This window comes from Arvicanthis niloticus, unplaced genomic scaffold (assembly GCF_011762505.2).
Source record: "Arvicanthis niloticus isolate mArvNil1 unplaced genomic scaffold, mArvNil1.pat.X pat_scaffold_815_arrow_ctg1, whole genome shotgun sequence".
In the NCBI taxonomy this organism is placed as follows: Eukaryota; Metazoa; Chordata; class Mammalia; order Rodentia; family Muridae; genus Arvicanthis; species Arvicanthis niloticus.
This window is the reverse complement of record NW_023046406.1, coordinates 1-55,859: the sequence shown is the minus strand read 5'-3', so window position 1 is coordinate 55,859 and position 55,859 is coordinate 1. Positions and strand designations below refer to the sequence as shown.

The following is a 55,859-nucleotide window of genomic DNA, read 5'->3' as shown; positions in this document are numbered from 1 at the left end:
CACCCTTTGCAGTAACTTTTGTTTGATGGGCCTATAGATGAAAAGGTTTGGAAGTATCCTAAAGTGCTATGGTTAGAACCAAAATCACCTGTCTTCAAAGTCTCAAAGATGATTTGTGCAGACTCATTCCAGATTAGAGAACCAATGGCCTCATTTGTGCTGGGAATTTTCATTGGGAGGATTTTAATGATTCTTTCTACTCTTATAGGGGACATGGGATTATTTAGATAGTTTACCTTATCTTGATTTGATTTGGGTATGTGGTATCTGTGTATCAAAACATCCATTTCATCTAGATTTTCCAGATTTGTTGAGTATAAGCTTTTCTACTAAGACATAATGAATTTTAAATTTTCTGTTTTTGTTGTTATATCTTCATTTTCATTTCAGATTTTGTTAATTTGGGTACTGTCTCAGTGCCCTTTACTTAGTTTGGCTAAGGGTTAATCTATCCTGTTGATTTTCTCAAAGAACCAGCTCTTGCTCTTGTTGACACTTTGTATCTAGCTCTTTGTTTCTATTTGGTTGTTTTCAGCCCAGAGTTTGAGTATTCCCTGCTGTCTACTCCTCTTAGATAGGTTTGCCTCTTTTTGTCCTAGAGACCTCAGGTGTGTTATTAAGTTGCTGGGCTAAGATAACCTCAGATTCCTTATGAAAGCACTCTGCACTTTGATTTTTACCCTTAACACTGCTTTTCTTGTGTCCTAAAAGTTTGGGTATGCTGCATCTTAGTTTCATTGAATTATAGAAAGTCTTTCTTTATTTCTTGCCTGTGACTCTGGTTATAACAATCCTGTGGGTGTATGGGTATGATAAGACCCTAGGAAGTACTCTACAAAAGGAGCAGGATGCTCTTATGACCCCTGTGTGTCATCACCTTTGTCATGTTTGTGGGCTTCTGTAGTGGTGCTATGAGCCCAGGTGGTAAGTCCTGGAATAGATCCCTAGTGTCCCATTCTCTTTTTCTCTTTCAGGATACTAATGAGGGTAGATTTGATGAAAATATAGTCTTAATCCAAACAAGCATCCCATTAATCCTTGTGGACCATCTGGATGAAGCACCAAGTTCCCGGATAGTTCTGCATGAACTTCCCAAAGCCAGCAAACTGGAGCCAGAAGAAATCCAAGCAGAAGGCATCCATAACCAGCACTGCCAGCACTTCCCCAAGCACAGGGTAACGTGGCTTGAGTGGAAGAAGAGATGTGTTCAAGACAGCTGGCACTCTAGTACCATAGCCAGCACCTACCATGTCTAGACCAGCACAAAAAAGAGCATGAAGGAGGAGGCTTCACATAAATGATTGCCTGGGTCAGGCAGCAGTTCCTGTACACTTTGAGTTTGCTGCTAGGCAGCCAGCACCTCTGGACTGACTGACACTTGCCCAGCGTCTTGTTTACTGCCATGCCACACAGTCACACTTAGAGCACAAATATGAGTGATGCAGGGGTGAAGGACCATAAGACCAAGACCCTTAGTGCACCTGCAGCACCAGCAAGATCACATTGACCATCAGCCATGCAGAAAAGAGCACACTGCCCATAATCAGAAAGGACCTAAGTTCCACTTAAGTGGATGGTCAGAAACAATAGGACTCATTCAAGGTCCCTGCTCCATTAAACTGGAGGGAAGCTATAGTCCAGCCAGATGTGGTGAAGACCTAAGACCCTCCTTTTGTAGCTAGGCATAGAGTTAGTTCAGCAGAGAAAGTCTGCAGGAGGCAGTTTGTTGTTCACAGTTATATCCCCTATCTTAGCATCAATAATAGTGTCTGGGTTAGGTAACTGTATGTGGGATGAATCTCCAGGTGGGGCAGTCTCTGGATGGCCTTTTCTTCAGTCTCTGTTCCACAGTTTTTCTCTGTATCTCCTCCCATGGGTATTTTGTCCCCTTTTCTAAGAAGGACCAAAGTATCCACATTTTGGTCTTCCTTCTTCTTGAACTTCATCTTGTATGCAAATTAAATCTTGGGTATTTCCAGCTTTGGGGATAATATCCATTGATCAGTGAGTGAATACCACATGTGATTCTTTGTGATTGGGTTACATCTCTCAGGATGACATTTTCTAGTTCCAGCCATTTGCCTAAGAATTTCATGAAGTCATTGTTTTTAATAGCTGAGTAGTACTCCATTGTGTAAATGTACCACATTTTCTGTATTCATCCATCTATTGAAGGGAATCTGGGTTCTTTCCAGATTCTGGCTTTTATAAATAAGGCTGCTATGAACATAGTAGAGCCTGTGTCTTTCTTATATGTTGGAGCATCTTTTGCGAATATGCCCAGTAGTGGATGTTGAACATTTCTTTAGGTGCTTCTCAGCCATCTGGTATTCCTCAGTTGAGAATTCTTTCTTTAACTCTGTATCCCATTTATTAATATGGTTATTTGATTCTCAATTCCATCTTCTTGAGTTCTTTGTATATATTGTATTATTAGCCCTCTTTCAAATGCAGAGTTAGTACAGATGTTTTCCCAATCTGTTGGTTGCAATTTTTTTCCTATTTACAGTCTCCTTTGGCTTACAGAAGTTTTGCAATTTTATGAGGTCTCATTTTTCAATTCTTGATCTTAATGCATTACCAGTGGTGTTCATGTGGGTATATGAGTATAGATGGGAGCCTCTCTCTATGTGTTTTTGTGAATGTGTGTATCTGTGTGTGCACATATGGCCATGTGTGAAGGTCTTTGTACAATATTGTATGTGTGTATGAGCACACATGCATTCACATATATGTTCTTTCCCAGGCATGGGTGAGCATCTGTGTCCTCATGTTGAGTATATGTGTAGGTGTGGATGCCTGTATGAGCTTTTGTGGCTGTGGTTGCTTCTGTATGTTTGAATGTGTGTGTATGTGTCTGTCTGTCTGTCTGTCTGTCTGTCTGTCTGTCTGTGTTTCTATGTATTTTCTCATACACATGTTTGTGGTTTTCTGCACATGTTTATGTTCACTTGCTCATGGAAGGAACATCTTTAACAATGATTGTACCCACCTTAGGTGAGAAAGTACTATGGCCACTAAAGTTTTTACCACTCTGTATCAAACATTGCATGAAGCCACCCAACTTTTTACATGTCCACCCTGGAACAAACAAAACCTGTAATTGTAAATATAAAAGTTCTCAGGAGTTTGTAGAGGCAAAAAAAATGTTCATTTACAATAAAATCATTTGGAGGAAATCAAAGGAATGGGGTACACAAAGGTTAGGAGGAGGCTGCTGTGGCAAATCAAGGTCCTGGGGAGGCAATAAGGGTAGCTGGGAAGTTGTGTCCCTTCTCTATCCTGGGTAAATGGTAACAGCTCACTGGATGGTCAGGGGTTCACTGTTTCTCCCCTACAGCCTGTTTTCTTCTCATCCTCAATGCCAGCTAGCATTTTCTTTCCACCTTTGCCTAACACTGAATCAGTTATCCTTGTCTTTAGAACTTGGCCTGGATTTTGTTCTTTGAGAGATTAGAGTAGCTGTGTGCTTGCAGGTGCTTCCAACACAAGCAGAATTCCCACAGCCATGGTGAGGGGTAAGAACAGGTCTGTCTCAGTGCAGTGCAGCCCACTTATGCTCATGATACACTACAGCTCTGTTTCTGCAGCACTCTGTAGCTCCTTTTATCCCAAACTTGTTCACACTGTGTTAAAATTGACTTCCTGGAAATTTGGGGGAGATGAGGACCCTTCAGATATTGCTGTTGGCAGTGCATGATAGAGCCCTGGCAGAAGTCATGTACAATTCTTCAGAAAGTTGAACTGCAGTCTCTGCGTTACCCAGTGATTCCAGAATGAGAATTGGCTGTCCACAGAAAAACTAGGGGACATTTGGGTTTTAGCAGTATTCCTTAGAGCAGCCCCAAATTGAGACTATCTAAACGTTCATCAGTCAAAGAATGAAAATGTACAGTGTGGTCCAGCCCTTCCATGGAATATATTGTGGTATGAAATCATACATCATTTGGCCATGAGATCATCAGCCTTCTGTTAGCCAATCAAATCCCTGATACAATCACCTTATAGGAATTAAAGATTTTGTATGAAGATTTTCTAGTTTCCTGACATCATTGCTTTGTGCATGAAGTAAGGCATTCCATGATTAAGAGAGCTCCTTTTGGAGAAAAATGTTTATCTTGAAGCAACAGGGAAGCAGTGGGTGAGAGCAAGGGGCTGGGTCTTTCTGGGGAACCAAGCCTTTACTATACAGCCTGGAGAACTTACTAAGTGGGCTTTGCTACAAGGAAAAGGACTTCCAAGCGTCACCTTGTCTGTGCACTTTGCCAGAGTTCTTTATCTCCTCTGCACACTGAGATCTTTCTCCATGCAGCAGAAGTTAACTTTTTTTTCTACAGTAGTACAGGTTATTGCCACTTGCATTTGCATTAATTGGGAAACTAAACAGGTGACAGTGTGCTTGCATGTTTTCACACATGTGTGTGTATGTTCATGAGTGTGTATGTATCTGTGCACATGTATGTGTGCACACACAAAAACACACAAATGCTTATAACCCTCCACCAAATCACAATTATCTATTGAACAAGAGCAGGAAAGACTTGAGGAATGCCTGTAGTTCTTGCTGAAGCTGAAGGAGTTGGTCACCTACTCAAAAGACCTGGCAGTAGAACTGCAGCATCCCTTCAATGTCCTCCAAATGAACTTAAAAGCTCAGGCTGGAAGGAGGTTGTAAAACCAATTAGGTCCCCAATATTTTTGAACTTTTTGGGTTTCTTATCATTTGCATGGTTCTCAGCTGTCCATATGTTGTGGATAATCCAGCATGGTATACTGTGATGCTATCATGATGCTACCCTGACAGAGTAAACACCAATAGCATCATATTATCTCTTCTGATCTGTGTTGAAGTGGTTCCCATATTATTCACAAGTGTTGCTGAAGATAATGTAGGTTAGAGGTGAGGACAGTTCCTCTCTCGTTGGATTAGTCGTTTACTCTTCCAAGAGCAAACAACTGGAGAGTCTCCAGTTTCACAGCTTGTGTGAAGTGATTTGCCAAGAACCATGCAGGAGGAAGGACAAAAGACTTAAAACTTATGGAATGCAGCCCATGGGTTACCACAGCCACAGGGGTAAGCCTTGGTGTGGCATGGCCATGAATACTCTGTGTCCTGATGACGTTATGCTGTTATGAAGTACTGCTCTGCTTCTTGCCCTTACATTCCCTCTTAATCTATGAGTTATTTGAAAACATTAGGGGTGCTTCCTGTCCCCCACCTGACAGTGTCTCTGGCATTCAAAATATTAATGCTTGATTTCTACCAGACATTGCTGATGGAGCACATCATGATTCCCTCCCCACCCTAAAGAAAATGTAGATTGTCCACAATGACCACCACCCTTAGAAAACCTTTGGAACAGTAAAGTTTTTAGTGAAGGTCTGTAGCCATGTTTTTTACTACTGACTCTAATGTAAAAAACCTTAGGGAACACTATGAAGATCACAAAGCCGTACTTTTATTAGTTAAAGTTCTGGACCTTTTTGTGTTCAGAGAACAAAACCATGGTAGCACTGGCTTACAGGACCCTCACTGAGGGTGGAAGGGGGTTAATTGATTACTTATACCCTTATTTTGACTTCAGCTTCCTGATATGGTTTACTAAGAATTGCTAATGAGTAGATATGCATTTTGAGGATTTAAGGTCGATATGATTGATTATTATATAAATGTTTAGATTTGTGATTCTATTAAGAATTTTACAAGATTACTTTTAAAGATAAATAATAAAACAATTCCTTCTTTCTTTATAAATGCCAATTGTTCTTTTCCAGTAAGGGAAACTAGCTGAGAAACTTACCGTTCTTGCTTACATATTGTGAATCTATAATAAGTTGCTTGGTTATGGATGTACGTGGGTTTATAAGAATAACTTCGTTTCTTTAACCTTAATACATAATGTTATTTCCTTTAATGCTAATGATGTATTATCACGTTGTTTTTTATCATAATCATTTATTGGAAGGAAACTGAAACATTCACATTTAATTATATACTGCTTGAAAGAGTTTGCTGGGATATATAAATGATGGATGAAAGAATAAAGCATGGTGTGGTGTGGCTGGAGAACTGTGTCTTCCATCCATGGACTATGTGTGTCCATGTAAAGGTTGTGTTAAAGGGGATTAGAACATTGTTCCTACTCTCCACCAATTGTGTTTACTGATATATGTATATATGTGTGGAATACTTGGAACCTGCTTTTGGAGCTTTGCTCTAATGTTTCAGTGTGTGAATATAGACATGTCTATCTGTAGGTGTGTATACATCTGTGTGTGCGCGAGTGTGTATCCATGCATGTATACTTATATGTATAAACTTATTATATCCTGCCCTTTGCTTCATACATTCATTCATTCATTCATTCAGTGTGTGTGTGTGTGTGTGTGTGTGTGTGTGTGTGTGTGTGTATTTGTGCGTATATGTGAATTTTCTCTATTTCCTTTTTTCACTTGCCCCAAGAAGTTAAAAAACATCATAGATTATGCACTGGCCACAGGGTGTTATTACCAGTAAATTAGATTTTCTGACTTCAGGAAAAAGGTCTGTTGAGTAACATGTTTAATCACTGGTTGCCTTTGGCAGCAGACCCCGTTAGTATCTGAAGCTACCCCAGTCAGCAGCTCTATCATTTACAGCAAATTGCTGCCTGTTTGTATTTACCCATTACTAGGATGCTAAAGCTAGAGTCATTGGCATTGACTGGTCCTGGAAAGTATTTAGAGAGCACTTCAGAGTCACATTTGACCTCTTTGGACAGAAGGTAAATCCATGAAAATTTTGGATCTTGAATTAGCACACAGGCATGAAAGTATTGGCTGAAAAATCACACAATGGTCAACATATTTACAGGAATACCCTGCTGAAGATATAATCCTTCCTCACAGAGGAAGAAAATGCCAGAAGAAATAAATTATCAATAAATTATCAAAAAGCATCCCTTAGGTCAATAAAGTATATTCAATGATAAACCCTGTAGGAACAAACAATTATTTGGCTGGGAAATTTCAGGTAACTCCCTGACACTCAGGGGCTATGTTGAGTATTGTGAGATAATGTGAAATCAGCTTAAAGGCATGTGCACAGCTGGCACCATTCCAAAAGTATCCAGAAGCAGCATGATGAACTACATTCAGGGCAATGTACCGGCAGCTGATGAGATTCATACATGAGCCTCAGATGGCCAAAATATCAATGTGAAAGACAAATTCAACTTCTCAGATTAATCAATATTGCTGAATCTTGTTGGAAAACAGAACCTAAGGACACTACAATATTTCTAACTAATGTAAAAAGTGCCTACTTGGGAATGAACAAAGCTGTAATTCATTAGGTTCAGCAGCCATTTCACAGCCAAGGAAGAAATATCATATCCAAGTCAGTGCTGCTGTGTGCAGTATGTGTCAGAAAAACAGGAGGGGAGCTATGGGTAAGCAGGACAAAGCATGAAGAATACTTAGGATGCTAGAAATTATATGTTATATGGTGTATATTATATTGTACAATGTGCTACAAAATTATTGCTGTACATCAAGAAGATGTTCATCTTCTTAGGAGTAGAAATATTTGAGCAGAGGTTCCAGATTGGCAGGGCAAGTGTGTTTCTACACAGAGGTGTGCAGGATACCCCTCTTGCTGTGCTTGCAGCAGGCAGGGCTTCAGACAGAGCAGAAGCACATCCATAGCTGCTCAGCATTCAGGAGAAAAGGTTCAAGAGTAAAAATTAATACTAGTTTTGATCTGTCTGCGATAATCTTTAAAGGAGATGAGTTAACTAAGTTTAAAAGTCTTTGAGCAAAAGCCTATAATATGTTCCATCCTTAGCCTTGGGAAGGCTTCACCTTAAAAGACCCTAAAGAGACGTAGCAATGAATATCTCCATAGCCTATTACATCTGAAACTGCCTTTATACCCTGCCTTCAAGGCTGGCTACATGGTTTAGTTCACCACTGCGAAACTGCAGCAAGAGAACACTGCTCATAGTGATTTGTGTTTATTTGCTTGTTTGTTTGATTTTGATTTGGGTTTTGTTTGGTTTGAGGTTTAGGCTTTTTTGTTCCACTGGTTTGAGGTTTTGATATTTTTTGTTGTTCTGGTCATTATTTTGGTATTTTGCTGTGGCTATATGCATTGGCTATATTGATTTAGCTGATTAGAGAAATGGCTGCATTTTTGTGAATTAGAAAACATCATGTTCAAAGCCTTCACACTTTGACAGCTCTTGTCACCACCTGTGTTGTCACACTGCTGTATCCCCAGAATTCACAGACAGAGGTGGACCTCTATGAGTTTCAGGCTACATTGTGAATTCCTAGCCAGCTAGCCAGTTCTACACAGTAGTTTTTAGGGGGCATGGATATCATGGTCTACTCTGTGAATACCCACTTATTGATGAAAACTGTATCCACACCGTACCCTTTAGGTCATATGTTTAGATACCCCTAAAATATGGTGCAGGCATTCACATGGTCCTGAAATAGTCATGCAAACAAAATTAATGAGAGCCACCACTGTATTGTTCTAAAGCCTCTTAGGAAAGGAGTATTCATTCAGAGTGTTTAAAAAAGAGAAATACAGAGCTATTTGCCTCTCATGTCCTTGAAGTACAGCCTCGGGGATGACTATAAAGTTGAAATAATGACTTCCCAGATAAAGACTTCCCAAATTTCCATGTTGAGAATTCCCACACATGTTGAGATGTGGCTTTATTTTTAGGTAATATTAGTGTGGCGACATATTTGGAGTTTTTAGGGTTTTGCTTGGTTTTGGAGTGTTGTTTGTTTACTTTTATTTATATGTATCTTTCCCTGCTGGATGTCTGTGCACCACATGCATGCAATTCCTCCCGAGGCCTGTAGGGGCTGAAGGGGCGTTCAGAGCTGGGCTGCCCTGAGCACCTCTGCATGCTTGCCCACTCCTGAGACCAGCCTCACCCCTCCTAGGCCCGAAGCAGATTCCCAAGGCCTATAAAGGCAGGTTGCATGGGGTCTGCGAAAGAGACTTGGGACTCACCCACTTCTCCGTGGGATCCCAAGGCAAGGCACTTGGTGTCCTGACTAACAGTCCCATGTGGAGCCTGATTCTCACTGCAGAGCATAGCCTGCTCCACAGACCCCGTCCCTCGGCCTCCATGTACACAGTGCCAACTGCTGGCAACTGCCAGCAGGGGTCCCCAGTAGTGATCCATCTCAAGGCAGGGCGACCCAGAATTAACTGGAGGGATCCCTGGAAACCTACTGACTTCTGGGATACATTCCATTCCAGGATCAGGTCTGGAAGAAATCTGCAGTTCTGCATTTCACCTATCGCCAGGTGATACTGCACTAATCCTAGATCACACTTGGAGGCCAACTGCTCTGCAGCTAACATGTGCTTGGTGTCCAGACATGTAGCAGTTTCCCAGAGAATTGTTAGCACAGTCAAAGAATGAATCTGAGTTAGTGAGTGACTTTTACACCAGATTTACTCCTTCCCACCTCACCTTCCAATCTCTTCTATTAAGGACATCCCTGAGCACTCAAGTATTACGAACCAAAAAAAAAAAAAAAAAAAATGTTTCTGTCAATAACGTGAAAATTTCAGAAGGAGGACGTAAAGAAAGTGTCAGTGGGTAATCTACTCCTCTGAAATGAAGCCATCCTCAGAAATTACTGACTGAGATCTCAATAACAGCATCTCAGGAATTTCATGCACAGCATTCCCAGACTAGGCTGGTTAGGAAATGTAAAGAAAAGTAAATGCCTGTCAACATTTTCCATGATTATCCTTGTTTTCCACTCAGTGCCAAATGGTTTTTTTTTTTAACTATTTAATTTTATATCATTTTTTTTTGAGACAGGGTCATCATGAGCTTTGATTAGCTTAAATCTCGCTATTTATTTATTTATTTATTTATTCATTTATTTATTTATTTATTTATTTATTTATTGTAGGTATATGAAAGAATATTATGGTACCCACGTGGTGGTCAGATGGTAACTCGGTGTGGCAGTCACAAGAAGCAAGGGTGGAGAGGATTTCAAAATAAATCTGTAGCTCTGACTTCACAGACCCTTTTACAGAGTTCTGAAGATTCAACTCAGATTCAACACTGTAACTCCCAAGGTAGGTCTGGGTCTTGTTTTTAATTTGACCCTGGTTCCCAAACTTCTCCTCTTTCTGATATCAGTCTGCTTCTGCCTCCTGAGTGCTGGGATCAAACAGATTTTCTGCACTCCACTGTTCTGCATATTTTAATGCTTCTTATATAATTTTTGAATTCCCTGACTTTCATCAGAGTGTAAAAGGCCTTTGAAGATTATGTTACCCTGGGCTGACACCTTGTTGTCAGACTCTTGCAGCTTCTGTTTCTAAGGATGGAAGAAAAATCATTAAAAGGAGGGTTAGAGAAACTGCTAGTGAGTGGGATAAGGCCCACAACCACAGGGAAAAGGATCCAGTTCTGAGCACACAGCTTGTCATTCAGTGTTCCCATCGCTGGCTAGAATCTTTATAATAAAGTTGATACACCAGAAGTTTAAATAAATTAGCTCCTACAATAAGTCTGTATACCTAAACTGCACTCAAATACTTTTATCACATTTATTTACTTATTGTAGGCATGTGGATGAATGACACTGTACTCATGTGGAGGTCTGATGATCACTCCGTGTGGTCGTCACAAGAAGCAAGGGTTGAGAGGACCTCAAAATAACCCTGTAGCTCCAACTCCAGAGACTTCTCCTCTCACCAGGAAGTTCTGCAGATTCAACTCAGACTCCAGAAACTGTAAGCCCAGTATGGGCAGTGGCTTGGTGCGCTTTTGCCTCTTGCACCTGCCCAGTTTAGTTGTTTACTTGTGGGAGCACCAGATCCCTGCGCCATCTTGTAATGGTGAATGTTGTCACCGCTCGCCGCGACTCCTAACAGAAATATGTTAGTATGGCTAAAGAATTAAAATTAAAAGGAGCTAGTTGGAATACTGCTTAGCTCCAACACAGGTCTCCAAAACCTGACACAATCTGATTTTGTTTTTAATCACAGAGAAGTAGTTAAATGCTTTACCATAACTGAAAAACCACCCTAGCTGTAATAACACATCTCTTCCTCCCCAATCTCCCCTTCTTTCATCTCTCCCCCTCCTTCTTTCCCCTCCTTTCCTTTCTTTCTGTTCTTTTTTCTGGGGATGTGAGCCCAAGACTTCATGAGGAACTACTGATCCAGAACATGCAGGCACTAAGGAGTCTGATCAGAATCTGCTTTCTCTCATTGCTGATGACATCCTGGCAATAGTCATGTTTGTCCTTCATCCTACTTCGGGTAGCATCTGTTCATTTCCATGCATTTCTGCTTGCTCAGGGCCTTCACATTCCTAAGAGAGGATCGATCGCTTACACACAGCAACACAGACCTCTTCTCAGCAGCTTTTCTGAGTTCTCATAGCACCTTAGCTCCCTATTTCGTGTTTTATTTTAAACACAAAACTACCTAAGTGCTAATATGCATATTTTTAAGGGTTTGCTCAGGTGCAATTGAAATGCTAAGTTCTGAACACCAAGACCTGGTTGCTCCAAGATAAAAGGATCTTCATGTACACCAGCCTTTGTTGTGTAAACCTTGCTCCCCAATTTAAAACTATTGGTTAAATAAAACTGGCAAAAGCCAATTACTGGGGGGAAAAAGAGTGAGGTAAAGTGTGAGTTACCAGGCTGTGGGGGTGGGGTGTGGGTCACAGGTAGGGACCACAAGGAGAAGAGAGGATTGAGATAGGAGGAGATAGTATAAAGATACAGATAGAAAAAAGGCAGGGGAGGAAGAGGAGGAGGAGGCGAAGGAGACAAAGAAAACAGGAGGTCTCCTTTAGTCCTGATGGACCAGCAGCAGGTTTCAGACTGTGATGCCTCTCCAGGATGCCAGACTGCTGCAGCATCAAGAACCCAGAAAATTTTCAACATCAAGTATTTGGGGAATACAGTGGCGTAGTAGCCAGATCTTGGGGGTCAGTATTTATCATTTGAATACATAGCAGTACCGGATCAACCCCCTATATATTCCTTCAGTATATTAATAAGTACTTACTAAGAACACTGTGTTACAAGAAAACCTACAGAATCAACTAATGTGGGGTCATAGAGGCTCACAGAGACTGAACTGACAACCAGGGAGCCAGCATGGATCTGACCTAGGCAATTCTGCATATGTTATGGTTGTGTTTACTTTGGTCTTCTTGTGGTAATCCTAAGAGCAGGAGAGAAGGATGTCTCTATCTCTTTCTTTTGCCTCTTAAAGAACACTTTGACTCCTACTGGGTTGCGTAGTTCCAGCCTTGATATGAGGGGAGGTGCCTAATCTTGGTGCAACTTGATGTACCATGTTTGTTTGATATGCTGAGAGGCTTCCCTTTTACTAAAGGGAAATGAAGGAGGAGTAGGTTCGCCAGAAGCAGAGATAAGGGGAGGATCAGGAAGGAGAGGAAACAAGGGCAACTCTGGCCAGGATGTAATAATATATGAGAGAACAAATAGTAAAAGAACACTGTGTTACATGCAGTGTTGTGGTAAAACCTGTAAATTCAACCCCGTTACTTAGAGTCCTGCAAAGACATTGTACTTGGAAGACAAATATCTGTAATCAAAGTGCAAGAAAACAGAAAACAGGAAATGGGGAATCTACATTTAATTTCACTCCAAGTTTGAACTTTCTATCAGCTTCATTTAGCTGCTTTGAAAGCGTTTGAAATGTGGGTATATATTCAGCATACTGATGCAAATCCTTCCGCATCCCTTAGAGAGAGTAGCCAATGACTGTTTGTCTGTAAGTGTCTATAAACATATGGAGAAATGACTGCATGACTCAGAGCTATGGTTAAACACATGACAGACTTTTGTTAAAGAGAAGAGGAAATGGAGACAAATCTGCTTCTCCATCTTCTCTTCCCTTACCTTGATGCAAAGCCCAACTGAGGCTGTGCACTGAGGAAGAACTGGGCAAAGGGCAGAGGGAGTTGTCACCATGGTCTTCCAGTAATCAAGAATGGTTTGAGAAAGAGAAAGGAGGTAGTTGGGGCAACAGTGGACTAACAGACTCAAGGATGGGAACACAATGAGAGAGGCATTCAAGATGGAAGGAAAAGTGAACAAGCAAGGCAGGCAGTGAAGCAAGGTAAGGTAAAGCCTTGTACAGCACAAGGATGCATAAGAATGTAATTTCAGATCTCAGCTTGAACTTAAAATTAAAAGATTCTTAAGTTTGAGTCAAATATTAGCTGCCCCAGAGGCACATCCCAGGAAGAGCACATTCCAAAGACTCAAACAAACATTCCAGGAAAAAAAGACCCAAGATAGGAGTTTATGGGCCCATAACACAGTAAACCTGGATAAACAGAAGCTACTTAAACTGACCTTTTTTGTTGTAAAAAGATAAGGTGAAATTTTGAGTTACTTAGAAACCAGGCCTGGGAACAGAAACCATGCCTGGGAATGGCTGTTGGAGTTTTGCCTTTATGATTATTGTTTAAGAATAATTGTATAACTACCCTCATAAATTTTGCAAAATAGTATGGAAGCTGCCCTTAGCTTTAATTTGGGGTTCTTCTTGCCTGCATGCAAGAGAACCCTAGTATCCTGGTTGTCATCTGGTCATCTTATCATTAATAAATAAACCTCATATTATTGCAATGATTCCTGTCCTTGAGTGTCTCTGGGGGAGCACATTCCCTGGTTTTGTATCTTTAGAGTCCAACAGATGGTCGTTGAGCAGAAGCTCAAAAGTCTATAATTTTGTTGAATATGTTTTCTGTGCCATTAAACTGGTATTCTTCACCCTCTTCTATTTCTGTTATTCTAATATTTTTGATCTTTTCATTGTGTTCTGAATTTTCTGAATCTTTTGGGTTACAGGTATTTTACACTTTGTATTTTTTTTTAACTGACTTGTCAATATCATCTGTGGTAATCCCTATGCCTGAGATTCTTGTTTCTATCTCTTGTATTCTGTTGATGTTGTTTGCATCTTTAGCTCCTGATCTCTGTTGTAGGTTGTCCATCTCCAGGGTTTCCTACATCTGTGATTTGTCTAAGGTTCTTTTGCTCTTGTGTTTTCTTGTATTTTTTATTTCTTTATATTTCAAATGTTATCCCCCTCCACAGTTTCTCCTCCATAACACACTTTTATTCCACCTCCCCATGACTTTATGCAGGTGCTGCCTCACCCACCAACCCATTCCTGCCTCAGCCCCTAGCATTTCCCTACCTTGCACATGGAGCTTCCACTGGACCAACCTCAGCTGCTCCTTTCCTAAAAAGGGTCTCTCAGAGCCTGGAAATCCTGTGGGTTACAACCAAGGGTATAGATCACAACACCCAAAGAATTATCCCATTATATAATTGCCATGAAAGTCAAACACTTAATGAAAATACACATATGGTCAGAATTTATCTTTGATGACCCTTATTGTACTTCATCTTACCTTAGCTTCTGTATGTACTTTTTATTAACTCATTAAAGAGAGAAATTATCCTCTCATTAGTCATGATACATTTGTCCTACTCTGACATTTGATACTGGGTCTGAAGAACACAGTGAATAACTTTTACCACTTTTGAAAAACACAAGATTTCTGAGAGCTTTTTAAAAAATTATTATTTAGATTGCACCTCAAGGGAAAAGAACTCCAATGCCTGAAGCAATCATGCTAATTCCCCACATTACACAGCAATCTATTCTTCCCAGATAAGTCCAGTTCTTCCTCTTCCTCTTCATCCCAAGGTCAAACCTATCAAAGTACCCTTAGAAAACACTATGGCCCTCTAATAGATTGATTTGATTGATTTGTGAATTTAAGCCTCAGTCTCCTAAATCTGTAACCTTGTTTAGTAATAGACTGTATAGTCCTTTAAATAAGAATGGACACCATAGGCTCATATGCTTGAATGATTAATCACTGGAGAGTGGCACTATTTGAAAAGAATTAGGATGTGCAGCCTTCTAGAAGATGGACTTTGAGGTTTCAAAAGCTCATGCTAGGCCCAGTTCTATACCTGCCTCTATGCCTACAACTCAGAATGTAGCTCTCTACCAGTGCTCCAGTGTCTGACAGCATATTGACATACTATCCACCAAGAAAATAATGTCCTAAACTCCTGAAACTGTAAGTGAGCCCTCCATGAAATGCTTTCTTTCACAAGAGTTGCCTTGTCTATGCACAGCACTCGATTATTATCAAGGACAGACAAATTAGAGTCATAACAATGTAAGATGGGGTCTTACAAGGGTCAGATGGATCTGTGCTTAGTCACTATTTTCGTTTTTTAAACCAAATTCCTGACAAAAAGCAAGTTAGGACAAGTCTTATTTTGGTTCACTATTGGGTCATCATGGTGGGGAAGATGTGATGACAGGCATGTAAGGCTGCTTGCTCATTTCTTAGCCAATTAGGAGAAGGGGTAAATGGAATTCCAGCACACAGCTAACTTTCTAGCTTTCTCCCTGTCTCCTTCTGAATTGTGTTTTTAATTAAAATATATCTATAACATTCCCTCCTCTTAACTTCAACTACACCTGTGTGTCCTACTCACTATCAACTACACACTGTTTTTAAAAATTACGCTTGTTATACACACTAGAATAAATATATAAGTGAAGCCTGATAAGTCCATGTATTGTTGTCTACTTGTTGATGTTTTGTTATTGTATTAAAGATGTCTACTGTGTAATAAATAACCAGTAAGAGGGCTCGTCCTGGGGAACACTAATTCTACAACTCTCAGCTGCTGTTAATTGCCCACAGCTCTTTATTTAGACCTGGAGCCACGTGAGACTACTCCATCCATGTTGGCATGTCAGCAGATGTTATCATTGTCCAGGTCTCATTTGAGCAGCCATATTGTTGAGATCTCATGGATGTGGCTTCCCTGTGATATCAAGAAGACAAAGTCTCACAGCAGACTTGCTAGTCCTCAGACTCTTACAACCTTTCTGCCCCCACTTCTGAGATGGCCCCACAGCATAATGTATAGGGATTGTGTTGTAGATGTATCAAATGGTGCTGGGCAGCCTACAGTCAGTGGTTACCTGCATTTTGATGAGTATGGTCTTTGTCTCCTGCAATAAGAAGCTTCCTTAATAAAGGGTGAGAGCCTTACTTATCCGTGGATAGAAGGATAAGTACTCAGAATACAGTTGGGATTTGTGCTGGTTTAGGAAGCAGCAGTAGCATGTTCCCCAAGACCCATGTCTGACTACTCACAAACAGTTGGCTAGGTTGACAGTTGTCATTTCCCTCCTGTTGAGCACTCCTTGAGTCCAATTAGACAGTTGTTGGTTACCCCCAAGATATAAGTACCACTTTTACATCTTTGGAGAGAACTTGCCATGTTGTTGTTCACTGGCTTTGTAGGTAGAAGTATTGACTGCTTTCCTGTCTTTACAGCTTGCATTTCACCCTCTGGTAGTGTGAAAACTACTCAGAGTGGAAGCTCTGGGTCAGAACTTGCTTGAATTCTTTAAGTCTTATGTTAAAATCTGTAGTATGTTCAGCAATGGGGACTTACCTTCAGATCCTGGGAGGCAACCAACGACAACATCTGCTATTCAGTTTCTGACTACCTACCCATAGTGTCCTGATCAGCCTACAACTGATCGTAATTAGTGGATCTAGAGATGAGAAGCAAGGTGGATGGAAAGAACAAAAGAGATGTCAGGCTGTATTGAGAGTGTTAAAACAGACTCTAGTGGGGGCAGCTTCAGTGAGACAGTGCTCTTATGGGGAGATCAAAGGCTATTTAAACCTTTGGAGGGTGAGTAAAAGCTTTCAGGTTGAGTGTATATCATTGGCTGGGGCCAGTGTGCTGAAGATGCCTCACTAGCACAAGGAGGAATTCCAGGTGGTGCTGGACATGACCTTGTAATGTAAAGGGAAGTTTACCCTGTCTATTTAGCTATATGATCTCCTATGGTGGGCAAATGTGAGGGCATGGATCTACATGCACTGCGACAATTAGGCTTGGTCATTTTCACAATATTAATCTTACCAGTCTGTGGTTCTGTGAGATCTTTCTACCCTCTAGTGTCATCTTCAATTTCTTCAGTGTTTTAGACTTTAGATGTCTTTGATGTACTTGGTTAGGTTTACTCCAAAATATCATTTGCTTTTGTAGGCTGTTGTGAATCCAATTGTTTCCTTGATTTCTTTCTCAGGGTATATTTATCATTGTTAATTATGCTGGCTAGTTTATGATCAACTTGACATTAGCTAGAATCAATCAGAAAAAGAGAGACCCTCAACTGAGAAAATGCCTCCGTAAAGGTGGCCTATATGCAACTTTATTGGACAATTTCCTGATTAATTATTGTTAGGAGTGGGTCCAGCCCACTGTGGGTGTTGCCAACTGAAGGCCTGGTTCTGATTATAAGAAAGTAGGTTCCATAAGGAGTAAGCCAATGAGCAATGTTTCTCCACGGGTTCTATTAAAGTTTCTGCCTCCAGGTTTCTGCCTATGTTTAGACCATAGTCTTCCTAGTGACTTCCAGGCAAATGAGTGTTGTTATAGAAGCAGAACCTAAACATAACACGTGGATCATGAAAACCACCTGAGACAAAACATGGTTGCAAGGTGAGCATCATGACAAAGTGGTCATAACAGGTGGTCATCAACAGAGGTGTTGGTGATTTTCTTTAGAATAAACAAAGGCATTTTTGCCATTCTGAAACAGCTAGTACAGAACCATTTGAGTTAAGGTTATTGGTTGAGCATAGCCCAATCCTTGAGATATATTTAACCCTAACCAGCAATGAACATAATTTTCCTTCACTATAAAATGGTTTTCAAGACTAAGATGGAGGCAGGCTGGGTGATCAATATTATCTAAACGGCTATTTGTTGTCTAGGAGAGATTCGAAAATATGTGAATTCCAATAGGAGTGGGAGAGAGGATCTTAAAAGAGTTGCAGGAGAGGAAACCATAATCTGAATGTATTGTATTAAAAATATTTTCAATAAAAAACGTAGAAAAAGAAAGAAAAATATGTCTGCATTCTACTTTCAATTTTAAGTTATAAATAAAGCTAAATTCAAAACTAAAAGATGGCAGATGAAATTTCCAGACCACATGAAAAATATCCTGGCAACATCTACCATCCCTCTCCCTTGCTAGTCTTGAACTGAAATACTCACCACCACAGTCCTGTGTCCTCTGCTGCAGGCTCCATCCCCTTGGTTTGTATGGAGCTTACTCTAAACACTGTTTTGATGGTACTTCAACATGATTTATTTACCACCTTTAGGAGAGTTCTCAATTCTGCAGTTCATCTGATAAACCCAATCTGCATTGTCAAGCAGGAAGTGAGACATGAGAGATCAACTCCAACCCTAACAATAAGATATCCAGAGGCATGATCAGGAAACCACTCTAATGCCCTACATGGAGGCCTCAAAGTTTAAACACTGAGCATGCCTACCCCAGGAATGTGACTCTACAGGTCTCAAGAATCTTCTCTCTTTGATTGGGTGTGATCCAGTGCAGATAATACACCACTCAAGGAAGGACAAAAGTCCAGGCAGTGGTTTGACAGATGGCTTATCCACTTGAGAATTTCTTTCTCAGAGAACCTAAAGAGCAATGATTAACAATCCTCTGTCACTTCAGTTCCAGGTGGAATCCACTGACCTCTTCTGGCCTGGCCTCTGGGGACTTGCAAGCATGTAGTGCAAAAACCTACAGCAGGAAAAACACCCATACATATAAAAGAAATAACTCAAAAACAGAAACAATGCCTCCAAATTTTCTTTATAAAAAACAAATTTTTATAAAAGCATCAAATACATTGTCCAGACCAAGAGCACAAAAGAAAAAGAAACCATCATTATCATTGGAACAACAATAAAAAAAAACAAAGGATAAAAAAAATCCAACCTGGAAAAAAAATAACCAACATCTCCAAAAGGGTCTTGAAATTCATTATCTCTGTTGGGAATTCATAAGTGATGCTATATTTCAAGAAAACAAGAGGCATACAGCTCCATGATTACTGATTTCTTTTATACTCCTTTATTGAATATTTTTATTTCTTGGGATGTATTAGAGAAATACACTTGTGTTTCTAATTTATTCAACTTAATCATCCACATAGTAGTACATTTTTAAAAAGCTAAATTTATAACAACAAAGATACAGCATGGATACATTTTTCATCATGAAGTTGAGATCCACAGATTTTGACACACTATCCATATCAAAAGCACAATTTTCTGTGTAGCTGTGACTGGCTGGGAACTAATAATGAAGCCTAAGCCACATGCTACTTGAAGATGTCCATTCCTACCTGATACTTCCAGTGTTATAGGACAGTGAAACACATGTGAATACAGAAGGTCTCATGAGGAAAAAATTGGTGATTACGTTTTTACCCACGAAAATACATTAAATTTATTCAATACCGACTTAAAGTGGGGGAGTCAATATATATAGTATATAAAATTAGTAAAACAACAAATTAATAACATAACAAAAAATAAAAAACAACAAAACTTCAAATGAAACAAAGAAACCATATACTCAAAGCAATCAAAATTCTAACCAAATCCAAAACATTATAATTAAACTAAGAAGCATTCTTTAGCTGCAGATTTTACAGCACAGACCTACAGCCTGTTACTGGCCTTGGACATATTGTCCAAAGTCTGCCAACGATGGTAATAATCACTTCAACATGTGCACTCTTTGTGAAGAGTTGTGTCTGAGAGAAATCTTGACCTGGTCTGCCTGTTTGAGCTTCAGGAGGAGTATTTCAGACCTAGGGGAGGAAAAGACAAAGGCCTGTTGAGGACCTGCCATGTCAGCTATCCAGCAAACACCAGCTTTATTGAACAGGACAATCCAGTATGACCTTTCAGCCTAAGATGACTCCCTGTATCCCCAAAGGAGAAGAGCCACAGAGCACCTGGGCCTGGGACTTTTTCTCAGATTTAAAAAATGGCTTGAAAGTGAACAGTAAACTACACACTGTGCTGGAGTTAAAATAAAACACCACATTTCTCCAATGGTCCATATATATTATACTGAAAAATAGCTCTGTAGCAATGTCTGAATCAAACACTATACAGAGGCCTTCTAGGAACCGAGCCACCATTGAAGTGAAGGCTCTTATTATATCTGGAGTGCAGGAACCTGCCTGGTTCTACTTGTGAACCCCTGCATCTGTGACTCTTCAGAGAAACCATCTCACAGGAAATCCATGCTTACTGAAGAGATACTATAATCAGCAAGAGTGTGCTGCATGCAAATCTTCCCAAGGGAAAGCCTTGAACTTTAAAACAAATATTCATGAAGGAAAAAGGATACCCCTGCTATATTTATAGGTACTGTAGTATTATTTGTGGGGTGACTTAAGGGACAACAGGCTCAGGTCATACCAGAGAGCTCAGAAGGGAAGAAAGAGTACACAATCGACACAAACTCTGTGGATCACAAGAATGATCATGGACAGGATTTCTTTTAAACTAGATCAGAACAATATTCTGAGCTCTCCTAGGTGACTGAGGCAGAGAATCATGTGGAAGGCCTGAGACCCAAAAATACAGTTATACAGGTATAGGAAATCTTCTTGGCTCCTGCTATCCCATCCTAGTACCTCATATCTCAGAGACAGCAAAATGATCCTGCATTGTTTGAGCCCAGCAATGGACACACACACACACACACACACACACATAAACACACATGCACACACTCACACTAACACATACATAAACACACACATTCCTGAACACACACAAGCACATGTTCCTACATACAGTTGCAGGAACATTTTAACTTTCCCTGTTCATGTTAATATAAGACATCATCAAGGACACTATAAAGCCATAAGAAATAAACCCTTGAATTGAAAAATCCTGTAGAGAGATCTCAGCAATTAGGAGCACTGATTTGTCATTTGGAAGTCCTCAGTTCAATTCCCCAAAACCGCAAGGTAGGCTACAAACTATCTTAGTAAAATCAGATGCCCTCTTCTGGTGTGTCTGATGAGAGAGACAGTGTACTCACAAACATAATCTGAGTAAATTAAAAAAGAAAAAAGAAAAAAAAAAACCTTGAATGGGACGAGAACATAGTAGGCATAGCCTATAGACAGCTCAATAAAATAAATGCTTTTCCCTAATACACAAAGGATGGAAATATGGAGTTTTGGCCTGGTATGCAAGCCTGCTTAGGAAGTTCCTAAGGCTGTGCACAGTCAGCTTGGTTCCCAGCAAAGGCACATGGGATCAGGGTGGACAAGCCAGTTCCTGCATCTTGATCACTGTTTCCCAGGGACTCTAAAGTTAGCAGCATCTTCCAATAGGCCCTCCATTTTCCACAGCCTGTGTGGCTTTGTAACCAAAGCTATGAGCCTGGACAACTAGGAAATCTCGGTAACCAGGATACAAAGTGAGACTTTTCTTCACATAAGGAGATTCTGTCTGGGATATTTTGTGGAAAATAAGTCTGACTAGTTCAAGACCAAATGGTGGTTTGTATGATCACCCTAGGCAATAGTCCATAGAAGGGCTGGACTACAGTATACTTTTTCACTCCTTGACTGAAGAACATCTGGATAGTTTCTACTTCAGGGCAACTCTGTGAAGTACCACTACAACCATGATTTGCAATAATTGCCTCTGTGGACACCTACTTCTTGTTCTGGAGTGGCTGGGTCAATGGGGACTACAGAAACTATACAGTTTCTGAAGAGTTGGACATGGCTTCTCACAGGGCTGCCCCATTTTATATCATCAGCCATGTCTGAAGTTCCTCTTTTCTTCCAGCCCTCCTTGAGGAAGATTTTAACTCAAACCAAATCACTTTTGAATGACAGCCTTTACAGAGTGCTACAGACAGAACACAGGGTGAGTGCTTTAGACTACCAGGAGCCTAAGGGGCTGTCTGAGGCAGCCCTGTTCTAGCACCTCATCATAGGTATGGGCCTTCTGCTTGATGCAGATGCAACACCAAGCAACTCAGTGTTTCACAGAGTTATACCCAGGACAAACTTCAAGGCCAAAGATAACTGAGTCAAGCTTAGGCAAAGTTGGAAAAAATGGTAGGAGGTAATGAGGAAAACAAACTAGGATGCTGAGAAGATGCAATGAGCCACCTGACCTTCCAGCAGGCAGTCACTATCCACCAAGAGCAGAGAGGTGGACACAGACCCTTAGCCAGCCTTGCTGACTCTCAGACCCATGGATTTGACACAGCAGCCTCCTACTCACCTCCATGTACTAAAGTGTTTGTTTTTCTTACAAGGGATTTCAATATGGGTAAATAGATTTCCCTCTATAACCAGTTTCAATAGTGATAAATAGATTTCCCACTAACAATGGTTGACAATCTGACTTTACACCACTATTTGTCTCCTTTTGTTCTATTGAGCTAGGTGTAGCAGCTTGATGACCTGCTGCTCTGTTTCATGTTTCCTTGATGCAAAGTGAACTGACACTGACACTGTGGTGAGCCCCACACTCCCATCTTAGAACAAGAGGCTGATGTTCAGGTCCATAAGTTTCCTTTGAATAGGACCACCTTGGGGCCACCTTTGTCTCATGTGTGCAGCCAGCTGTTGCTGAGCACCCCTTTGTGCCCCATATCCTGCTGTGCTTACAAGAGGTACATGTCTGCTTTGTGGTTGTTCCTCACATGGGTGGGCCTCCAAACCCCGGGCTAGGAAATTGTAATGAATGAAGGAAGGACTGGGAAGTAGAAACTGAAGTCACATGGTAAGATTTCAGAAGGGTGGGCTAGGCTAAATGTGAAATTATTGACTTTTAAGTGTTGGCAACATGGGTTCTGTTTGTTTGATAAAGGTTTGATTAATTCAACTGTGGGTTATGTGGAGCCTTTGTGTCTTGGGTGAGACCCATCCTGGCAAACAAACACCCTCCTCCTTTCCCTGCTGATTTCAACTGAATGACAAGAAAGCTCATAAGAAAGCACAGTGGGCCAAGTTGTGTATCTGACACGTGGAGCAGACAGCATTAGCTTCTTCTAAGTTAAGAAATTGTTTTCTTACAACAGCAACAAGAAAACCCAAAACAATGAAACATATAAACATGTTCTTCCTCTCTGTGAGTTATGAAACCTTCTAGCAGTTACTTGAGACAAAGCAATTCCAGGAGCTCTGCCTGGGAGGTGACAGAAGATTCAAAGATGCTGGTCAGACAGCTTAACCAAAACAGAAAGACTGATCAAAACATGCAATTAACTGGCCTCTCAACAGGCACATCTATATACATATTGTCACAGACATGCATATGACTCCCCCCCACACACACACACATTCCAGAAATCATAAGTGAGCAGGAAACAGTAAGGAGACCAAAATGCAGGAGGAACCACTGAATGTAGACTGTGAATATCTGATGTTTCATGTGAGACCCAGGACTCTGTAATCCATCCTGTGGGGACTAAATAAAACTTAGTAACTTCTGCAGACTAGGTTGAGAGAGTTTGAGAAATCTTTTTCTTGAAGCCTCACATCTCTCACCCCAACCCTCAGCCTGAGAGAACTCTTTCAAACATCCCTGTTCATCCAGTCAGCTCCTGAATACAAGCTACAGGAAAGAACTCTAGCAACAATGACAGAAACAGGACTGATGGATGAGCTATCTGTCAGGCTCTGTCAGTATGAACCAAGGTCTAGGCTCAGTTAGGAGACATGTTGCAATGCAGGGTTGAGGAAGAGAAAAGACACAAGACCTCTACCCCCACCTTTTTTCTTAAATAATTTTTGTTAGATATTTTATTACATTTCAGACGTTATCCCCATTCCTCATCTTCCCCACCCAGAAACTCCCTATCCCATCCCCCTCCTCCTCCTTCAATGAGGATGTACCACCACTGACCCCCCCATACACCTACATGCCCTTGAATTCCCCCCTACACTGGGTCATCTAGCCTTCATGGGACCAAGGACCTCCTCTCCCACCTACATCTGAATAGGCCATCCTCCCCTACATATGCAGCTGGAGTCATGGGTCCAAAGCAAACTAGCTACAGGCCCTGACTTCATCACTCACTTTTCTGTGCTACTGCAAAGGAGGAAGCCACATAGAACCCCTCTAGTACAATGGCATGTAGGTGTGTAATGTGTGTTCACCCCATCTATCTTAATGAAATTCAGCTGGTAGTTGACCGGGGCGGGAGGGGGGGGGTGCTTGCCAATCATCCAGTTTTTGAGAGAGCTCAACTCCACAGAAAGTCTTGTAAATGATCACAGAACAACTGGATAAGAATTAGGAGAGTGCCTTGACAAGGTGGAGGATGGTTATCTGGGCTTGACATTGTTTATGGTTAGACATGAGGGCAACCTGCTCCTAAGCATCCTCCATGCATTTTACCTGTTGGATATGCTTGGAAAATTTGTCATAGATCTTCATGCTGGCCTCCACACATAGCCTCCTTGTTTCCTTAGAACACACTTCCAGTGTAATCTGCTCCTTAAGCAGCTGCCTGTTTGCATTCCAGAGCATTTTTACTTCACTCTTCATATGAAGAGATTCTGTCAGGAGGTGACAGTTCTTGATGCTGAACCACAAAGAAGAAATGGTGATTATTCCCAGGCACCATCCATCTTCCTCCCACTTCTCCAAGTACCATCCCTTCTCATGATGGGCCCTGATCCCCAGACAGCCCCAGACTACAGACCAGAGTAGCCATGGGACCTCACATATAGGAAAGTCAAATCCAGAAGAAAGCAACATTCCAAAAGACTCAAGGTACTTCTGAAAACCCTGACACCAACAGGGACTCATGTATCTCCCAGAAGAGGACATGGGACCCATGATTGCATATATGTCTTTGGAATTAGAGAACCACCTCTAGGTAGAGACAGGTCAAAGCTTCTCTAGGAGAAGAAAGAAGACCCAACAGGTACACATCATTCTATGTGTCTCATGCAAACCAGATCTGTAAATGTGTTTTCAGTGCCCCAGAGACTCAAGGTTGATCGATGTCTCCATCAAGGTGCACACCTTTTCTATTTAGAGGATACTGACTTGGGAAGGACAATGATTGGAGGGGCTCACAGACTCATAACACTTGATCAAAATGATTTCATAAGATCACAATCCTAGAGCCTTTCTTTGAGGGAGGAAGCTTCCTGTTGAGAGGCAAACAGTATAGAACCAGAGTCTTCACTTTGTTTTAAAGAAAATGATGGGCAGACACATTCTGTGCCTAGTGCTGGGGAAACAACAGTGTTAGTCACTCACCTGTAAAGTTGATTATTTTTAGTCAACTCCTGGCACTTATACAAGGCCTCACTGATCTGCTGCGGAATGTTTTTGAGATCGCGAGTCACCTGGTCATGTTGCATCTCCAGCATGATCGTCTCAAAGTTGAACCTGTGGAAGGGTGTGGCCCAAGGAGCAAATAATCCCTGAACTAAGGATTCAAGGATTACATCAATTCAAGTTGAATCGTGAACTACCTCAGCCCATATATGCCACAACCTAATGCCTTTGTACTGGGTCCTCTTGGTGCTTATTAAACTTGTTACAATTGATCTGGGCACAGTAGAGCTAGGGAACTAAAAAATGGGAGCTGACCTGCTTTGGCTCCATGAGTGGTCTTGAAGGAATAGATTAGGTCTCCAAGAACTTTCCAGGAGCCTGTGCCACAGTCCTGAGTCCAAATCACAGGTCCCAAGTCCTGTGATGACACTTTTTCACCTTGTAGACAAGGTTTTCTCACTCCTTGGTTCTATCACTACATAAATTCCACACTTCAGTATTTACAGGGAAAAGGTTTTCCTGCCTATATCCGGATTTTCTAATGCCCATCAGAGGTGCACACAGAGATCATGTGCTGTGATGCTACAAGTGATCCTCCATGGCCCCATCACTATCATTACCTAAAAAGTCAGTCAGGTAAAGTCTCCAGCCCCATCACATTACACAGACTCCCTGGATCTTAAGTGGAATACACACACACAGACATACATAAACACACACACACACACACACACACACATACACACATACACTATCACAATGTCAAGTACATACAGTGATGTGACATTATCTCAGTGTAAACTGAACAGAATATGAAAAAAGCAGTGATGACTTGCCAGAAATCCACTCACACTGAGAGGCAGCATATAGAACCAGGTCCTCGCAGTTGTTAACAGGACTAAATGGGCCCAAAGCAGCTCCAGAAAATTACAAAAATGATTCACCATAAACACACAGCAGCTAGCATCTCCCACAAAGCAATACCTGTCCAGGCATCTTAAAATGCATGATAAGAGCTCACACACTAATACTGCTATTTCCTGAATGATTCATGCCACAGGCTATAGTTTTCTTTTGGAGGAATCAAAAGAGCTTGTGACCCCATCTCACTCCTGTCTGAACTTCAAGTTCTGTGTTGAATATCCAATAGCAAAATGCATTTGGACATGAGGACAGCCTGGAGTTGTAGCCTCCTGTGATATGTGGAAATCTAGGGTCAACAGAGAGGGCCCAAGATAGTCAACTGAGAACTGGGCATAATGATTACCTGTTGTTCAAATCCTTGACATTATAATGTGCCAGGATTCCCCGGAGTTCGTCTCTCTCATTACTCATTCTTTCGAGGTCCCTTTTGAGCTTCTCCAACCTCTTCATTCTCTGCTCCTGCTCACTGATGGTGTAGGCTTGGGAGGACTCTTTCCCAACAGACCCTTCAGGTAGAGAAACACAAGGAAACTTGTAGGGAAAATATGACAGGAAAAGGAGAAACTATACTTACTCCCACAGAGAAGCCTGAGGAAGAGGGAATTCTAGAGACACAGTGAATTCCTGAAAGAGCAGGAAAGCTATCTTCAAGCTGGAATCCTCACCTTTGTCCCTGCTCCCAACCACCATCACTAAACATATGGCTCAGTCCCTACTGCAGTCCCACTAACCCTGAAGTGCTTAAGCTTTCCCAGTCAAGAAGAAATTGAGGGTATTGTCAGTTTATATCTGAAGATGTAGTCTGTATTGCTTAGCACAAAAAAGATTGACCATAAACACCAGCACCAAACATCTCCCACAAGCCAACACCTATCCTTGTTTCTTAAATGCATGATGAGATACCACACACTACTACACTTATCCGAGACTGTATTCAGCCCACATCATGTGTGTTCCAGACCAAAGTCTCTGAGACCTTGATACTTGACAAGGGGATTATCCCTCTCTGTTCTTGGCATCACATATTCATGTAACCTACAGGAATCTATTGAGGATGAAATGCTTCAGCACTCTATCCTGAGAGCAAGGCTTTGTTATTCTCACAGAACTCTCTCCTGGCATCCTTTGCCACTCAGCAGGAAATTCAGATCTCTCAGCAAAGCAACTGAAGGCTTGTCAATTCCTGGATCTCTGAGAAAGTAATCATCAGAAATTCTGGACTCTGGGTCTGCCATTGAGAAATGTTGAGGCTCCAGATGCTAAGCCCTTCTCCTGTAAGGACCTATTCAAGGCCCCTCCTCGAGGAAGCTTCCCCATGCACTGCCCAGGACTCACTGTGTCTTCCCCAGGGCCATCTCCTTCTTGCTGCTTTACAGAATGCCTTCTGCCTAAGTCTGGTCTCTGGTTGTATTGTACTGTCCCTATGAAACAGCCTGAGCAGCATGGACAACATGACTGCTTGTGAACCCAGAGGCTCTGAAGGAATACCCCACAGGCAGTTGGTGTCTCCACAACACTGGTGACATCACAGAAGATTCTCGGGTTCTCCTGGATACAAGAGATTGTCCAGGGAAGTGACTACTGATGATGTCACTGGAAACTGCCATGGCCTACCTGCTGACCAGCTTGCCCCACATTGACCAGTTTCTGAGGTGCCCTTTCCTGGAGTCTCTCTTTTGACTCAGGGGATACACCTTGGCAACTTTCCCTTCAAAGCTAGAGATTTCTCTCTGCTTCGTTACAAGGCAAGCACTTTGGACGGGAGAGTTTGTTAGGGCCTTGGCATGGGCAGCTCATCTTTGTTAGTACCTAAAGGTCTAGGGTTCTTGCTTGAGGGAGATTCTTCTCCATGATAAATCTACCCTTAGGCACCATTCATGTACCACAGTCCAGTTCCCCAGGGTGTCCTGTTTCCCAAATGCAACAATGGTTCTCCTGCACCTTTAATTTTATGCAAGTTGGATTATATCTAATTATTGTGCACATGCCTTGAGAGGAGACATTGTTTCAATATATTCAGACATGTGTTTCCACAATCCCATTTTTGCAATGTAAACTCCCTTGCTCATGGCAATATAGGAAGGAGTTCAGGTCCAAGGGAATATCCAATTGTAAAGTTTATGTCTCTTCTTCAGAAGATAAAACCCCACTTTCTCCCTTTCTCCATTACAACCAGACATAGTAGGCATCTTGAGCAAAGGTCAACAGGGACATTGGATTGCTGCTCTGTAGTTCCATTAGCCATCACTTCTCCAATATCTACCTTTCTGAGTTCCAGTGAGAACTCAAGAGTTCACTGAGATCCAGTGAAACCTCCATTTAAATGTGTCCAGTAGTTCAGGAAGGACTGTGTTTGGCACTGTCATCTGTGGCTTCTGCCTTCTGAATCTATGGTACAATGTGACCTAACCTCTCAGGTGTAAGAGTGAAAAAATCATGTAAGTCCTTTCCAAATTGTTTGTGTTGTCCTGGGCTACTTCCTTCAGCCAGGTAGTATCACTATGACAATGATCAAAGGTGGCAATTCTGCAGAGAAACAGCAGGGGATTTATTAGGTAAAATGAAAAGGATTTGGAATAATAGTCAATCCTAGTATAGAAATTAATTTCATTATGTGCTTGTGGTTTTATGAGAACAGCAGGAATAGCAGGGTGATTTAAATCAATGAAAGTATGAATTTCATTGTATAGTCTTACTCTTTGCATATATATATATATATATATATAATTTAATTTTGCAAAGATAAGTTTATTAAGACCAAAAATAAAACAATGAAACAGGGAAAAACATCCAGGACAGAAATAAACATGAAGTCTCCTGCTGGGTGTGGCTGCTCCTCTCTAACCTCAGCCTTGGCTCCATACTGAATTCCAGACCAGCACTTGCTAAACTCAAGCCAATTAAACAAAAGCCATCAGTTTCAAACAAAATGACAACCATTTTCTTGGGTTAATTACCATTACAAGGTTAATTACCATTACTTAGTGTGGTTCCAATATATCACTTAAAGCAATTCACTGGCCAAATGCACAACCTGAACCAACATCAAAAAGCACTATACTTTTAATATTAATAGTTAGTGGCAAAGTTTTCCAAATATGAGGGGTCTTTTTATTTTTTATTATTTATTTATTTATTTATTGTTTTTTTTTTTTCAGAGAAAGGGGTTCTCTGTGTAGCCCTGGCTGTCCTGGAATTCACTCTGTAGACCAGGCTGGCCTCGAACTCAGAAATCAGCCTGCCTCTGCCTCCCAGTGCTGAGATTAAAGGCATGGGCTACACCGCCCAGGGAGGGGTCTTTTTATAACCATTTTAACTACTTTGTTTTTCTCAAGCACACTCCATACTGGTACCCAGGTTACTGACTTCACATACAACCCCTACCAACAGTAAAAGTTAAAAGCAACATCAGGTTAAAGCATACCTTTACAATACTTGTAAATCACAGGTGGACGTAATTTTCCCCCATCCTCCTTTGCTTTGATAAATATATAAGGTTTGTTACAAAAATAATGCAAAAATGTTGAAACCAATCTACTATAACTCAGAAATCTGATCAACTCTTACCCAGTATCCAAAGTCAAGATAAAAAAGGCAGGCCTTAACTTACTCCTGGTTCTGACCATATCATTTCTATAATTCTCATGCTCCAAAATACACTAACTGCCAGTCAGCGTCTCCATTAGTTCATAGTCCAGCACTGACTCTCTTGGGGAGGCAAAACCTGTCACTTCAATGTCAATCTCACTGAGGACAGCAGCCACCTCCTGAGCCAGCCTGCAGCATGCACAACTTAACCTTTAGTACAGTCCTAGCTTTTCAGAACAGGTCCAGAGGGGAGATACTTCCTCCTCTTCCCAGCTTGGCGCGGCACTCCTGTCTTCTTGCCCCCTGACTCAGGCGGCCTGGAATGCTTCTTGCCTCCAAGGCCTCCTTTCCTTTTCTCTCCCTGACCCAGCAGGCAGGCTGCCTTTCTCTTGCAGGAAGGTCCTGGCAGGCCCTCTTTTCTCTTGCCTTTCTGGCTCATCTTCCTCCTCTTGGCAGGCTCCTCTTGGACTTCGTCCCTCATCTGTTTGTTGGTGGCCCTTGTCACGTCCAGCTGAGGTTTATTACTGTTCATGATTCGAAGTAGCTCCCCAAAGGGGGGGCTGAAACTTCCTCTTCTTGCCAGAGGGTCGGGGTGTTTTCTCCTTGGGGAGGCACTCCTGGAAGCTTCCCACTGAAGCTCCTCCTTACTCTGGTGTCCCTTATGGTGCAGCCCAGCTGAGCTGGGCATCTGCATCTTGTGCTCGCGGGCCAGGTTCCACAGAAGGTTCATCTCTTTCTTGGCCACGCATTCTTTCTTGGCCTGAATCCTCTTGGTGAACTGGTCTTCCATGGGGTTGGCACTCGCAGGAACCTTGATGAGCCATTCCTTAGTGTCATCCTGTGCGTGCTTGTAGCCCCAAGGTACCGCCACTGGCCACTCACCTCGTCCCACAGGAGGTTAGTCTTCTTTTGGGGATGGATGGGATGCCCTTAAAGCCAGTGGGCAGGGGCAAGGGCAGCAGCTTTTTGCTGGGCAGGCATATGGCAGGCTCCAGCAAGCTCACTACCACTGCCTCCTCCATGCACTCCATGGTCTGCAGCTGCCAGTAGCTGGTTGATGAGAAGCTGCATGTTGTCCCGTGCCAGGGCCTGCAGCTCAGCCTCCAGCGAGGGCCTGGCCTGGCGCAGCACTGTCGGGGGATTGTGGTCCTAAGCCAGCAAGTTGCCCAGGTCGAATTCCAGCTCTAGCTCCTTGTGCACCTTGATGAGCTGCAGCTTCTCCACCTCCTCTTCCTCTGCCTTGGCCAGCAGCTCCTCCACTCTCTTGCCATCTATGGCTCTTGATGCACACCTGTGTTCCCTCACTTTGGGGCAACAGCAGAATGTGTCCCTACTACAGCAACACTCTGTTTTATATTTCTAAAAGAGATGAATTAATGATCAGAAAGTTTAGAAAAAGCTATTTAACTATCTAGTGAACTCCTGCAGACACAATCTGCTTTCCAACAAATTATACTTCTCTGTCCACTGTGTTTTGTGCCAGTCAGCAATTCAAAAAAAAAAAAAAAAAAAAAAAAAAAACTGTGTTGAACAATTTGTTGTTTCCACAGGGAATAACGAGAAATAAAAATTTTAAAGACTCAAATGAAGACCACAGATTGTTTCCTATCATGTTCTTTTTGAACTGCTTGCTTATTTAAGTCTTCTCATAGCTCCAAGTGTGCTGGAGGAGAAGCTTCCACTGCTGTCAGATGTTCAGGCTCTCCTCCTCATTGCACACAGAATCATCCCCACAGTACCCACAGTTGCCAGTGTCTAAGGATGAGTTCTCTTGTCACCTGACATAAATCATTCTTCTATCCAATATCTTTCTAATCACACCACCCAGAAAGAAAATGGCTCTGTAATTCCTGCATTTTAAAACAGCCTGAGTGAACCAGCAAGAAGAGTTTTCTGGCTCAACATTACATTACAGCAAGTAAGAGAGCTAAATGGAAAAATGAAAATAATTTTGTTTTATGGCATATATGCTTGTGACTTTTAGAATTGCACATTGAATATTTTCAAACGGTAACTGTTTGGCACCAAAAATTCCTGCCACCTTTTAAATGATGTAGCAAGAAACATTGCTATTGATCTAAAGTGAGACAACTGATTCTTTACACAAAACAGTTTATTTGGTTGAAGCAGTGAGTCACTGATTACATGTTGACTCTCTAGTAATCTACCTATAAAAATGCTTACAAAACTACTATTATACAGGCCATCGTGACTTTTGCTTTTAAACTCAGAAGGACAGGTGTTAGAAAGGACCCAAAGGCTCTAGGGATGTTCTGGTCCAGTTGATTCATAGAAATGCAGGACCCAGGGTTTTCAGGGATCCATGGAGGTTATACAGCTAAGCACTGATAATTGGTCAAGTCACTTCAAATGTACTATACAGCTTCAGCTACAGGCACCTGAGCACAGAGATCAGCAGATTAGAAAGGAGTGCCCTTCCCAACACTAGGAGATTCAGAATACACTTGAAGTATATAGATTTTATTTATTACCTTTTATAGGCATTATTTTACCAAGTAACTGTCATCTTCCAGGTTCTGCTGAGGCTTCATTTTCCACAGTTGTTCTGGGTTTGTAATATCTTTACTGACCCCCATGAATGCTATAAAATAGTGTGGCCTCAGCCACCTAAAGAAAGAAAATGGAAGTCTGTTCTATTTATGATACTATTGTTTTGTTGTTGGTTTGTATTTGAGACAGGGCTTCTCTTCTCTGTGTATCCCTGGCTGTCCTGGACCTTGCTCTGTAGACCAGGCTGGCTTCAGCCTCAGAGATATGTCTGTGTCTCTCTCTCAAGTGCTGGGACTAAAGGCATACACCACCATTGTCCAAAGACAATACTTTTGTTTGATGGAAGAATGTAAAGTATTTATTCAGTTGAGAACTAAAATAGAAAAACACAATTAAAATTCAAATAGTAAATAAGTTACACATTTAACTAGCCTTCAACCAGTTCACTAATGTAAATTATTCGTTCAATGAGTGACAGGTTACTTATATGAAACATATAGGATTGCCTGTTTCTCTTTTCTACAGGAAGATTTTACTCCAAGTTCTCAATTAGACAAAAGCCTGCTCCCCTTAAAGATAAATGGAATTAGGAATGCATTTTTGAGTTTTGGCATTGATTCTATCATCAAGGCTCGAGGCAGTTGATGGAGAACTTCAGGAAGATAATGTTTCCTAGGCTTCCACGTTAATGATGGAATCTGTAACAAAAATGATCTGCTTTGTATGCTGAAACATTCCTGAAGGTAGGAAAGAGAAAAGATACACTCATGAAGCTGAATCCCAATAGTTACTTCAAGGCACAAAAGGCTGCACTGCTAGAGTGTCCTTTGGACAAGCCCTGTTGGTAAAAGTGGCTGCTCATCTATTTCTGATGGGTATTAAGTTGTTTTCAGTCACCGACAAGCCCGCTTTCTCAGTCAACCCTGTGAAGAGGAGCTTGTTAAAATTTTTCCCAAACCAAGAAAATTATTCCTTAAGAGCTTCATGGAGCCTGATCCAGTCTTGGCTTTGCACATCTTATGCATGACAAACAGGAGGTCATAGTCTCCATCATTTTTAATGAGCTATAATTCACTGCTAGAAGGTTATACCTCCAATCTGTACCTTGGCCAGTGAAAGAAAAACAAGTTAGGTACACAACAGGTAGGCTGTTGGAAAATATTCCAAATACGTTGGGATTTTGGACCACCTGTGAGGCCTTATTGAGTGGAAAGTTATTTTCAGGAATAGATTATAATACTTAGAATGTTTCCAAGTTCTAAAAGTCAGCTTTTTCCATGACAGCAGTATTGTGTATTTTCTTACTAAGGTGCTCTGGGAATTCCAGAGTTCCCTATCTTGGAACATTCTGGAGGAGACTATAGGTTGAGCATCCCTCACGTGAAAACTCACAGTGTTGAAATGCTCCAAAGTGCAAAACTGGAGTCTCTTCATGGAAACACAAGTGGACCTCACATGAGGGTTTGCACAGAAATTTCAGGCATAGTAAATATATTCTAATTGTACATTTCTATAGTAGCTTCTCAGTATATAATCCTTGCTGACTTGGAACTTGCTATGGATAGCAGAACTCCAACTCTGAGATCCACTTGTCTCTGCCTCCCAAGTGCTGGGATTAAAAGAGTGTACCACCACATCTGACAGTAAGTCATAATATGTATATTAAATTATCTTCAGGCTAAGCATATTTATATAAAGTGTAAGCAAAGCTTGTATGAGCTTCCTGTTTAAACTTTTATCTTATCTGCAAGGTCTCTTATTTTGATTATATAAATTGTTACATTTGTATGTTACATATGTGGATTTTAAAAAGCCCTACCACACAAATTATTTGTGGTTCTAAGTGCTGATTTGGAATGTAAAGTACACAAATCTGTTTTGATTGTCTCATGTAACAGCCATCCTCTGGTTATAGAAACAAGCAACTGACACAGGCCTGGCCATCAAGAGTTAATTCCTGTGATCACACTGAGTTGCTTAGGGATGGCAGCCAAATCGAGTTGGTAAGTTACAGTCCTCTTCTGATATCATCTCCAGTGGAAGAGAGTAAAGTGATACCCTTAACATGTTTGCTAAGTTAGAACACTACCCATGTAAGACAAAAGATGTCTTCATGTGAACACAAGAAAGCAAACACAGAAAAGCCAAACAAGAAATAAAGAAGGGCAGTGAGAAATCCTGCTGACAATAGTTTAAGCACTGGAAGCCAGGTGACTTCTCACTCAGTTACATAGTTAATACCTTCCTCTTTTTTGTTTGACTGATTGCTTGTGTTTAGTTGTGTATTGACCATTGCCATTGAAAGACTTCTGGGTAAAATCTATGCCATTCAACAAGTTCTTAGAAGGCTGATTATTACATAGGCATTAAAGAGGAGAAAGAGAATGAGAGTTCAAGCCTGCCTGTGAGATGCTTACGGTCTGTCTTCGGGTTATATTACTCCATGCCATTTGCTGACTTTAACCAATACTATAAAGTGAGTGGTTTGGCATGAGGTACCTAGGAATAGAGAAACATGCATTGTACTAAAGCATAAGAAACAGTTTACTCTAAGTTTAGAGTGTATTTTAAGTCTGGTGGTTCAAGTTGGCAGACAGTGATGCATAAATATATAGGTGTTCACTGTTAATTTCTTAACCAAACTGAACAATGATGGGAGACACAGCAAATACAAAGTCAAATGATATGTCTGTCCTCAAAAACCTTTTGGTGCAGGACAGGCAAACAGTCCAGCAAGAACTGTGTGGTAATGCCATGCATCTTAAAGGACGACACTTTATAGACAGGTGGTGACCTGCAGCAAGTTGTTGGTGCTTTTGTCAGACAGCCACTGCCTAGAGATTGTGGGTGGAAGGCTAGAGTGGCCCAGAAGAGATGCCCAGCCATATGTCTGCATGGTACCATGCTGAGGGACATCACTAAGGAAAAGAACCCATATCAGTAAGGGTGATTGTTGACTGTGTGCCCACAACTGAGAAACCAAAGTACCAGTTAAATGAAACATGCCTTCTTTCACCAGACATTAGCTAAACCTATAATTGAACTTCTACAGGAGAGAAGGTTTCATCAGTCTGCACAGCAAACCCAGCAGGAGACATCATAGTGCAGAGATGTCAAGAATTCCCAGAGTTGAACCAACACGCACCAGCCTCCTTCCAAGTTAAACAGTGAATTCTATTTTGCTGGATTAGGATGGCTGGCTTGCTGTTGCTACTAAATGTTGACACAGCCCCACAGACTCATGTGTATGGCCAGGAGTTTAGATTCCAAGAAACCCAATGACTGGAATACATAGTAGTTTGCAGCACATGTCTCATGAGTGTTTCAAATGTATTTTTGCTTTGTCACAATTAAGTATTGGAAGATGGGAAGCTGTTCACAGAAGTTCTGTTTCTTAAAGCGTTACTTCCCCATGTGCTTAATGTTAATATTAAATACATTACCTTGATTTAATATTGAGATGTGGATGGGATGCATGCCCCACCCCAAGAGAACAGCATAACCAAATTTGAAGTGGACTTAAATTCCACCAATACAAATGCCTGATTGTTGCTTTTACCAGAGTGCCTTCTTTAAAAGAATTGACTATTTTGGAGAAACCCTGAATCCTACCCAGATCCCGAAAGAGTAGGACCTGGTGTTCCAAGGACTTAAATGAAAGAAAATCCACAATTTAGGAAACCAGCCCAAATGGCACAATGAGGTACCAGTCATTCATCCATCTAGGCAAACTTTTGGAAACTGCCAAGTTGGCAAACTTTAGTGGTGGAACCCAGTTTGACTGCAAAGTTGACCAGCACCCTATGCTCTAGCACCAGGACCAAGAGACCTGCTCCCTGAGGGGCTTGCCTAGAGCCTGGAGGAGTTGAAGGGGCGATCAGACCTGGGCTGCCTGGAGTACCACTGCCTGATTGCCTACTCCTGAGACCTGCCTCACTCCTCCTCGGCCCGGAGCAGATTCCCAAGGCCTGTGGATGAGAGGAGCAAGTTGCCTGCAAAGGAGACCCGGGACTCACCCCCTTGACCATGGGATCTGATTTCGAGGTGCTCGCTGGCCATACTACCAGTGATGTCAGCTTCCACTGACAAAGGATCTGGTTTTTTTTTTCCTCTAAAATACACCAGATTTGTGTCTTTGCTCTTTGTATAAGGGCTTTTAAATTTTTGAAATGATGAACACCCCTGAAGAGGGCCAGATGCAAAATTTCTAATCCTGCCCTTTCCTCCCTAGACCAACTGTCTCAAAGTCCTGAGGACCTCTTATTAGTTTGCACCAAAACTGTATTTCTTGGTATTAGAGAATACTGCTATAATGAGGGAGAAGGTAATATTGTGGCTTACAGCAATGCCTGAATATTAGAATGACCATTAGAGTTTTGTTGAAGACAGCTATGCCTCTGTCACATTCTTGGAGTTTTGAGTCAATGAATGTAGAATATAGGGGTGAGCCTTTAGTATAAAGACACCTGCAGAGGTCAGCATGCATAACCAGGGTTGGCAATAAGTGGAGATCAAGGGCAAGACACTTTGTCTTTTGCTAGCTGGCATAAAAGAGATCTAACTGGAGATGACCCCATGGCAGGTTTTATTCTAGACTACCTTCCTTTGATATTGATACAAAATAAGAGGAAACCTTCAACAAATCTCAGTAGGACTTCCAACTTTAAGGAGATGACAGGACAATTGCTGTGCAGCATTGGAGAAAATCATGATGACACTGAGCAGCAGATGTGGCTGCTGGGAAAGAAAATAGCATGGCAAGCAGATCAGGAATGCTTTGTACAGCCTTGGGGTTCAGCTAGGACCAAAGCCTGTCACTAATCACTGAATGCCTTACACATTTCTAACTTCTAGTTGTACTTACAGATCAATATACTCTCAAGAATAAAAGGTCATGGTGGGTATGTGATGCCCTAATCTTTTTGAGATAAAGTATTTTTGTAAAATTGTGTGGGTGTGTGTTTGTGTTTGTGTTAGCCTCAGATTTAAGGGAAGCTAGGAGGGGCCTGGTAGCACAGTCACTACCCAGAGTAAAGGCAGTAGGTAGAGCAAAGATACAGGCAACATCTACCATCCCTCTCCCTGCTAGCCTTGAACTGAAATATTTACCATCACAGACTTGTATCCTCTGCTGCAGGTTCCATCCCCCTGGGCTTGTCTGAAGCTTAATCTAAACACTCTTTTGATTGTACTTCAACATGATTTATTTACCACCTCCACCTTTAGGAGAGTTTTCAATTCTGCAATTCATCTAATAAAGCCTAATCTGCATTGTCATGCAGGATGAGACAGGAGAGATCTGCTCCAACCCTGACAAAAAGAGATCCTGAGGCATGATCAGGAACCCACTCTAATGCCCTACATGCAGGCCTCAGAGTTTAAACACTGAGCATGCCTACCCCAAGTATGTGACCCTAGAGGTCTCAAGAGTCTTCTGTCTTTGGATGGGTGAGATCCAGTGCAGCTGAAACACCACATAAGGAAAGACAAAAGTCCAGGCAGGTGCTGGATAGATGGCTTATGTATTTGAGACTTTGTTTCTTAGAAGATCTAAAGAGTGACATTAAGAATCCTCCATCTTGGGTGCTGGAGAGATAGCTCAGCAGATAATAGCACTGACTGTTCTTCCAGAGGACCCAGGTTCAATTCCCAGCATCAACATGTCAACTTACAACCATCTATAACTACATGATCTGGCACTTTCACAGACATACATGCAGGCAAAACACCAATGCACATAAGATAAAAATTAAAAAAAAATCCTCCATCACTTCTGCTCCAGGTATAATCCATTGACCTCTTCTGGCCTCGGGAGAATTCATGCATCTAGTGTACAGACATACAGCAGGAAAAACACCCATACACATAAATGAAATAATGCAAAAACAGAAACAACGCCCTAACCAAATTAAAAAAATATCATCAAATACATTGTCCAGGCCAAGAGAACATAATTCATCATCAGTCGAACAACACCACCACCAAAACAAAACAAACAACAAACAAACAAACAAAAATCCTAACATCTGCCAAATGATCTTGGAATTCATGATCTCTGCTTTGCAGTTATAGTGATGCTACCATTCAAGGAAATAAAAGGCATACAGCTCTGTGGTTACTAATTTCTTTGATATTCCCTTAGTGAATTTTATTTCTTGGGATGTATTATAGAAACACTCTTGTGTTTCTCCTCTGTTTGTTCATCATGAGCATCCATGGAGTAGTGCATTTAACATAGTTGAATTTATGACCACAAAGATACAGCATGGATATGTTTTTCATCATGAAGTTGGGTCCACAGATTTTGAAACACTATCCACACCAAAAGCACAATTCTCTGTGTAGCTGTGACTGTTTGGGAACGAATAATGAAGACTAAGCCACATTACACTTGAAGAGGTCCATTCCTACCTGGTACTTCTAGTGTTACAAGACTATGAACCACACATGAATACAGAAGGTTCTTATGAGATAAAAATTGGAGATTATGTTTTTATTCATAAGAATACATTACTTTTATTCAATACAAGCTTAAAGTAGGAGAGTCAAAGTATGTAGTACATAGCCTTAACAAAACAGCAAATTAATTATAGTAACAAAAACAAATAAATGACAAAACTTCAAATGAAAAGAAAGAAAATCATATGCTCAAGGAAATCAAAAGTAACCAAAACCAAAACACAGTTCTTAAGCTAAGCAGCATTCTCTTGCTGTAGATTTTGCAACAGAGACCTACAGTCTGTTGATGGCCTTAGAAATATAGTGCAAAGGCTGTGACTAATGGTAATAATGTCTTCAAGATGAATGTAGCTATGCCCCAATTGGGGTGGGATGCTGTTGGACAAGTCCTTGCAAGGCAAAGCAGGAGTCATGTTTCAGACAATACCTCAAAGTCTTTAAACTTTGCTTGACTTATCTCCATGAAATGATTCAGGATGACCCATGAGGACAAGCAAAATTTGCATTCTCAGGCCCCTCCGGATGACCAGCAGATCTTAATGACCCTCAGCACTTCTCTGAAGCCTTCCAAACATGCACTCTTGCTGAACCAGAGGCTAAACAAAATAAAGACCTTTATGATATATAGTTACCCAAAGAAAGGAAGAAAATTCAGCCCAAGATTTCCATGGTTATAGGGATGAGTTGCAATGGTGGTTCACTTGCTTTGCACAATCAGTGCTCCTGGTGAAGAACTGTGTCTGCGGGATACCTTGACCTATTCTGTGCCCTGTTTGAGTTTCTGTTGGAGTATTTCAGACATAGGGGAGCAAGACATAAAGGCCTGGTGAGGACCTGTCATGTCAGCTATCCAGCAAACACCAGGCTTATTCCGCAGGACAATCCAGTAGGACCTTTGAGCTAAGGTCTTTCCTTGTATCCCCAAAGAAGCAGTGCCACAGAGCATCTGGGCCTAAAACTTTTTCTCAGATTTAATAAACAGCTTACAAGTTAATTGTGAACTACACACTGTGCTGGAGCTAAAATAAAACACCACATTTCTCCAATAGTCCATATATATTATATTGAAAAATAACTGCATAACAATGTCTGAATAGAGCACTGTACAGAGGTCTTCTAGAGAGCCTAGCAACCATTCAAGTGAAGGCTGTTATTATATCTAGAGTGCAGGAACCTGCCTGGGTTCCTCTTGATGAACCCCTCCATCTCTGCAAATCCCCAAAGAATCCATCTCCCAGAATCCATGCTCACTGAAGAGATACTATAATCAGCAAGAGTGTGCGGTATACAAATCTTCCCAAGGGAAAGCATTGAAGTGTAAAAGGGATATTAATGAAGAAAGACGTGATACCACTGCTAATAGAGAAGAGCAGAGATGGGTCACAGACCCTTAGCCAGCCTTGTTGACTCACAGGCTCATGTATTTGACACGGCAGCCTCCTACTCACCTCCATGTACCACAGTCTTTTATTTTCCTACAAATGATTTCAATATAGATAAATGATTTGCTCTACAACCAGTTTCAATAGTGATGAATAGTTTTTCTCTAACAACTGTTGAATATCTGACTTTACACCATTATCTGTCTCCTTTGGTTCTATTGAGTTAGGTGGAGAGGCATGATGACCTGCTACTGTATTTGATGTTTCTGTGATGCAAAGTGAACTAATAGAGTTCTTTCTCATTAAAGCTGGACTGTATTATCAGTTTAAGATGTTTGCTGACCAAGTGTATATATGTATAGATACATATGAATATGTACATATATGTTCAGAAACAAACCAGTTCATGCCTTCGTACATGCACACACACAGTGCACACACAGAGACATACCTAAATACACACTTGTATATACAAGTAACCATACTACAAACTCCTAAAACAAGCACCTACCAATACAGAAATACACAACATAAACTGCTAACACACACATGGACAAAAGCATACATACACACACACACACACACACACACACACACACACACACACACAGACACACACAGAAACACACAGAGACACACACATCAATCCAAAGATTGCTATGTTTCAGCACATTTCCTGACACTTGAGAAGGGAAGTTGGACCTAAGCTGTGTAGTAGGCTCTTAGACAAACCCAGGCTCTGCTGTCAGGCCTGTACTTATTTCTGTTTCAGGAACTTTTCCCATGCAAGATACTTGCTGATCCTACAAGAATTAATAAGCTCTATACACATAGGCTGGTCCACACAATTCAAGATACTAAGAAAAAGGGTTTTAAGAACATCCTCCAGGAAGCTTCAAGTAGAAACATATTCTGCTCTCTAAACCTACCTCGGCTCCCTCTCAGAAGACCCTGGTAGCACCATTAAAAAGACAGTTAGTCATGTTTATTATCCATGAACTTTACAACACATTACAGTTCATGTGATATTAAAACATCCCTAATGACGTTCAAAGCAAGCTAGGGAAATAGCATGCAATAATTTCTCTGAAATACAGCACTCTACAAAACTGTGAGAGGAAGTGTCCTGAAGCAAAGTCATGTCCATGAAATACTCAGCAAAACAATGTCAGCAGAGGGATGCACTGTAGGATTTCATGAATCCTCATGGTGAAGCCAATAAGACACACCATGAATTTCCAGGGTGTTATCTCAGTACAGGATAGGCAAAGAAGTCTAACTTTGGTATTTTTATAATAAGTATATTTTAAAACTTTTTATTATAAAAGACTCTAATTACAAAACAATAAATGGGTTGCCTTTCTTTCTGTCCTGGGGAGAAGGCTGGACCAGAGCCTCTCTGAGTGAGGCACCATAGAGCAGGAGGGATGATCTGGGTCCTAGATAATTCTGGAAGTGGCATCCTTAGACTACCTCTTCATTCCATAAAGCTGGAAGGGGTGCTAGTCACAGGAGCAGGAGCTCCTCTGCCTAGAGTGATTAGGATAGCATTGGCAGCCTGGGAGGTATAGCAGAGGGAGAGGCCCTTGCAGAAACAGCCAGGAAGGTCACTTCCAGCCTGGGCGCCTGTCCCCATGACCTGAATGTTGGAGATGCAGATGCTCCTCTTGCTGCCACCATATGGTAGGCATTGAGAGGAAGAGTGCTGTGTGAAAGTCCCTGTGTCATGGAAGGGACCCAGACTTGGAGACTTGTATCTGGGAACACTGGATTCTGAAGACCAACAGATGGCCAGTTATAAGAACCCAGGTGAGATGGCCTCAGTGGTCAGTCAACCAAACCCACTGCTTTTCCACCAGACTAGGGAACCATCCTATGTGCCACTGGGGTTCCTGGACTCTTGCCCTCTTCCCTCTAAGAGCCTCATACTCCCTTTTGAGAATGAGGGGCTGGTGTTCAGGTTCCAAACGGTCATGTAAATAGGACTACCAAATCCTTGGAGACAACTTTTGTCTCATATGTGCAGCTGTTGTTGAGCACCCCTTTGTGCCCCATATCCTGTTCTGGTTCCATTAGTACCATGTTTGCTTCCTGGTTGTTCCGCAAATGGGTGGGCCAACCAACCCAGGGATAGGAAGTTGTAATGAATGAGGGAAGGGCTGGAAAGGGGAATCTAAGGTCACATGGTAAGGTTTGGGAAGAGTGGGCTGGCCTAAAAATGAAATTATTCACTTTTAAGTTTTGGCAATATGGGTTCTGTTTGTTTACTAAGTATTATTGTGTTAAAAAACTCACCTGTGCTTTACGTGGAGCCTAGGTTTGTAGGATAAGACCCATCCTGGGTCACCAACACCCTCCTCCCTCTCCCTAGGGATTTAAGCCTAATGACAAGAAATTCATGAGAAAGCACAGTGGGCCAAGTTGTATGTCTGAACCTGGAACAGACAGCATTGGCTTCGTTCATGTTAATAAAGTGTTTTTTTACAACAATAACAACAAACCGAAAACAATAAAATCTGTAAAAATGTGGAGAGAGCTACCATGCTCTTCCTCTCTATGAGTAGCTTACCCTTGTAGCAGTGACTTGAGACCAAATAATACCAGGAGCTCTGCTGGGAGGTGACAGATGATTCAAAGATGCTTGTCAGATAGCTTAACCAAAACAGGAAGTTTCAGATTCAGTGAGAGACCTGGGCTTATGTTGCAGAAAGAGTGCAAAACCACATGTAATTAACTGGCCTCTCAGCACACCCATCAATATACATATTGGCACAGACATGCATATCCCCCTCCCCAAGACACACCAGGAATCATAAGTGAGCAGGAAACAGTAAGCAGACCTCAATGCTGGAGGATCCATTGAATGTAAAAAAGCTAAAGTTTCAAGTGAGACCCAGGACTGTGCTATCCATCCCTTAGGGACTAAAAACGCTTAGTGAGCAGAGTCTTCTGCAGACTAGGTTGAGAGAGTTGGAGAAATTTTTTTTTCTTGAAGCCCAACATCTTTCACCCTAACCCTCAGCCAGAGAGAAGCCTTTCTTCACACATCCCTGTTCATCCAGTCAGCTCCTGGATAGAAGCTCTAGGAAAGAACCCTAGCAACACTGACATGAAACAGGACTGACAAGCTGCTACTCAGGCTCTGTCACTGTGAACCAAGGTCTAGACTGGGTTAAGAGACCCATTTTGCAATGCAGGGAAAAGGGAAAGAAAAATACAAACCCCCTGCCCTGTGCCCACCCCTTCAAAAAATAAGACAATGAGAACCACTCATTTTGCAATTCCAGTGGGCACTAAAACTTGCAAATTGCTTCCTACCTGTGACATCATATGACCCCTACAAAGCAAATGAGCTACAGTCTCTGACTACATCACTCAAAGCTCTGTGCTCCTGTCAAGTAGGCACCCAAATAGAATCCCTCTAGCATAATGGCCTGTAGGTGTGTAATGTGTGTTTAGCTTATCTATCTTAATGAACTGCAGTTTGTAATTGAGTAGGAGGGGTTGCTTGCCAATCATGCAGTTTCTTGAAAGAGGCTACCTCCATAAAAGTCTTGTAAATTATCACAGAACAACTGGATAAGACATAGGACAGTGCCTAGATAAGGTTGAGGATGGTTCCATGGGCTTGACTTTGTTTATTAGTAATGAGGGCAACCTGCCCCTGATGCTTCATGCATCATACCTATTGCTGCTTGGTACATAGGTCATGGATCTTCACACAGCACCCTTCCATGTTACCTCTGGCCCTGAAGGAGTCATTAAGTCTATGTCCTCAGCATTGAAAGCAAGAAACTCATAAAGGAAGGCAAATAGTTTGGAGGAGAGCCAAGAATCCCTCTTTGTTATTAATGTCCTTCCCACCAGCTGTGATAAGCCCTCTTTCCTATAGATCATAACATCCACATATGCAGTAACTAAAGCATAGTGGCGTCCTGATACTTGATAACAGGTCTTCTTTTTCACCATATATTTGGTCTATAAGTCTTAGGTCCAAATCGTTTCTGTTGTAATAAATGATGAAGCCCCTGTGTACTTGGTTCCATGTTTAATGAAGATTTCCCACCCATACTGAGTGATGCATCAAACTCTTACATGAAATCTGGGGGTAGTTCTAAACCGATCTCTTTCATCATGTTTGTTTCCTCTTACAGTTACGGATGAGCATCTGTGGGTCATCATCTGGCAAGATTGATGCCAGAGGGGTTTTCAAACCAGATTCTAGGATGGTTTGGAAATAGGACCTGCTACTGTTTCACACGTGCATTAAACAGCCAGGGTTTTGGTGTTCCATTGAGAAGAGTCTCAACTGCATGGGGTGAATTAAGTATAAGATGCTAACCCAGAGTTAACTTCTCTGCTTCTTTCACTAGAATCCTGGTAGCCACCACAGCTCTTAAACAAGTAGACCAGCCTGACTATACAGGGTCCAATAGCTTGGACAACTCTAGTACACTGTGATTCCATGGGCATACAATGTGCGGTTCCACACCCTTTGCAGTAACTTTTGTTTGATGGGCCTATAGATGAAAAGGTTTGGAAGTATCCTAAAGTGCTATGGTTAGAACCAAAATCACCTGTCTTCAAAGTCTCAAAGATGATTTGTGCAGACTCATTCCAGATTAGAGAACCAATGGCCTCATTTGTGCTGGGAATTTTCATTGGGAGGATTTTAATGATTCTTTCTACTCTTATAGGGGACATGGGATTATTTAGATAGTTTACCTTATCTTGATTTGATTTGGGTATGTGGTATCTGTGTATCAAAACATCCATTTCATCTAGATTTTCCAGATTTGTTGAGTATAAGCTTTTCTACTAAGACATAATGAATTTTAAATTTTCTGTTTTTGTTGTTATAGTCTTCATTTTCATTTCAGATTTTGTTAATTTGGGTACTGTCTCAGTGCCCTTTTACTTAGTTTGGCTAAGGGTTAATCTATCCTGTTGATTTTCTCAAAGAACCAGCTCTTGCTCTTGTTGACACTTTGTATCTAGCTCTTTGTTTCTATTTGGTTGTTTTCAGCCCAGAGTTTGAGTATTCCCTGCTGTCTACTCCTCTTAGATAGGTTTGCCTCTTTTTGTCCTAGAGACCTCAGGTGTGTTATTAAGTTGCTGGGCTAAGATAACCTCAGATTCCTTATGAAGCACTCTGCACTTTGATTTTACCCTTAACACTGCTTTTCTTGTGTCCTAAAAGTTTGGGTATGCTGCATCTTAGTTTCATTGAATTATAGAAAGTCTTTCTTTATTTCTTGCCTGTGACTCTGGTTATAACAATCCTGTGGGTGTATGGGTATGATAAGACCCTAGGAAGTACTCTACAAAAGGAGCAGGATGCTCTTATGACCCCTGTGTGTCATCACCTTTGTCATGTTTGTGGGCTTCTGTAGTGGTGCTATGAGGCCCAGGTGGTAAGTCCTGGAATAGATCCCTAGTGTCCCATTCTCTTTTTCTCTTTCAGGATACTAATGAGGGTAGATTTGATGAAAATATAGTCTTAATCCAAACAAGCATTCCATTAATCCTTGTGGACCATCTGGATGAAGCACCAAGTTCCCGGATAGTTCTGCATGAACTTCCCAAAGCCAGCAAACTGGAGCAGAAGAAATCCAAGCAGAAGGCATCATAACCAGCACTGCCAGCACTTCCCCAAGCACAGGGTAACGTGGCTTGAGTGGAAGAAGAGATGTGTTCAAGACAGCTGGCACTCTAGTACCATAGCCAGCACCTATCATGTCTAGACCAGCACAAAAAAGAGCATGAAGGAGGAGGCTTCACATAAATGATTGCCTGGGTCAGGCAGCAGTTCCTGTAGCACTTTGAGTTTGCTGCTAGGCAGCCAGCACCTCTGGACTGACTGACACTTGCCCAGCGTCTTGTTTACTGCCATGCCACACAGTCACACTTAGAGCACAAATATGAGTGATGCAGGGGGTGAAGGACCATAAGGACCAAGACCCTTAGTGCACCTGCAGCACCAGCAAGATCACATTGACCATCAGCCATGCAGAAAAGAGCACACTGCCCATAATCAGAAAGGACCTAAGTTCCACTTAAGTGGATGGTCAGAAACAATAGGACTCATTCAAGGTCCCTGCTCCATTAAACTGGAGGGGAAGCTATAGTCCAGCCAGATGTGGTGAAGACCTAAGACCCTCCTTTTGTAGCTAGGCATAGAGTTAGTTCAGCAGAGAAAGTCTGCAGGAGGCAGTTTGTTGTTCACAGTTATATCCCCTATCTTAGCATCAATAATAGTGTCTGGGTTAGGTAACTGTATGTGGGATGAATCTCCAGGTGGGGCAGTCTCTGGATGGCCTTTTCTTCAGTCTCTGTTCCACAGTTTTTCTCTGTATCTCCTCCCATGGGTATTTGTCCCCTTTTCTAAGAAGGACCAAAGTATCCACATTTTGGTCTTCCTTCTTCTTGAACTTCATCTTGTATGCAAATTAAATCTTGGGTATTTCCAGCTTTGGGGATAATATCCATTGATCAGTGAGTGAATACCACATGTGATTCTTTGTGATTGGGTTACATCTCTCAGGATGACATTTTCTAGTTCCAGCCATTTGCCTAAGAATTTCATGAAGTCATTGTTTTTAATAGCTGAGTAGTACTCCATTGTGTAAATGTACCACATTTTCTGTATTCATCCATCTATTGAAGGAATCTGGGTTCTTTCCAGATTCTGGCTTTTATAAATAAGGCTGCTATGAACATAGTAGAGCCTGTGTCTTTCTTATATGTTGGAGCATCTTTTGCGAATATGCCCAGTAGTGGATGTTGAACATTTCTTTAGGTGCTTCTCAGCCATCTGGTATTCCTCAGTTGAGAATTCTTTCTTTAACTCTGTATCCCATTTATTAATATGGTTATTTGATTCTCAATTCCATCTTCTTGAGTTCTTTGTATATATTGTATTATTAGCCCTCTTTCAAATGCAGAGTTAGTACAGATGTTTTCCCAATCTGTTGGTTGCAATTTTTTTCCTATTTACAGTCTCCTTTGGCTTACAGAAGTTTTGCAATTTTATGAGGTCTCATTTTTCAATTCTTGATCTTAATGCATTACCAGTGGTGTTCATGTGGGTATATGAGTATAGATGGGAGCCTCTCTCTATGTGTTTTTGTGAATGTGTGTATCTGTGTGTGCACATATGGCCATGTGTGAAGGTCTTTGTACAATATTGTATGTGTGTATGAGCACACATGCATTCACATATATGTTCTTTCCCAGGCATGGGTGAGCATCTGTGTCCTCATGTTGAGTATATGTGTAGGTGTGGATGCCTGTATGAGCTTTTGTGGCTGTGGTTGCTTCTGTATGTTTGAATGTGTGTGTATGTGTCTGTCTGTCTGTCTGTCTGTCTGTCTGTCTGTCTGTGTTTCTATGTATTTTCTCATACACATGTTTGTGGTTTTCTGCACATGTTTATGTTCACTTGCTCATGGAAGGAACATCTTTAACAATGATTGTACCCACCTTAGGTGAGAAAGTACTATGGCCACTAAAGGTTTTTACCACTCTGTATCAAACATTGCATGAAGCCACCCAACTTTTTACATGTCCACCCTGGAACAAACAAAACCTGTAATTGTAAATATAAAAGTTCTCAGGAGTTTGTAGAGGCAAAAAAAATGTTCATTTACAATAAATCATTTGGAGGAAATCAAAGGAATGGGGTACACAAAGGTTAGGAGGAGGCTGCTGTGGCAAATCAAGGTTCCTGGGGAGGCAATAAGGGTAGCTGGGAAGTTGTTTCCCTTCTCTATCCTGGGTAAATGGTAACAGCTCACTGGATGGTCAGGGGTTCACTGTTTCTCCCCTACAGCCTGTTTTCTTCTCATCCTCAATGCCAGCTAGCATTTTCTTTCCACCTTTGCCTAACACTGAATCAGTTATCCTTGTCTTTAGAACTTGGCCTGGATTTTGTTCTTTGAGAGATTAGAGTAGCTGTGTGCTTGCAGGTGCTTCCAACACAAGCAGAATTCCCACAGCCATGGTGAGGGGTAAGAACAGGTCTGTCTCAGTGCAGTGCAGCCCACTTATGCTCATGATACACTACAGCTCTGTTTCTGCAGCACTCTGTAGCTCCTTTTATCCCAAACTTGTTCACACTGTGTTAAAATTGACTTCCTGGAAATTTGGGGGAGATGAGGAACCCTTCAGATATTGCTGTTGGCAGTGCATGATAGAGCCCTGGCAGAAGTCATGTACAATTCTTCAGAAAGTTGAACTGCAGTCTCTGCGTTACCCAGTGATTCCAGAATGAGAATTGGCTGTCCACAGAAAAAACTAGGGGACATTTGGGTTTTAGGCAGTATTCCTTAGAGCAGCCCACAAATTGAGACTATCTAAACGTTCATCAGTCCAAAGAATGAAAATGTACAGTGTGGTCCAGCCCTTCCATGGAATATATTGTGGTATGAAATCATACATCATTTGGCCATGAGATCATCAGCCTTCTGTAGCCAATCAAATCCCTGATACAATCACCTTATAGGAATTAAAGATTTTGTATGAAGATTTTCTAGTTTTCCTGACATCATTGCTTTGTGCATGAAGTAAGGCATTCCATGATTAAGAGAGCTCCTTTTGGAGAAAAATGTTTATCTTGAAGCAACAGGGAAGCAGTGGGTGAGAGCAAGGGGCTGGGTCTTTCTGGGGAACCAAGCCTTTACTATACAGCCTGGAGAACTTACTAAGTGGGCTTTGCTACAAGGAAAAGGACTTCCAAGCGTCACCTTGTCTGTGCACTTTGCCAGAGTTCTTTATCTCCTCTGCACACTGAGATCTTTCTCCTGCAGCAGAAGTTAACTTTTTTTTCTACAGTAGTACAGGTTATTGCCACTTGCATTTGCATTAATTGGGAAACTAAACAGGTGACAGTGTGCTTGCATGTTCTTCACACATGGTGTGTGTATGTTCATGAGTGTGTATTATCTGTGCACATGTATCGTGTGCACACACAAGAAGACACACAAATGCTTATAACCCAATCCACCAAATCACAATATCTATTGAACAAGAAGCAGGAAAGACTTGAGGAAATGCCTGTAGTTTCTTGCTGAAGCTGAAGGAGTTGGTCACCTACTTCAAAAGACCTGGCAGTAGAACTGCAGCATCCCTTCAATGTCCTCCAAATGAACTTAAAAGCTCAGGCTGGACGGAGGTGTAAAACCAATTAGGTCCCCATATTTTTTGACTGTTTGGGTTTCTTATCATTTGCATGGTTCTCGAGCTGTTCCATATGTTGTGGATAATCCAGCATGGTATACTGTGATGCTATCATGATGCCTACCCTGACAGAGTAAACACCAATAGCATCATATTATCCTCTTCTGAATCTGTGTTGAAGTAGGTACCCAGTATTATTTGCACAAGTGTTGCTGAAGATAATGTAGGTTAGAGGTGAGGACAGTTCCTCTCTCTGTTGTATTAGTGGTTTATCTTCCAAAGGCAAACAACTGGAGAGTCTCCAGTTTCACAGCTTGTAGGTGAAGTGACTTTGCCAAGAGCCATGCAGGAGGAAGGACAAATAGACTTAAAACTTATGGAATGCAGCCCATGAGTTACCACAGCCACAGGGGTAAGGCCTTGGTGTGGCATGGCCATTAAGATGACATCTGGGACATTGATGACGTTGTTATGAAGTACTGCTCTGCTTCTTGCCCTTCACATTACCCTCTGTGAATCTATGAGTTATTTGGAAAACACTATGGGGTGCTTCCTGTCCCCCACCTGACAGTGTCTCTGCATTCACAATATTAATGCTTGATTTCTTTCAGGCATTGCTGGTGGAGCACATCCTGATTCAGTCACCACCTGAAAAAATATGTAGATTGTTGACAATGACCACCACCCTTAGAAAACCTTTTGGAGAATAAAGTTTTTTAGTGAAGGTCTGTAGCCATGTATGGTACTACTGACTCTGATATGAAAACTTTAGGGAACCATGAAGATCAAAGGCATACTTAAAAGATATGGACCTTTTTGTTCAGAGAACAAAACCATGGTAGCACTGGCTTACAGGACTCTCACTGAGGGTGGAAGGGGGCTAATTGATTTTGTATACCCTTATTTTGCCCTCAGCTTCCTGATAGGACTTATTAAGAATTGCTAAGGAGTAGATACACTATTTTGAAGGATTTTAAGGTAGATATGACTGATTTTTATATAATGTTTACATTTGTGATACTTTTAAGAATTTTACAAGATTACTTTAAAATACATAATAAAATAATTACTTCTTTTTTATTACAACAAATTGCTGCCTTCCAGTAAGAGAAACTAGCTGAGAAACTTACCTTCTTTGCTTACACATTGTTAATCTATAATAAGTTGCTTGGATTATGAATGTAAGTAGGTTTTTAAAAATAATTTATTTTTTTTTACCTACAATAGTAATGTTATTTCCTTTGATGCTAATGATGTATTAACACATTGTTTTTATCATAATCATTTACTGGAAGGAAACTAAAACACAATCACATTGTAATTGTATACTGCTTGAAAGACTTTGCTGGGACATATAAACAATGGAGGAAAGAATAAAGCATGGTGTGGTGTGGCTGGAGGAATTGTCCTGTTCCATCCATCGACTACGTGTGTACATGTAAAGGTGTGTTAGAGGGGTTGGAACATTGTTCCTACTCTCTACCAATTGTGTGTACTTATGTATGTATATATGTGTGGAATACTTAGAGCTGCATGTTGGAGCTTTGCTGTAACCATTTAGTGTGTGAACTATGGATGTCTATCTATAGGTCTGTATACATGTGTGTGTATGTGTGTATCCATGTACTTCTGAGTACAATTGACCTCTTGGACAGAAGATAATCCCCACAGATTTGTTGAATCTTGAATTATCACACAGGCATGAAAGAGTTGGCTGACACAGTGCGTCAACATATTACAGGACTAGCCTGCTCTAGACTTAAATTCTTCTTACAGAGCAGATATCAAATGCTTTTATATATTATGCCAGAAGATAACAATAAATTATCAAAAAGCATCCCTTAGGTCAATAAAGTGTATTCTATAATTACCACACAATGTTAAACCCTGTGGGAAGTAACAGTTACTTGGTTGGAAATTTTCAGGTAACTCCCTGACACTCAAGAAACTATATTGAGTATTGTTAGAAAATGTGAAGCCAGCTTAAAGGCAATGTGGACAGAAGGCACCATTCCAAAAGTATCCAGAGGCAGCATGATGAACTACATTCAGGGCAAAGATGAGTCCCTCCCAGACCCTGAAATTCTGATGTGATCCAGCTAAGAATAAAGGAATCATATATGGGATTCACTTGTGAATCATGTGACTGTACAACTGGACAACAACAACAAACATAAACTTCAGGAAGAACGACCTGAGCTTTAAACCAGTGTTGTACCTGCAGGATGACAATTCATACATGAGCCTCAGATGGCCAAAATATCAATGTGAAAGACAAATTCAACTTCTCAGATTAATCAATATTGCTGAATCTTAGGTGGAAAACAGAACCTAAGGACACTACAAATTATTTACCATGCAGTCATGAATCCCACTGGAGAGAATAATGATCAGTAGTATGAGGTTAATCTGAACCACAAGGATGTGTGCAAATGGTCTAAGTTGGGGGTGATGTGGTGTGCTAATAAAGTGTATAACAGAGGAGGTTATGCTCTCTTTCAAGATGGGTGCTCCTAAACTTATGGAGCATGACATACTGTGGACTCTTCTACATACTTCTGTCCATTGTTTGTGGCATGAAGGATGTGTCCAGGATATGAAGTGCATCATCCACAATTAAGTTAAACCCAGTGTCACAGACAGAACTTAGGATTCCTGCTCCACTCTTAAAACGCCTTTGATAAATGATGACATATTAGAGTTTCAGAGGGATCATCTGAAAAGTGTAACTGTAAAACTTTCTGTGAAATAGCATTTCAGAGAATTCTACTGCTGCAACTGTTTAACTGCCATTATTCATTTCTCAATGTTATAGGTCAGGACCAAGACATTATTAGACATACCTGTGTGGGAACAGTAAGAGCTGCTATCATACTTCAAGCCGAGAACCTAAGAAAATTCAATATTTCTAACTAATGTAAAAAGTGCCCTACTTGGGAATGAATCAAAGCTGTAATTCATTAGGTTCAACAGCCATTTCACAGCCAAGGAAGAAATATCATATCCAAGTCAGTGCTGCTGTGTGCAGTATGTGTCAGAAAAACAGGAGGGGAGCTACGGGTAAGCAGGACAAAGCATGAAGAATACTTAGGATGCTAGAAATTATAGTCTATGTTACTATGGTGTATATTATATTATACAATGTGCTTACAAAATTATTGCTGTACATCAAGAAGATGTTCATCTTCTTAGGAGTAGAAATATTTGAGCAGAGGTTCCAGATTGGCAGGGCAAGTGTGTTTCTACACAGAGGTGTGCAGGATACCCCTCTTGCTGTGCTTGCAGCAGGCAGGGCTTCAGACAGAGCAGAAGCACATCCATAGCTGCTCAGCATTCAGGAGAAAAGGTTCAAGAGTAAAATTAATACTAGTTTTGATCTGTCTGCGATAATCTTTAAAGGAGATGAGTTAACTAAGTTTTAAAGTCTTTGAGCAAAAGCCTATAATAGTTCCATCCTTAGCCTGGGAAGGCTCACCTTAAAAGACCCTAAAGAGACATAGCAATGAATATCTCCATAGCCTATTACATCTGAAACTGCCTTTATACCCTGCCTTCAAGGCTGGCCTACATGGTTTAGTTCACCACTGCGAAACGCAGCAAGAGAACACTGCTCATAGTGATTTGTGTTTATTTGCTTGTTTGTTTGATTTGGATTTGGGTTTTGTTTGGTTGAGGTTTAGGCTTTGTTGTTCCACTGGTTTGAGGTTTTTGATATTTTTTTTGTTCGTTTCTGGTCATATTTTGGTATTTTGCTGTGGCTATATGCATTGGCTTATATGATTTAGCTGATTAGAGAAATGGCTGCATTTTTTGTGAATTAGAAAAAAATCATTTCAAAGCCTTCACACTTTGACAGCTCTTGTCACCATGTGTGTTGTCACACTGCTGTATCCCAGAATTCACAGACAGAGATGGATCTCTATGAGCTCAGGCTACATTGTGAATTCCCAGCCAGCTAGCCAGTTCTACACAGTAGTTTTTTAGGGGGCATGGATATCATGGTCTACTCTGTGAATACCCACTTATTGATGAAAAATGTATCCATACCGTACCCTTTAGGTCATATGTTAAATACCCCTAAAATATGGTGCAGGCATTCACATGGTCCTGAAATAGTCATGCAAACAAAATTAATGAGAGCCACCACTGTATTGTTCTAAAGCCTCTTAGGAAAGGAGTATTCATTCAGAGTTTTTTTTTTTTTTTAAGAAATTCAGAGCTATTGCCTCTCATTCCTTGAAATACAGCCTCGGGGATAACTATAAAGTTGAAATAATGACTTCCCAGATAAAGACTTCCCAAATTTCCATGTTGAGAATTCCCACACATGTTGAGATGTGGCTTTATTTTTAGGTAATATTAGTGTGGCGACACATTTGGAGCTTTTGTGGTGTTGCTTGGTTTTGGAGGTTGTTGTTTGTTTTCTTTTATTTATATGTATCTTTCCTGCTGGATGTCTGTGCACCACATGCATGCAATTCCTCCCGAGGCCTGTAGGGCTGAAGAGGTGTTCAGAGCTGGGCTGCCTTGAGTACCTCTGCATGCTTGCCCATCCTGAGACCAACCTCACCACTCCTAGGCCCGAAGCAGATTCCCCAAGGCCTATAAAGGCAGGTTGCATGGGGCCTGCGAAAGAGACTGGGGACTCACCCACTTCTCCGTGGGATCCCAAGGCAAGGCACTTGGTGTCCTGACTAACAGTCCCATGTGGAGCCTGATTCTCACTGCAGAGCATAGCCTGCTCCGTAGACCCCGCCCTCAGCATCCATGTGCACAGTGCCAACTGCTGGCAACTGCCAGCAGGGGTCCCCAGTAGTGATCCATCTCAAGGCAGGGAACTCAGAATTAACTGGAGGGATCCCTAGAACCTACTGACTCCTGGAATACATTCCATTCGGGATCAGGTCTGGAAGAAATCTGCAATTGTGCATTTCGCCGGTGCCAGGTGATACTGTACTAATCCTAGATCACACTTGGAGGCCAACTGCTCTGCAGCTAACATGTGCTGGTGTCCAGACATGTAGCAGTTTCCCAGAGAACTGTTAGCACAGTCAAAGAATGAATCTGAGTTAGTGAGTGACTTTACACCAGATTTACTCCTTCCATCCTCACCTTTCACCCTCTTCTATTAAGGACATCCCGGAGCACTCAAGTATTACAAACCAATAGAAAAAAAAAAAATGTTGCTGTCAATAACGTGAAAATTTTAGAAGGAGGAAGTAGAGAAAGTGTCAGTGGGATCTACTCCTCTGAATGAAGCCGTCCTCAGAACTTACTGACTGAGACTCAATAACAGCATCTCAGGAATTTCATGCACAGCATTCCCAGACTAGGCTGATTAGGAAATGTAAGAAAAATAAAATGCCTGTCAACATTTTCCCTGATTATCCTTGTTTTGCCACAGTGCCAAATAGTGTTTTTTTTTAAAACCATTTAATTTTATATCATTTCAATTTTTTTTTTTTTGAGACAGGGTCATCATGAGCTTTGATTAGCTTGACTTGGCTATTTATTATTGATTTATTTATTTATTTATTTATGTAGGTACATGAAAAGAATATTAGATACACACGTGGTGGTCAGATGATAACTCGGGGTGGCAGTCACAAGAAGCAAGGGTGGAGAAGATTTCAAAATATACGGTAGCTCTGACTTCACGGACCTTTACAGAGTTCTGAAGATTAAACACGATTTCAACACTGTAACTCCCAGGTAGGTCTGGGTCTTGTTTTTAATGTGACCCTGGTTCCCAAACTTCCCCTCTTTCTGACATCAGTCTGCTTCTGCCTCCTGAGTGCTGGATCAAACAGATTTTCTGCACTCCACTGTTCTGTTATATGTTAATGCTTTTATTAAATTTGAATTCCCTGACTTTCATCAGAGTGTAAAGGGCCTTTGAAGATTATGTTACCCTGGGCTGACACCTTGTGGTAAAATAGACTCTTGCAGCTTCTATTTTTAAGGATGGAAAGAAAAAAATCATAAAAGGAGGGTTAAGAGAAACGCTAGTGAGTGGGATAAGGCCACAAACGGAAAAGGGTCAGTTCTGAGCCACCCAGCTTGACCTTCAGTGTCCCCGTCGCTGGCTAGAATCTTTATAATAAAAGTTGATACACAAGAGCTTAAAGAAATTAGCTCCTACAAATAAGTCTGTACACCTAAACTGCACTCAAATACTTTTATCACATTTATTTATTTATTGTAGGCATGTGGATGAATGTCACTGTACTCATGTGAAGGTCTGATGATCACTCGGTGGTCACAAGAAGCAAGGGTTGAGAGGACCTCAAATAAACCTGTAGCTCCAACTCCAGAGACTTTTTTCCTCTCACCAGGAAGTTCTGCAGATGCAACTCAGACTCCAGAAACTGTAACTCCCAAGGTGGTAGAAAACATTGCAATTCAGCATCTGAGTGGGTCTCCAACCCGAGTATTGTTTCTATGTGGTTGTAGGTCAAGGGCTTCCCAACTTGATGAATCTATGTGCATTTGAAGAATAATTTCTGGACTCACTATAGAGTGTGGGATGCCATTTTAGAGGTGAATGGAGTAACGTGGTATGAAGAAAAAGGA

At 41.3% G+C, this 55,859-nt stretch overlaps 1 protein-coding gene and 1 pseudogene across 1 annotated transcript; both read right to left on the bottom strand.

Moving 5' to 3' along the window:
• Positions 1-24,351: 24,351 nt before the first annotated feature.
• Positions 24,352-29,852, bottom strand: LOC143433896 (disks large homolog 5-like; the record flags this gene model as incomplete). The annotated part of the gene is made up of 5 exons (XM_076706477.1): positions 29,834-29,852; positions 27,505-27,645; positions 26,513-26,675; positions 25,225-25,356; positions 24,352-24,538 (listed from the first exon to the last, which is right to left on the bottom strand). Coding segments are annotated over exons 1-5 (642 nt in total), but the record flags the coding sequence as incomplete, so codon positions are not given.
• A 128-nt stretch (positions 29,853-29,980) lies between these two features.
• On the bottom strand, positions 29,981-31,116 carry LOC117702471 (ribosome biogenesis regulatory protein homolog; annotated as a pseudogene).
• Between the last annotated feature and the right edge of the window lie 24,743 nt (positions 31,117-55,859).